Below are 72,089 nucleotides of genomic sequence, written 5' to 3'. Positions count from 1 at the left end.
GGCTTTCAAATTTGAAGTCTTTGGATGTAAGCTACAATCAGTTAAATGGATCAATAGATATGAGAGGTAATTTTTTTTTTTTGCAAAAATTTTGAATTTGCTAACAAAATCTTTATTCATGTTTCAAGATGACATAACAAATAAGTTCATCTGTTTCTTTTCTTTAATGATGAAATTATGTAAATTATTTATAGATACTAGGAGACAGTTAAAATTGACCTATTTCTAAAAGCTTGATTTAAGTCATAATCTAATTAATTATTACTTTTCAACCAAAATTTCAACTCTATTATAAATACTTTAAAAAAATACATTTCATATATTTAGATGATTTAATGAAGTTTATTCATTACTTTTTTTCCAGACTTAGGTGCTTTTACCAACTTAGAGGAACTGGATATGAGTTATAATGATTTGAATGAATTTGTGGGCTGTAAAGGTATGGATTTAAATAAATTTTCTATTTTTATTTATGAGGTTTATAATGATGTAGATGTTTTAATGACCAAAAAATTTAGCATATTAAAATTTAATGCTCAATTTTTTAAAGGAAGAAATTAACTATTTATTATATGCTTTTTATTACAATGCTACAATTCTCTAACTATAATAAAGAATTATGTAAGAATCGATCATTTATAAATGTGACTTCCATATAGAATTTTGTTAGACCTCACGTAATTTTGAATTGTGGCTATTTAATTGTATTATAATGATTGTAGGTGAAATGCTCTCATTAAAATTAATGTCCGACTTTTTAAAGGAAGAAATTCATTGTAATTTGATTACTAATTAGAAAATGATATATATTTGCCTTAGATAATTGCTTTCTTTAAGAAGTGTTGCAACGGCATATCAAATATTTCCCTTTTTGTTTGTATTACCTTGTTGTGTCTTAGAGTTGGACTTGTTTGCCTTTTGTCATTCTGTTTTAGATTACTACGTATTCTTATTACCGTTTAAAAAATTTTGCCTTTTCATGTTACCGTTTTGTTTGATTTCATCTTTTTGATTGTTTCGTATATTAAATTTATATTAAAAATATTTAACGATTCAATATTCTTCTCTATTAAAAATTCATCTTGCATAAATCTTGAACATATAATCTTTCTACAAAATTGAAATTTTCACTTGTTTATTTTTTTCATTTACAGAGTATAAAAGTTTGAAAAAGTTAAAAGTTCTTAGTCTAAATGGGGTTTTCACCAATGGAAGCATTCCACTACTACTAAAATTAGTAGATGCATTCCCATCAGTTAAGACCTTCTATCTACGATCGAATTACCTAAATAAGTCTATGGCTGCTCAGGATAAAGGTAAGTCATTAATTTTTCCAAAAGGACTTAAATTAGTAGTCATTTGTTGATTAACATCTAAGAATACCTCTTATGCTATGATTACTCAGAATTGCATGTATGGAACAATGTGGAGGAAATATTTCTAGACTTTTCCTATCTTGACAACAACGTTTTGCAAAGCATTGGAGTATTCACTTCTCTCAAAACTTTGTCTTTAAGTGACTGTGGACTTATTGGTTCCTTACCTAATCAAGGTAAGACTCTATAATTTCTCCAATATAACTTCTGGAATACATCTATTTCCAATAATTCTTTTTTCTATTTCTTTCGTCTAATATCTTTTATATATATTCTGTTTTGGAAATCAAAATTTAATTAAAATTTCTTCCATGAATTTATAAAATTTTCAGGTTGGTGTGATCTAAGGAACCTTAAAAGTTTGGATATCAGTAGGAATGCACTTGAGGGGATACTTCCTTATTGTTTGGGTAACTTGACATCTCTTCTTCAATTGGATATCTCCTCCAATCAATTTACTGGAAATTTGACGCCTTTAGCAAATCTTTCATCACTTGGATTCATCGTCCTTTCAAGAAATCATTTTCAAATTTCAATGCCATTCCTATCACGTGCAAACCTTCCAAATCTCAAAGTTCTCTTCGGTGATGAAAACAAGATGGTAATAGAACCTAATTCCTTTCATACTTCAATTCCAAGGTTCCAACTAAATTTCATCAGTTTGTCAAAGTGCACAACCGATAAAGGACTTAGCCTACAACCTCTTAAGTTCCTTTATTACAAATATGACTTGAGATATGTTGATCTTTCATATAACTATTTCAGTGGAACAGTCCCGTTATGGTTGTTAGAAAATAACACAAAATTAGGAAATCTCTTCTTATTAGGCAATTCTTTCACCGGTCCTCTCTTGTTACCGCAACTTACTAATCCTAATGTGTCTATAATTGACATATCTGATAACAAATTACAAGGTCAAATTCTGACAAATATATGTTCATCTTTTCCAAATTTGAAAGGTTTATTCTTATCTAAGAATGCCTTTGAAGGTAATATCCCTCCTTGTTTAAGTGGCATGAACACTTTATCAATTTTAGACCTATCGGACAATCATCTATCTGGAAGAGTACCAGAAAAGTTGATCATGAGAAGCTCATTAGTTATTCTTAGGCTATCAAATAACAACCTAAGTGGAAAGATTGTTCCTATGATGTTCAACACAATCAAGTTGTCAAAATTGTATTTGGATGGCAATAATTTTGCTGGAGAGATTCCTGATATTGATGTCTCTGCTACTGATTTTTCACATTCATCACTAGAGGATATTGATATCAGTAGTAACAGTTTTAATGGAAAGCTCCCAAGATGGATAGGGAATGTACCGCATTTGAAGAGATTGGCTTTGTCCAACAATCATTTCGAAGGTTCTATTCCAATGGAATTGTGCAACTTGTATGAGCTTGAATTTTTGGAGCTTTCTCAAAACAATTTATCTGGCTCTATTCATTCTTGTTTCAATCCACCATATTTAAGACATGTCCACCTGAAGAGAAACAGACTAAGTGGTCCATTGACACTTGTTTTTAATAGCTTTTCATTAGTGACATTAGATCTTAGAGGGAATAATTTGACTGGTAATATTCCAAAATGGATTGGCACATTTTCTACTTTAAGCGTCCTTCTTTTGAAAGACAATCATCTAGACGATGGAATTCCAGTTCAATTATGCAAGTTGTATTCATTGAGCATCATAGATCTTTCTGGAAATATGTTTTCTGGTCCTATACCTTCTTGTTTGGGTAACTTAACTTTGGCAATGAAAAAGGATAAGTCATTGATACCTGATGGTCAGTATGGAATAGGTATACCTGATGATGCATCAACATACACTGTGATGATAATGCCGAAAACTCGTAGGTACCCTGATAGCTACATGGAAGAATGGATAGAGTTTACAACAAAGAGTGTGTCCTATTCATACGGTGGTGACATTCTTGAGTACATGTCTGGGATTGATTTATCTTGTAACAGGTTAACTGGGCAAATCCCACTCGAATTGGGAAACTTGAATGAAATCCATTCGTTAAACTTATCACACAATAAGTTGATTGGAGTCATACCTTCATCATTTTCAAAGCTTAAGCAAATCGAGAGTTTGGACCTTTCTTACAACAACTTGACTGGTAGAATCCCTATACAGTTGGTTGAGTTGAACTTCCTGGAGGTTTTCAGCGTGGCACACAACAACTTGTCAGGTAGTACTCCAGACCCAAAAGCTCAGTTTGGGACCTTTAATGAAAGCAGCTACGAGGTAAACCCTCTTCTCTGTGGGCCTCCATTGCAAAATAACTGCTCTAAAACTAAGTCACCACCAACAGTACCAACTACAACAGACAATGAAGGAGAAGGTAGTTTCATGGACACATATGTTTTTTGTGTGAGCTTTCTAGTTTCATATGTAATTGTTTTATTGGGAATTTTTGTTGTTCTATACATAAATCCATATTGGCGACAAGCATGGTTTTCTTTCATTGAGAGTTGCATCACTACCTTTCGCTACTCAATTGTGGGCAATTTTCTTGAGTTATACATCTTCAGAAGATGTGCCTAGGTATCATGGGAGCTCTTATGATTTGCCTTTTGTTTGAATGTGGTGAAGATTTGGATAAAGTTGATTTTGTTGTCAGAAGAAGTTTGGTGATTTAATCTTTTTAAATGGGGGATTTCTTTTAGTTGACTGTTCTGTTAAAATAGTTTTAGGAAGAGTTGTGGATTTTGCACTTTCAACAGAGCTTTATGTCTCTGTCGAAACTCTGTTTTTGGTATTTGTTTTGTTTTGAAGGAAGCCTGTAGCTTTGTGTCTTGTTGATTTTATTTTCTACACAAATATTCAATTCTCTATTCTCCATCATCTACAAGTTATTATTAATATCTTTTCCAAGTTATTATTCAAATTGGCAAATTTTTCCTCATTAGTTTTGGCTTAGTTTTGAGCTTCTAGTAAATGATTTCTGGCATAAATTGCAGCGAAGGCAAAGATTGCTGGCTATGGCCTACCAAGAACTTTCTAAAGTTGTATTGGTTGGATTCATTTGTTTTAACCAGATTTTATATCGATCGTAAAAAGCTTTTTCAATTTATTTTCTTTGATGCTTAAAAAATTAGATTTTAAACAAAAACAATACTAATTCTATCATATTAAAGTAATATGAAATATTCAAGAATGTGTTTTTTTTTTTTTTCAATTTCTCATTTCTAGCTCTTTTATAGAGGTTTTATTTTTATTTAAAATTACTTAATATTTGTTGTCTTTCGAAAATTAGTGTTAGTTTATAAAATGGACCAAATAAGCATTGACTGTTGAAAATATCATTTTGATCACGAAATGCAATTATTTTCTTTTATAGGGTTACAAATTATTCCAAAATTAAAAAATTAGGTTTATATATCTCATACACATGCAAATCCTATCAACTAAATAAATTAAATGTACAATCTTCCAAAGTAACGATGAGATCATGACTTAATAGTTGTGTTATAAAGGGTGTTAGCCAATGAGATCATGACTTAGTAGTTATATTATAATTTGTTAGTTAATTATTCAGTAATTGTAATTTAATTATGATATAATAATTGATTATTCAGTTAATTAAATGAATGTAATACTTGATTATGATTATAATAATTAAAAAAAACTAAAATTTTTTAATCCATTCTTTGCATGGTTAATTTTTATTTAAAAAAAAAAACTTAAATAATATATACCATATAAATAATGATTTCAAAAGTTCAAAGAGTTTCTCTTTAAAAAAACAATCCTCATACTACTTTATTCAAAAAAAATTTTAAAAACATAAAAAATAATAAAAATAAAACAGCAAAGGTATCAAAGGAAAAAACAATTAAAAAAAAAGAATAACCTCATATCTAACTGTAGCATTTCCATGAAAGAAAATGAAATAATGGAGTAAAAGCCTCATCCTCTTTCACCGCAAAGAACTTATGTGTAAATTTGATCACATATAAATCAATAAATAATCATAAAATAAGTACACCAGGTCTACAAATAATTAATAATTGGTATACAAAGATTACAAAAAATTAAACACATTTAATTATTTCTAATAAAATTGATTATATTAATTTTTTAAAATATTTATTTTTAAATCATTGATTAATGGAGAAGGAGAAAAGATTAAAATTAATTTATACCTTACTACTAAGGATCCAGAACATCAACTTAACATTTGTAAATTGAATTACTTAATTTCATTTAATGACACTTATCTTAAAAAATCATATAGCGTTTGCATCCATGAGGTATCGATTGGTTTTGTAAGGGGCATAGATATATATATATATATATATATATATTCATAGAACTTTTTGGTTTTTTTTCTACATTGATTCCACTAAATTTAAATAAAAATAAAAGTAATACAAATAAAATTTTATCTACTTTATAAAACAAAATACAAGTAAAATGACTAAAAAAAAAATCATATCTATTATACTATAATAGTTGTCCAATTATGTACGTGGATACACTCAAACAATTATATATAGAGATTAGCAATTATAAAATAATGTTATTCATTTTTTTTCTAATAATGGGATAAGATATATTTAAATTTATCATTTATATTTTAGATTTGGGGAAAAGAGATTAGGTTGGGTTAGATTAATGTTAGAGGGGTTTATCATTTATAATTTTTTTAAAACATAATCTATTTAAATATTGTTGAATAGTGCTAATAATCTTGTGGTCATTTGGTAGTTAATATAGCATTAAACTCCTAATTTTTATGATCATAATTTTATTCTTGACATATTCAAATATAAAAAAATTAATAGTTTAAATTTATATTAGAATGATCATTGATAAGTATTATACACTTACCAACATCAAATCAATATTGATTGTAAATCTTAACACTAATTAACTTATTTAAAAATAATTAATTAAAATAAAATTTAAAAAATTAGGACAACCTAAATTGTTTTCTCAAATCTTCATCTAAAAAAGTTGATAAAAACCTAAGATGAAAAGTTAATCACTTAACTCAACAAAATAATTCCCAATGAAGATTTGATTCCATTTTCTTTTGTTGTTTGCTATAGATGGCTGTAACTTCTAACAAAAAATGATAAATATTTATGGAAGAGATATCAGTGCGGTGGTGTTCTAGGAGACTGCGAGGGGAATATTAGAGGTTTGTTTTATGGCCCTCATGGTGATCAGGAGTCAAATACTGCAGAAGTTTTGGCCATTAAGACTGCACTTCAAATGTTTTCTTCTTCACCTTGGCTGGGAAAGGTTGCTCTAGTTTTGAAATCAGATTCAAAAGTAGCAGTGAGTTGGGTGCGTAATAAGAATGCCAGACCATGGAAACAATGGCTGATATTTGCGGAAACTTATAAGCTAGTGGAAATCATAGGAAAAGGTTAATTTTGGACACATTTTTGAAGAAGCCAATTACTTTGCTGATTCATTGGCAAGGAAGGGGGTAGACAGTCTTAGTTTGTTTTATGCATGGCTGTAATATGATAATATTTCCTGTGGTGAATAGGTAGTTTCTGGAAATATTGCTATCAGGTGCAAAGACTGTTTCTGATCAATAAAATTTTGTTGACTGAGAAAAAAAAAATAACGAAGAGAAGTTTTCAATCCATTTTTGATTAAAAACGTATAACCTAATCTAAAAGAGGTAATTTTTAATCAAAATTAACGAGAAAATTGAGAAGATGAGAAAAGAGAGGAGAAAATTCCTAGAGCTTCTTCATTTCCTCATTAAAGCCCTAATTCATTTTTTTTTCAATTAATTGTTAGTTACTACTTGTTAAATATGTTAATTAAGGAGAAAGGTTATTATAGATTAGTTTGGTTTCACTTTCATGCATAAATAAGTTAATAAAAATAAATAAGTTAATTAAGGATTAAAGATTGTTATGGATTAATTTGGTTTCGCTCTCATATATAGAAGCATGATATTGGTTTCAATCTTTTAAAAAATTATAATGTGGTATTTTATTATTGACTTTCAAAAATTTACCTTTAGGATCATTATGATGTTAGTGAAACCCAAAAAAATATATAGTATAAATTTTTTATAAATAATTAAATATTATATGACTTCTTATTAAAAAATTTTTTAACTGAGCCATCAGTTATTTGGGAAAATGTCTTTGATTAAGAAGGGATTTCTTTTCGAGCCATTGCTAAGAAAAATGGACATTTTGTGAGGAATTGAGAGTGCCACCTAATACATCCTTCATGGCAAATAAAGAAAACAACCAATGCTTTTTTTTTTTTTTCTTCTTTTCCTTTTTGCTATTTTTTCACAAATTTTGGATTGGCATTTTTGATTAATTTGGGCTTAGAAAGCCCCAAAAATAATTTGGGTTGCCTTTCCTTTTCTTTTTCCTATTAAGATTTTGCTCTCTCTTCTTTTTTTTTTTTTTGTATTTTTGTAAAAATTTGTTTTCTGATGAACTTTTTAAGTAACTTTTTGTAAAAAGGGATGGAATGATATATGAAGGAGACATAATGGAAATTGGAAAAAACAAAAAATGTTTTTGCTCTTGAATTTTTTTTTTTTGGAAAAAGAAGGATTCAAACTCTTTTAAGCCAAATGATCAATTCCTATTCTTGATTTTTTTTAAAGTATATGCAAGAAAAATAAGGTTATATGTTTATAAAAAAAAGGGTTAAATGAATATGATGTTAGATAAATACAAAAAATCACCAAAAGAAAAGTTAAGAATTAAGATGATGATCAATGATTATCAACTAACAACTGATAAAATTAATAGGAGGGATTTTTTATTCGGCACTATAGGAATGCTTCTTTTATAAGTAAAAACCAAACTTAACGGATGCATGAATTTGTTTTTATTTTTCATATCCGTACCATTAGAAATTTTTTTTTATAATGTTACTTTTTTCTTTTTTAACTTAGAACTTGTAATGTAAAACTTTTACCATTACATTTAGTGAAAATACATAAATTACTTATTTATTTATGAACAAAGATGTAGTTTAAACATATTTTATCCTTTTAAGATAATTAAAAATATTTTTAAAATTTTACTTGGATTTATTTTTAAGTAATTTTAAAAATATGTTCTTTTATATTATTTGATAATTTTGAAATGTCTTTCACAGAAGTTTTACTTTAATTTTTAATGAAAATAATGTGACAATAAATGAGTAGGATTAAAATGTTTTATGTAATATTTAAAATTTAAAATATTTTAGTATAATATTTAAATTTATAATTTTATTAATTAATATGATTTTTTTATTAATCATGTATCATTATTTAAAATTCACAAAATTAAAAACAAATATAGATTAATTAATAAATATATAATTTAAAATTATATAAAAAAATTTTTAAATTCGAATATTTACTTTTAATATTTAAATTAAAAACGCCGACAACACCAAAACGCAAACGGCGAAACTTCTCCCCTCCGCCCCCGCACCCACCGTTTTCTCACAGCTCAGTCTCGAGCACCAAATAAACGCATCCCTCAACCAAAATTTGAACCCCCAAAAAAATCTCCTCTCTCTTTCGCTCATCTCCTCAAACGTCTCGATTTTCATTTTTTCTTCTCTACTTTGAACAAAAAAAAAGACTTCACTTATTTTTCCAATATCTCTCACTATCTCTCTCGATGCCCTAGCCACTTTCCCTCGCCGGAACTCCACAGGGCGCGTTGTAGCCGCCGGCGATATCTGTGACACTAAACTTCCGGTTTGGTTTGTCTTTTTCGATTGGATTCTGGAATTATCTTTCAATTTGGATTTGATTACGTAAAAAGGAATAACTACGACGATCGAAAATGAGGGCGTCGAGGATTTGTTAGGGTTTTAATCTTGATGGCTGGGATTCGTAAATGGGGAGGGAACAAATCAAAAGTTAAGAATTTAAGTTTAGGAGATCTTGTTCTTGCCAAAGTCAAGGGTTTCCCTGCTTGGCCTGCCAAGGTCTCTTCCTTTTTCTCTTCCCTTTTATTTTTTTATTATTGTTACCTTTTTTTTTTATCCTGAGTTATGGGTATTTTATATTTTGATGATTATATTCTTAATTTCTTATATGCTTATTTGTATTTGAATAAATCCATGATGAGTTTGGGATTTTTTTTAGAAGTTTTGCATGTTGATGGTAAGTTTATTTTATGCTTATATTGTCTTACTTTGTATTTTATTTGTTGCTTTTATGCTCAATTTGTTTCCTTTAGTAAATTTTGTTTTATTTTGTGAAAGGCCTATTTTTGGAGTTCAAAGTTCTGCCATGCTTATGTTAGCTGATTGTGTTTTAAGTGTTTCAGGGTTGGTACTTTGCCTGTTTAGCAATTGCGTTACTTAATGCAACTATGCAAGTTCTTTTTTTTTTTGGACTGAAAAAAAGTCGGACAAATGTGTGTATTTTTTTTTGGTTGCATGCTAGATTGATTTGATCCTAGAAAGTGTCGTCAGAAATTTAGTGAGGGATTTTCAATTTATTTTTTTGTTTTTATCGTTTTGTTACTTTGAACTCGGTTGGTTTGTTGTGATTTTGGTTTACAGTTGGTTTTTGAGGTAGATTCTAAAGGCTATGAATTTCAGATTAGCCAGCCTGAAGATTGGGAGCAAGAACCTGACCCTAGGAAATATTTTATCCAGTTCTTTGGAACACAAGAAATTAAGTATTTTTGTGTTCAATTTGTACATGTTTGGTGAATGAGGGAGATGGCAACATGATGAATAAAGCTATGTGATGTGTCTGTTTTAGGGTTTGCATCTGTTTTCTGGTAGGAGAGAAACCACATTTACCATACGATGGAACATGAGATAAATACATGAAAGGTGTTACTGCATAATTTCTTGAAAAAAATATTAATTTTTTTGTATTCCAAATAACTTGTTATCTATGCCAATCCAAGCAGACAATCCTTGATTTACACTTTTTCATTTCCTGTCAATGTTGTTCACATAGGGTGCTTGCTGACTAGAGGATACATTGAAACTGACTTGATTTATTCTATCTCTGTGCTATCTGTATACATCGTTGCTTTTCTTTCCATACAGCTTCTGTGATCAAGAAATTGTAGGATGCAAATTGTCATATCAACAAGGGGAAAATTGTAATAGGCAGGGCTCTATGCTGAGTCCTTTATGTGTTGCAATACTGAACCCTAGGCAGCTCGGTCATTTAGCCCTAGGTTGCATAATATAAACTCATGGAGCTGACCATTCTAATGTTCAGGGAGTACTCTTTGGCAGATGTGACAGTCATGCAGATTATCTGGGAATTTTACGGCTTATAGTTTTTTTCATATGAGAATTTGAGAAATAATGAGATGTCCTTTAGGTAACCGAGCTTTTCAATCTAGGATGCAGAAAATCAAATATTGATACAATGACAAATGGTGCAATATTTTTCTACTTCTACAGGTTCTTGGTATAGAATGTGCATCTTATGTTGCCTTAATTAATCCTTTTTAATGTAATTTAATATTTGAGTTATTATTTCTTTTGGAGTAGTGGGAGATATATTTCCATTTTGTGGTTGTTGTTAGCTAACAATGCTTAGGCTCTTAATATATGTGTATTTGTGGGTTGTAGTGAATGTTGAAGTCATATTGTTCAGCAAAGCAATGTGTTTAGCCTAATTAGTAGGCATGATCATATCTTTATCACTAAATTGTAACTGAGCTGAATTTGAACGTTGGTGTAGCTTTTTTGGTGTTTGAATTGAATTGCATTGCAATTTTCCTTTTTTTTTATTAAATGGATTTGTGATTTAGTTATTTTTGTATGCTATGTTAGATTTATTCTCACATTTACATTAACTTAGAATTTCAGGATTATTTTTAAAATTTATTGTTGATAATGACCAATCTTGATGGGAGATTTATTTGTAATATATGGCTGTAACACATTTAGGGCACCATAATGGATATTTATTTCGTACAATGGAACTTTTATGTTTGTATAATGGATCTTCTTGAATGTTGATTGGACAGTTTTTGCAGCTTCAAGTATCTTGAAAAGAAATAAAGTTCAAACCAACCTTGTATATATTTGGAAATATAAAGTTTTGCAGTTTTACTATCATGTCAAGGTTTGCTTGAATAAATTACTTAAGTTGTGTCTGAGTAGCCTCCCAAATTCTAACCATGAATTAGAGGAGCATTCTGGTTCTGTTCATATTCTATATGTTATAGTAGAGCAGATTGAGATTTTAGCTGAAGTTCGTTAAGCGTCAACATGTGGTGGTTTAGATATGGTATGCTTCGAAGCCTTCGAGTAATGGTATTTTAAATGGCCTGAAAACGAGTACAGGTAGAGTTTTCCTTAGAAACATTTGCATAAGTCATTTTTTTATGTGGACCATTGAAGTGGTTTTGGGAATATTTTGTTTTTTGGAAACTTTCATCTGTTCAGGTCTTCTTTTGGGATTTTTTTTCTTCTAAATTCTTGGACATTTTGTTCTATCCATATTTGCATATTTATAATCATGGTTAAGCTGTGAGGCTTAATCCTTAAACCTTGGATGGAAAACTTTATTCCCTTTTGGATCATACTGATTGGACGAGGATGCTTCTGCTCCTGAATTATGTAGAAGACATTTTAATTTGTTGAAAATAGAATCGGTTCTTCCTGTCTTTTGTTTATTTTTTAATACTTGTGATGAACTTTCTTATATTCCTTTGGGGCATCATGTTCATGCACATGTGAGCAAGGTGATAAATTTAAATATCTGCATCTTTTTTTCCTTTAAAGATAGTGCCTATGTAATTGGATTTTCATATTTCATTATTGAAGTTTTTTTACTCTGCTTTTCAACCAGCCAAGATATGCATGCATGCATCATTATTTTTCCTTACACTACTCTTTGAACTGAAGTTCACTTGTGTTCTAGTTGCTTATTTTTCCGCCTATGTTTTTCTTCTTTTACAGAGCTTTTGTTGCATCTGGCAATATTTAAGTGTTTACTATTGAGACAGAGTAAATTGTCTGCTAAGTGTCAAGTTGTTAAAACCAAGTACTTTGTCGAAGCTGTGAAGGAAATCTGTGTGGCATTTGATGAATTACATAAAGAGATGTCCAGTGGTTTGAGAGATGAAACTCATATATCAACACCAGGCTGTGAGGCTTCATATGTTGATGGGGTTGAGGATGATGGTGCAAGATGCAAAAATACATTTGAGAAATCCAAAGATTTTGAACAGCTATGAAAAAAAAAGAAATGAAATGAAGTATTGTTCTCTGGGCATTTCAACTTATGGAAAAGTTAGTGGAAGTGCCAACAAAAACAAGATCCAAGGTAATACATTTGGCTAATTCAATGTCTTCTTCATATGATTAAATATCATAATAATTTGTTAATAGGGAAAATAATTATTGAAAATAAACATCCTAATCATGTTATTTACAAGGGATGAGTAATTGTGGAGAATTTTATTATAGCTTTAACAATAGTTAGCTTCCTTAGTTTTGCCAAAAATATATTGTCTGAAAATAAGAAATAGAGGTGTCCATGAACTAAGAGGAGCCAGGCACGGTCAAAACCTTGAAATCTTAGGTTTGGTCTGCTTTGCATTTCATTTTTATTTTTCATTAAAATATTAAAAATATATTTTAATTAATATTTTAATATTTTTAAATATATTCTAAAATAAAATTAAAAATTTTTATTTTTATTTTATATTAACTCTATCGACTTGAGTTGGATTTTTTGGTTTCATATGTAGTTGTATTATTAGGAATTTTTGTTGTTCTTTGCTTAAATTCATACTGGTGACAATCATGATTTTCTGTAATTGAGAGTTGCATTTGTACTGTTCATTACTCAATTGTGCTTAAGGTGCGGTGAAGAATTGCCTTTTGCATGGATGTGGTGACGAGTTAGATGAAGTTGATTTTTGTTGTCCTAGAGAAATTAAGTTTGTTGATTTCTTTTAAATGAGAAAATTTCATTTAGTTGACTGTTTTGTTAATATGGTTGTGGAACAAGTTGTGGATTTGGTTACTTGGATTGTATAGAGAGTAGTTGTTGATTTTGCATTTTTAACAAAGCTCGTTGTTTCTGTCATAACTCCTTTTTTTTTTTTTTTTTTTTTGTATTCCTTATGTTTAGAAGGAAGCTTGTGGCCGTGTGTTTTTTATTTTATATTTTTTATACAAGTATTCAAGTCTTTATTCTTCATCTTTGTCCAACTTTGGTGTCATTATCTTTTCCAATTTATTATTCGAATTTGCTATTTTTTTTCTTTGTTAGTTTTGAGTTTAATTTTAAGCTTCTGATGAATGATTTCGGGGGTAGATTGTAGCATATCAGTAAGTAAACAAGGCAATGATTGCTGGCAGTTACCCCAAATGATCAACCTTAGGAGGTTTTTGGTTTTTATTTCTTGATTTGAAAACTGATCCAAATTTAACAAAAATATGTAATATTCAAAATTAAACTGATCCCAATCAAACATTATTTATTTAAATCAATTTTAAATTTTTAAAATTTGTTTCTAGTCCTACTGGTTAGCTTCTTTATATTCTCTGTTGAAGAATGATGACGAAATTCTCGTGGCTATGTTGAACTTGTTCTTATATGGTTATTAGGAGAAGAGTTTGGGTATTAGTAAAATATCAGGAATTGACTCTCCAATAAATAAAGATGGATCACATTTGAGAAAAATAAATGCGTCAATATCAGTAGTAATTAATTAATTTGCATCAAGAAGAAAATTAACTTTTGGTAGGTCCTATGGAGGTTGGTTTTCTTTCATAGTTGTAAATTTTACTTTTCTTTGATTTTGACGTTTGAATAAAATATCATTAATATCACATTTTCCAAAATATGAGTGGAACGGTAGAGAAAAAGTTTGCAACAAGATGAGTAATATTTTTCTTAGCGTGTAAAATTAAGCAGAGAATACCTTATTTTTTAGAGTTATGGATGTAAAATTTAATTTGTTATTATTCATGGAATAAGATATATTTAATTTTACCATTTATATTAATGAAATATAAATATTTTAAATAAAAAATTAAAAAGTCAAAAATTAAATTTGATTTTGTTTCATATAACAAAATACAAATAAATGATTAAAAAAATTCAAACGTATTACACTATAATAATTGTTCAATTATATACATGGAAAGTAACAAACAACAACTATATATAAAGATGCAATTAAAAAGTAAAATTATTCAAAATTTTTTTAAATAATGAGATAAATTTTTTTAATTTGTTAATTTATATTTTAGATTATTTTAGATTTGAAGGAAAAGATATTTGATTGGATTAAATTAATATTTGGATGTTTATCTTTTATATTCTTTTATATAATTATTTATATTCTTTAAAACGAAAACAATCTATTTATATGCTATTGAATTATATAAAATATGTCAATAAATCTATTGGTAGAGCAATGAAATCTTAATTTTTAATTTAATCATGGACACTGTCAAATGAGAAAAAATGTTTAAATTATACTAGGATGATCCTAAAAGTTGAGTTTTTCAGGCATCAACTAGAAACATTTCACATATAATTATTTAGAAGCTTTTGATGAATATTATAAACTTACCAACATCAAACGAATTCTCTTCTCATTTAAATCTTAATACGAGTTAACTTATTTAAAAATAATTAATGAAATAAAATTAAAAAGAAATTAAGAAAACTTAAATCATTTTCTCACATTTTCATCTAAAAAAATCGAATAGCACCTTAAAATCTTATGTTCAAATAAATCATCAATTTCATTTTTGGTTTTTGGTTTTTCATTTCTTGATTTGAAAACTGATCCAAATTTAATAAAAATATTTAATACTCGAAATTAAATTGAACCAAATAAAAATAAATTCATCCCAATCGACATTATTTATTTAAATTGATTTTCAATTTTTACAATTTTTTTCTAGTCCTACTGGTTCGCTTCTTTATATTCTCTGTTGAAGAATGATGATGAAATTCTCGTGGCTATGTTGAAATTGTTCTTATATGGTTATCAAGAGAAGAGTTTCGGCATTAAAAAAAATCAAGAATTGAATCTCTAATGTATAAACATGGATTACATTTGAGAAAAATAAATACATCAACATCAGTAGTAATTAATTAATTTGCAACTTGAAGGAAAATAACTTTTGACAAGTCTTATGAAAGTTATTTTTCACTCATCGTTAGCATATTTTAGTACTTTTCATTGGACATTTGAATAAAATAATCAGCATCTATCAGTTGTAATTAATTAAATTGCAAATTGAAGGAAACTTTGGCAAGTGAAGTCAAGGTCTTCTATTTCTCTATCTTTCTCAATCTCATCAGTTGTAAATTCTACTATATAGTGACAATTTTATATTTTTAGTGATAAAAATGCATTTGGTTATAATATATTTTTGAAACGACATTTGAAAAAACTAGTTATTAACATCTCCCTCCTTTATTTTTCTATAGCGTGGTGGAAACGTAAAAGAAAAATTATGCAATGAGACAATTACTATTTTGCTTAGCATGTAAAACCAAGCATAAGACCTTATTTTCCACAAAATAAAAACTTTCTTCACACTACATACTCAGTGTAGTTGTGTTATTAGAAATTTTTAAATATCCGAATATCCAAATTTAAACCAAATTGAATAAGAAAAAATTTGATCCTAATTGAATATTATATTTTTGAATCAATTTTTTATTTTTTAATTTTTAGCTCATCCTACAGGTTAGCTTCTGTACGTTCTTTTATGAGGAATAATGATGAAATCCTCATGGCTATGCCGAAATGGTTCCTTTATGGCTATCAGGAGAAGAGTTTTGGCATTGACAAAATATCATGAATTGAATCTCAAAAATATAAAGATAGATTACATTTGAGAAAAGCTAATACAATATCGACATCAGTAGGAATTAAATAAATTGTAAATTGAAGAAAATTAACTTTGACAAATCTTGTCATGATCGTTTTTCTCTCATCGTTGATAAATTTCACTTTTTTTTGAATTGACATTTGAATGAATTAGTCATTAACATTACTCTCTCTTGAACGTAGCCAAAACGTTATAGAAAAAATTTACAATAAAACAAGTAATATTTTCTTTAGCGTGTAAAAGCAAGCAAAGAAGAACTTATTTTTCACAAAACTAAAACTTTGTTCACACTACAAACTAGACAATAGAAACTAATTGTCAAGCAAAAAATTTCACCAATTAATTTCTATCAGGGCCACACAGCATCATTAAATGCATGACCCGAATTGCCAGTGACATTTTGATCCGAAACCCAATTTTGGTGCGAAGAAGTTGCAGCTCATCACCGAACTGGGCTTTTACTAATTGGCTTCCATTTTATTATTTTATTTTTTAAAATTTGACTCCATTTAATTTCTAATTACCAATATGAATTAAGTTTATTATTTTTAAAACATAAAAGAATGTGTTGAATAAAAATAAAAAATAATGAAAATAATAAATTGAATAAGTGAAAAATTATTTTATTTTAATTTTTTAAAATTCAATATTTTGTATTTATTGTTTTGGATTTATTATTATATTATTCTTTTAAAAATTTATATTTTAGAATTAGTATTTTGTCTTATTATTGCTGTTATTATGTTTTATAAGTATTATTAAAATTAATTACCATATTATTCACTTTAAAATTATTTTTCATAAATAACTTTTTAAAAAAATGTCCCATACAACATGAGGGCATCATTCTAGTGATATATTAAAGTTTAAATTATTTTCCTTAATTAATATCTCAATTAAGTTTTTAAAATTAAAATTATGTAATTTATTTATTAATAGAAAAATCTAAACATTTGTTATTCATAGTTTAAGAATCTACGTGTGTATGTATATATATATATATATGTGTGTGTGTGTGTGTGTTCCATTTAATTAATGAAGATATGAAGGCAATGTCAATGTCAAGATTCCCTCAAACAATGAAATATTTGATGCTATATAGTCTCATAGACTTAAAATTAGATATTGCTTGAAACTCGCAAAAAAAGTTTTTTCTTTCCACGAAGAAACAGATTGTAGCAAGAAGCCACATGGAAAGGGTGGAAAGACTTTTTTAACCCAAACTCCACGATTTTATGTACGAGTCATGCCTTGGCTAAAGTATCAATTACAAAATAGCAAAATGAAAACCCAAGCAGCAATAGGAGCCCGAGGCAATTTGTCCATTTTGATTATATTTATTACTTCCTTTGTCTTTCTTTTTTTAATCTTTTTTTTTAATGTTTCAAAATTATATTTTATTTTATTTTTTGAACTTTTAAAATACTTATTTTTAATATTTTAAAATTATTTTTATTTTTTATTTTACTTTTTGATATTAAAAATCATGAAACTTTAATTTTATAAAAAACATTAAAATGTTAATATTAAATCCGTTAAAGTCAAAGTTTTTTTCTTAAACTCCATAAAAGTCAATAGATAACAAAAATTTGGGATGAAGGGAGCATTAAAGTATCAAAATTATATTGAAAGCAAAATAAATTTTCTTTAAAACAAAAAATAAATTTGCATTTAAATTCAAATAAATAATTTTTAAAATATATGTCTTTTTGAGAAATAGTACATAACAATTTTAAGCAAATTCAATTTAAAATAAACACTTAAAGTTTTTATCATTTCAAAACATTGTCGAATTTAAAACTAACATTATTAATTAAGAATAAAATATTTAAGTTAACAAATTATCAAAGGCATATATATATATGTCATTCACTATATATTTGCACTTTTAAAGTTTATAGTTTTTAATATAGTATAGATAAATATAGATATAGTAAAATCTTATAAAGCAAATAACATTAACCCAATGAAAGTACCTAATATATTCAAGATTTTCTCTTCCCTTTAAACTTCTTGAAATGTCCAAAAAAATGAAATTAACAAAGTGGTCTTACATTTTTCTTTGGGTGTTTATGGAAGCCTATAGCGTTTGACTTACAAAATCTAAGTAATTACTCTTATTTTTGGTATTACTCCTAACATTTTCTTTCTAAAATTTAAATTTAAGACTTTCAAATTAAATGTGTTGCTTTCGAGTCAATATCTTATATATTATGAATATGATTATGTATATTGGATGCACTATCATAAAGTGAATAAGATGATATCACCTCATTAATAAATAAATTTTTAAAAATATATATTAATTTTTTATATTTATTTTAAAGACTAGTATTTATTCATTAATAAATTGACATCATCAAATTCAGATACAATATATAGAATCTATATACTAATGCATCAAATATAAACCCAATATAAAATTACATATAGTAAAATAAAAGAATTTGATGAAACCAACAAAAGCATAAAAGTAAATTTGCAAACTTTTATTATGGTAGAACTTATAATATCATTCTTCATTTTTGAACCAATTTTTTTTAATACATCAAAAGCTTGAATTTATAAAGAAATTTGAAAAGAAAAAGAAAAACTCTTAGTCGACAAATCAACATATTTTGTGTTCATAGTTTAAGAATCTAAGTATACAAATATATATATATATCTATATATATATATATATATATATTCCAACTAATTATAGTGGATACGAAGGCAATGTCAATTTCAAGGTTAACGCCATTGTCAATATTTGATGTTATAGTCTTTTAGACTTAAAGAAAATAGAAAAGTAGATATATTGACTGGAACTTGCAATAAGATTTTCTTCTTTCCAAGAAGAAATAGTATGTAGCAGGAAGCTACATAGAACATTAAGTGTGGAAAGAATTTTTTTCTCTCATTGATTTTTCCTTTTATCAAATTAACTCAACTTTAACCATTAATTTTGAAAATATAATGTAATAATAAATTTTCAAAAATATATAATTTGAAAACTTTGGAATTCAAAATTTCAAGTCTTAGTTTTTAAAAATTTATAGCACTATAACCTTTTGAAAATAATAGTTAAAGTTGAGTTCATTTAATAAAAAAAAGTCACTAAAAACAAATTAACTGGAATGGATAGAACATTAAACACCAAAACAAATTTGACATTATGCTGTGGATTAATATTTAATTTTTTCCTTATAATTTAATTCGTTGAATTTTGTCACAATATTTTTAATTTAGGTAATTTTTTAACAAAAAATAAAGAAATTGAAATAATTCACGAAATAATTTATTTATGCAAATGACTAATCTGCTTAATGCACTGTCAATTAATGTTGATTTTGAATATATCAGTATGAAAATGACAAACTTTCATCAATTTCATCGCCATATATTCAAAAGTCATTTTATACGGACGACTATTATCGCCTAACTCCTTGATTGGCTATATATATTAAGCTCGATGCAAGGCTTATTGTTATATATTTAATTTTATCATTTATAGTAATGAAATATAAAATTTTTAAATAAAAATTAAAAAAAAAATCATAAATTAAATGTTATCTATTTTTCATATAACAAAATACAAATAGATGACTAAAAAAAATTCAAGCATATTAAACTATAATAATTTTCTAATTATATAAATGGAAAGTAACAAACAACTATATCAAAAGATAAAATTCAAAAATAAAATTATTCAATTTTTTTGAAAAAATAATAGGATAAGATATATTTAATTTTTTTATTTATATTTTAGATTTGAAGGAAAAGATATTCGATTGGGTTAAATTAATATTCAAGTGTTTATCTTTTATATTCTTTTTTATATTCTTTAAAACAAAAATAATCTATTTCTATACACTTACCAACATCAAATCAATTCTCATTTTATATCTTAATACTAGTTAACTTATTTAAAAATATTAATTAAATAAAATTTTAAAAAATTAGGAAAACTTAAATCGGTTTCTCACATTTTTATCTAAAAAAATCGAATATGGTTAGCACATTAAAATTTTATGTTCGGGCAAATCATCAATTTCATTTTTGATTTATTATTAAAGTATTTTAAAAAAATTTAATATTAATAATTTAACATTTTTAAATATATTTTAAATTAAATTAACAAATATTATTTAATTAAAACATAATAAGCAATCAACCTTGATAAAAACTTTAAAAATTTTATTCAATATTCGATTAAGTGGAGACTAACTGACAGTCTGATGCACAGACAAATCTAATAACAAGATATCATAGAATCATTTATGCTATTTTATTGGACAATGTCTTTACGGTGGCAAATAATAAAAACAAATTATTTCATTGCAATCAAATATATTGCTCAAAAAATTAAAAAAAAAAAAGACCATTCATTTACTCCAATGATCAAGATTTGTAGGACAAGAGAAAAGCAAATGCATCAACATCTATCAATTATAATTAATTAAATTGCAAATTGAAGGAAACTTTGGCGAGTGAAGTCAAGGTCTTCTATTTCTCTATCTTTCTCAATCTCATTAGTTGTAAATTCTACTATATAGTGACAATTTTATATTTTTAGTGATAAAAATGCATTTGTTTAGAATATATTCTTCAAAATGACACTTGAAAAAATTAGTCATTAACATCATACTCTCCCTTATTTTTCTATAACGTGGTAGAAACGTTATAGAAAAATTATGCAATAAGACAATTAGTATTTTGCTTAGCGTGCAAAACCAAACATAAGACCTTATTTTCCACAAAACTAAAATTTTATTCACGCTATATATTCAATGTAGTTGTGTTATTAGAAATTTTTAAATATCCGAATTTAAACCAAATCAAATAAGAAAAAAATTGATCCTAATCAAATATTATATTTTTGAATCAATTTTTTATTTTTTAATTTTTGTCTTATTCTATAGGTTAGCTTCTTTATATTCTTTTATGAGGAATAATGATGAAATCCCCATGGCTATGCTGAAATGGTTCCTATATGGCTATCAGGAGAAGAGTTTTAGCATTGGCAAAATATCAAGAATTGAATCTCAAAGGTATAAAGATGAACTAAATTTGAGAAAAGCAAATGCATCAACATAAGTAGTAATTAATTAAATTGTAAATTGAAGGAAATTAACTTTGGCAAGTCCTGTCAAGATTGTCTTTCTCTCATCGTTGATAAATTCCACTATTTTTCGAATTGACATTTGAATGAATTAGTCATTAACATCACTCTTTCTCTCGAACATAGCTGAAACGTTATAGAAAAAATTTACAATAAAACAAGTAATATTTTCTTTAGTGTGTAAAAGCAAGCAGAGAAGAACTTATTTTCCGCAAAACTAAAACTTATTTTTCAGAAAACTAAAACCTTTGTTCACGCTGCAAACTAGACAATAGAAACTCATTGTCCAGCAAATTTGAGTTAATTTTTTCAATTACTTTCTATCAGGGCCACCCAACATCATTAAATGCATGACCTAAATTGCCGGTGATTTTTTGACCCCAAACCCAATTTGAATTGTAATTAATTAAATTGTAAATTGAAGGAAACTTTGGCAAATGCATCTCTGTCTTATTGATCTCATCAGTTGTAAATTTTACTACATAGTGATAATTTTATATTTTTAATAACAATTTTTACCTTCACTGAAAATGTAATTTACTAGAATATATTCTTCAAAATGACACTTGAAAGAACTAACCATTAACATCACACTATCTTGAACGTGTTCGAAATGTTATAAAAAAATTATGCAATGAGACAATTAGTATTTTACTTAACGTGTAGAACCAAACAAAATACCTTAATTTCCACAAAACCAAAACTTTCTTCACGCTACAAAGTCAAAGTAGAAACTCTCAAACATCATTAAGTGCATGAATTGAAGTGGCTGTGCTGTTTTGACCCAAACGCGTTTCCAATGCAAATATAATACTAACATTGCACTTGACTAAATTGCAATTTAAAGGAAATTAATATTGGCAAATCCCGTCAAAGTTGTCTTTTTCTCGTCTTGATAAATTTCATTATTCTTCGAATTAATATTTGAATGAATTGGTCATTAATATCACACTCTTCCAAACGTAGCCAAAACGTTATAAACAAAGTCTACAACAAAAAAAGAAATAGTTTCCTTAGCGTGTAAAACAAAGCAGAAGAACTTATTTTCCACAAAATTAAAAACTTTGTTGACTCTACAAACTAGAAAGTAGAAACTCATTATCAAGTAAATTGGAGTTAATTTCACCAATTACTTTCTATCTGGACCACCCAACATCATTAAATGCATGACCTGAATTGCCAACGACGTTTTTGACACCAAACACAATTTGAGAAATCTGAAGATTTTGAACAACTTTGGAAAAAAATAAATGGAATGAAGCCTTGTTTATCAGATTATTTAATTATAGTATGAAAAAGTTAGTTGGTTGCCAATAAATTTAAGATCCAAGGGAACTATACAATTGGCTAATTCAATGTCTTTATATGTTGTGCCTTTCAAATTAAACATAGTAATAATTTGTTAATAAGGAAAATAATTATTGAATATAAACATCCTAATCATGCTGTTTGCAAGGGACAAGTAACTATAGAGATTTATATATATAAATTACAATTATGTGTTATTAATGTGTTATGAAGAGAATTTATACATTATATTAACGCTTCAATTGGTTTCCATTTACTATTTTATCTTTTAAAATTTTACGCTTATTAATTTCTAACTACCAACATATTATCTTTAAAAAATAAAATAATGTAGCATGAGGTTTTACCCAATAAAAGTTTCTTTTTTCCATGAAGAAATAGGATGCAGCAGAAACCCACATAGATAATGGTGAAAAGAGTTTTTAACCCAAACTTCACTATTTCAGGCACAAATCACACTTTTGGCTAATTACAAAATGACAAAATGAAAACCCAAGCATCAGCGAGAGCTCGAGCCAATTTATCCGTTTTTATTATATTTATTATCAAAATTATATTGAATCCCAAATAAATTTTCTTTAAAAAAAAATTAAATTTCAATTTAGATTCAAATAAATAATTAAAAAAATTTTTGTTTGAGAAATAGTACATAACAATTTTAAGAAAATTCAATTTAAAATACGCACTTAAAATTTGTCATTTCAAAATATTAACCAATTTAAGGATAACATTATTAATTAAGTTATCAAAGACATTTATGTTGTTCATTATTTGCACTTTTAAAATTTATCGTTTTTAATATAGTATAGATATATAGATAGATATATATATATATATTAAATTCTTATAAAGCAAATAACATGAACCCATGAAAGTAACTAATATATTCAAGTTTTTCTCTTCCCTTTAAACTTTCTTAAATGTATCAAAAAATGGAATTAGCAGAGGGGTGTTACATTTTTCTTTTGGTGTTTATGGAAGCATATAGAGTTTGACTAACAAAAATTGTAATTTACTCTCACTCTAGGTATTACTCCTAACATTTTCTTGCTGAGATTTAAAATTGAGACTTTCAAGTTAAATATGTTACCTTTGAGCAGGCATCTTATATATTGAGAATATGATCATATATATTTAACTCAATGTCATGAGGTGAATCAAATGATACTATCTCATTAATAAATAAATTTTAAAAAATATTAATTTTTACAAATTTATTTTAAGGGCTAATATTTACTTATATAATAAGTTAGCATCATTTGATTCATTTACGGTATATATAATATATATATTGACAATATATCGAAAACAAACTCAAAATAAAATTATACATAGTAAAATAAAAGAATTTGATGAAACCAACAAGAGCATAAAAGTAAATTTGCATACTTTTATTGTGGTAGAACTTATAATATCATTCTTCATTTCTGAAGCAATTTTTTGAATACATTAAAAGTTTGAATTTATAAAGAAAATGCAATATTTAACAAGGAAAAGATAAATTATAATTTATATTGGAATTCAAGTTTTGTGCAAAATTTTCAATTAGAAATAAATCCTTGACACTCTCAAATATAAAAAAAATAAAGTTTAAATTATATTAGCACGATCTAAAAAAAATGATTTTTTAGGCATCAATTAGAGACATGCCAATATAATTATTTAGAAGCTTTTGATAAATATTATACACTTACCAAGATTAAAACAATTCTCATTTAAATCTTAATACTAGTTAACTTATTTAAAAATAAATAATTAAATAAAATTAAAAAGAATTTAGGAAAACCTAAAGTAGTTTCTCACATTTTCATCTAAAAAAGTCTAACGTGGTTAACACCTTAAAATTTTATGTTTGGGCAAATCTTCCATTTCATTTTTTATTTATTATTAAAATATTAAAAAGCTTTTTATATTAATAATTTACTATTTTTAAATATATTTTAAATTAAATTAACCAATATTGTTTAACAAGAACAAAATAAGCAATTAACCTTGATAAAAACTTTAAAAATTTTGTTCAAGACTTGATTGAGTTGAGACTAGCAGATGGTCTGACACATAGACGAGTCTAATAACAAGCTATCATAGAAATATTTATATTATTTTACATAGCCAACATTCAATTTATGATGGCAAATTATAAAGATTATTAATAATGCAAATGGTCTTTAAATTATAATAAGCTACTTGAATTTTGAACATTTCTAATATAACACCTAAAATATAGTAAATTTTAAAAATAGTAACGTCCTAATCGTGTTATTTGCAAGAAGTGAGTAATCGTGGAGCTGCAAAAATAATTGGCTTTCTTAATTCTCTAAAAATATATTATTTGAAAAAAAAAAAGGTGTTCATGAACTAAGAGGAGCCGAGCATGGTTGAAATCTAGAAATCTTAGGTTTGGTGGGCTTTGCATTTCATTTTTGTTTACCATTAAAAAATTAAAAATATATTTATACTAATCTTTTAATGGTTTTAAATATATTCTAAAATAAAATTAAAAAATAAATTATTTTATAATATAATAGCACAATCAATCTGAACTAGACTTAAAAAACTTTGGCAAGTCAAGGTCCTTGCTTAAACTCTGTTTGTTTTCCTTTCCTTTTTACCAAATGAGTATTAGTGTCTTTCGCTATCTTCACTCATCGATGGGAAATTCTAAGAATTGAAACTTGAATAAATAAATTTATTACTAAAATCACACTATGTTGAAAGTGGCAGACATACCTTAGGAGAATTTTGCAATGAAATAAAGTACGTGCCATTGTGTGTAAAACGAAGCACAAAGACTTTTTCTTTTCCACAAAATAAAACGTTATTCACGCTAAAGTAAAACTAATGGTGAAGATATGACTAAATAATGTGAAGTGTCAAGCAAGTTGGAGTTAATTTCTCAATAACTTTGTATGGGGGCTGGCCAACAACCAATGTTGCAGTTGCTTTTAAGAGACCAATATTTACTTTTTGTACTTAGTTTTTTCTACTTGTATTTTACATTTTTTCACTTTTTAGATTTTTTTTTGTGTATAAAAGCCAAAAGTGCAATTGGATATTAAATTAAGTATTTTATAAAAACTAAAAATTAAAGAAAAAAGCATTATTTTTTAAGTATTATTATTTATCATATTATTCAATTTTAAATTATTTTTTATAAATAATTTTTTTTAAATCCCATGCAAAGCGAGGGCTTCATTCTAGTGATATCTGAAAGAATAATTTTTTTATCCTTTATTAATAGCTTATGTAAATTTTTAGACCAAGGAGGATAGCCTGACTTTAGAACAGATCTACTTAAGCAGAAAAAAACATATTTAGGATTGGATTAAAGTCTTTGACCAACAGCCTAGATAGTAATTGGGTCTATAAACACCTAATAATTAACAAGCACTCCAATTATAACAACTAAGAGAATGATAGTGAAATGAATGATTTTTAATCAAGATTGATCATTGGTAAAAACAAAAAGTAATAAAAATAATTAAATATGTAAATTATAATATGTAATTTTCATACAAAATACAATACAAGTACATGAATTTTAGTATTTTAAACAATACAAATACACAAATGGTTAAGTATAGTTTAATAACAAGATATCATAGAAGCATTTACAATGTTTTATATAGACAACGTCTAATTTATGGTAGCAAATTATAAAAATGATTAATATTATATATGATTTTTAAATTATAATGAAATATTTAATATGATATTTAAATTTTAAAAATACCTAAAATAATATCAAATCTATAAATTTTAAAAATAAAGTAACATCCTAATCATGGTATTTGCAAGGGGTGAGTAACCGTAGAGCTGCAAAAATAATTGGCTTTCCTAATTTTCTAAAAATATATTATTTGAAAAAAAAAAAAATAAAGGTGTAAATGTACAAAAATGAGCCGAGTTTGGTTGAAACCTAAAAATCTTAGGTTTGGTCGGCTCAGCATTTCATTTTTATTTATCATTAAAAGGATTTTTATATTAACAATTTACTATTTTTAAATATATTTTAAATTAAATTAACAAATATTGTTTAACAAGAACAATATAAGCAATATGCGTTGTTAAAAGCTTTAAAAATTTTGTTCCAGACATGATTGAATTGAGACCAGCATATGGTCCGACACATAAACAAGTCTAATATCAAGCTATCATAGAAACATTTACATTATTTTATATAGCCAACGTTCTATTTATGGTGGTAAATTATAAAAATAATTATTATTACGAATTATTTTTAAATTATAATAAAATATTTAATTAGATATTTAAATTTTGAACATTTTTAATATAACACCTAAAATATAATAAATTTTAAAAATAGTAACATCCTAATCAGTGTTATTTGCAAGAAGTGAGTAATTGTGGAGCTGCAAAAATAATTGGCTTTCTTAATTCTCCAAAAATATATTATTTGAGAATAAAAAAACGTGTCCATGAAATAAGAGGAGCTGAGCATGGTTGAAATCAAGAAATCTTAGGTTTGGTGGGCTTTGCATTTCATTTTTATTTATCATTAAAATATTAAAAATATATTTATACTAATCTTTTAATATTTTTAAAATATTATAAAATAAAATTAAAAAATAATTTTTTTTATAATATAATAACACAATCAATATGAAGTAAATTTAAAAAACTTTGGCAAGTCAAGTCCTTGCGTTGACTCTGTTTAGTTTCTTTTCCTTTTTACCTAAACGACTATTAGTGTCTTTCGCTGTCTTCTCTCATCGATGGTAAATTCCAGGAATTGAAACTTGAATAAATTAATTTATTATTAAAATCACATTTTCTTGAAAGTTGCCGATGTACTTTACAAAAATTTTGCAATGTGGTAAAGTACGTGCCTTTGTGTGTAAAACGAAGCAGAAGACTTTCAACAAATTAAAATGTTATTCACGCTAAAGTAAAACTAACGGGGAAGATATGACTGAAGTGTCAAGCAAGTTGGAGTTAATTTCTCAGTAACTTTCTTTTGGGTTTGGCCAACAACCGACATTGCATTTGCTTTTAAAAGACCAATAGTTATTTTTTTAATTCAGTTTTTTCTATTTGTATTTTAATTTTTTTTCACTTTTTGGAATTTTTTTTTAGTTAGAAAAGCCAAAAGTGCAATTTGATATTAAAGTAAGTATTTTGAAAAACTAAACATTAAAGAAAAAGCAATTTTTTAAGTATTATTATTTACCATATTATTCACTTTAAAATTATTTTTTATAAATAATTTTTTTTAAAAAAATATATCCCATAAAAAGCGAAACCTTCATTCTATTGATATATGAAAGCATAAATTTCTTTTATCCTTTATTAATAGTTTATGTAAATTTTTAGTATTAAAATTATGAAATTTAATATCATATTATTGATCGTTTACTACTATTTTATTAATCATTTACAAAGAAATCAGAAAAGAAAATGAAAAACTCGTAGACAAATCACAACATTTTATATTCATATATACTTTAAGAATCCAAGTAAATAATCCAATTAAATAACGTGGATATGAAGACAATGTGAATTTTAAGTTGACGCCATTTTGAAGATCCTTTCAAACAATGCTATATTAGATGTTATAGACTTATAGATTTAAAAGTAAATATGAAATGCCTTTAAAAAAATAGAAATCAAATGGAACATGCAATAAAAGGTTCTTCCAGGAAGAAATAAACTGCAACAGGAAGTCACATGGAAAACGTGGAAACAATTTTTAACCCATACTCCACGATTTCACGTAAGTCACATTATGGCCTAAAGTATTTATTACAAAATGAAAAAAAAAAAAAAAAGAAAAATCAATTGTATCATTTACAATTATTATAGTAACTAATCACAATTTAAAATTATGTAAAATTTATTAAAATTTTATATAAAAGTCACACTTATAAGTGGTGGACCCATATATAATTATTTAATGTAATTAAATAATTATAATATTGTAATAAAAAAAATTATAGGTGAAATGTTCCCAAACTCATTTACTTATTTCAATTAAATTTGTTATTAAAATGTTAAAAATATTTTATATTAATATTATAAAATTAAAATTAATTAAAATATATTATTTATTAATATAATAAAATTCTCAAGTTGAACTCAAGTTTTAAAAATCATATTTGGGACTGGATCCAAGTTTTTTGACCAAATAGCCTAGAGAGTAGTTGGGTTTAACAAGTACTCCAACTATAACAACCAAGAGAACGATTGTGAAATGAATGATTTTTTATCAAGATTGATCATTTGGTAAAAAAAAATAATAATAAAACAATTGAATAATAGAATATTAGTATATTTATAGAAAATTTAAATTAAATCCAATATATATACAATGAGATTCGATCATAAAATCTAATTCTTCCAATCACTCTTTCTTATTATTGAGACAAAACCTCATTTATATATAGCATGAACAAATTTTTAATTTGTGGAAAATAAAAGTCATTGTCTTATTGCAATTTTTTTTTCTAAATTATGTCGGCCACTTTCGAAAGAGAATAATTTCAGTGACTAGTTTATTCAAATTTCAATTCCAAGAATAGTAGAATTTACCACCGAAGACAAAGAAAGGGACTAACACTCCTTTTGGTAAGAAGGAAAGGACGAGGAAAAAAAAGTTGTAATATATTTTTTTTACTTTCCCTTTTCTTTCTTTCCTACCACACAGAGTCTAAACGATCGAGGACCACCTTGATTGTCTATATATATTAAGCTTGATGCAAGGCTTATCGTTATATATTTAGAAGTAGCAGTTGAGAGAGAATTGAAAATATAGAGATCATATATAAAGAAAAAGAGATGATGGAACCCAAATGGTTGTGGTTGAGTGTTTTGTTGTTGTTGTTGTTAGACGGATGCAGATGGTATAGTACTGATGCATGTTGGGAGGATGAAAGGATTGCTCTTTTGCAACTCAAACCTTTCTTCAATCCTTACAACCATCTGAAGAGCTGGGTTGATGAGATCAAGGGTTCAGATTGCTGTCGATGGGATGGGGTCGCGTGCAACACCTCCTCCTCCTCCTCCTCCTCCTCCAAGCGAGTCATAGGACTCTCTCTTAATTATACAAGATGGCTCAGCGAAGAAAGATGGTATCTTAATGCCTCTTTGTTTCTTCCTTTCAAGGAACTGAAGCATCTTTATTTGCCAGGGAGTAACATCGCTGGTTTTGTTGAAAATGAAGGTCCTTTTTGCCATTTCATGTTTAATTATTCCATTGTTAATTTGCAATATGAAAATTCATTCATCACTTTTCATTTTTACAACTTCATATTTAATTCTAATTTTGTTTTATTGATGAAAGCCACTAAGTCCTTTTTATATATTTAAAAGAACTCTCTTGCAGGTTTTGCAAAGCTAAATTTGGAGATCCTTGATTTAAGAGACAATTACCTCAATGATACAATTTTGTTATCTTTGAGTGAGCTTTCATCTCTTAAGCATTTATATCTAGGAGCAAACTCCTTCAGAGGATCAAGTCATACAAACGGTAGAGTTAAAATTGCTCTAATTATGATTATGAATGATATACAGTAATTAAAATATTAACTTGTGTTTATTACAGGTTTCCAATGGCTCTCAAGACTTGGTAATTTGGAAACTCTTGATTTATGGGGCAATTCTTTGAAAAATGATATAGTGTTTCATATGAATGGTCTTTCATCTTTAAAGACTTTAAGTTTAAGTGGAAATTACTTGGAAGGAACCGTTCATATTCACGGTAAACTCATTTTACCTCTAATTGATATTAAAGTCAATTGTTGTTTCAAGGAAAGCTCTTGCATATTATTTGATTTTATATATAATATAATTAATTACTTGTTGAGGTTGAATAGAATTGAATAATTTGACAAACTTGAAGAACTTGGATTTAAGCTACAATAGAATTGAAAGCTTCCAACCATCAAAGCAAGGTATAAATATATATTTCAATTCACTGAACTAAAATCTTAATTATGTGATCAGCATATAAAATTTTTGATTGACTATAGTATATAATAGAATTATATATTCTTGTATAGGAAACGAGACACAACTGAGGTTGACCAATTTGGAGGTACTTGATTTGAGCGGTAATCTCTTCAGGAACAACATATTTTCCTTCCTTCGGGGGCTTTCAACTCTAAAGTCCTTGTATATGAGGCAGAACCAATTGCAAGGCTCAATAGATGTTAAAGGTAAAGCTTTTACAACCTTTTTTTTTAAATTCCTTTTAGAAGCCTTAAACTCATAAAAGAAAGTGTTTTGCTAAGTCAAAGGTATTTATTAATTAATCAAAAGGGCACAAAGCCAGCATAAAGTTAATGCAGCAAAGCAAATAGATCTATGCATTCAAACCAGACAGACAAAACACCGCCCAAAGTATATAACTGAAGACAAAACACTTAAAAGTTACACAACCTTACCCATAAGCCAATCACCTCCCGACCAAAGCGAGCTATGTGTGTTTTCAATTTCGTGTATTGTAGGCATAGAATCAGTCTCCACTATCACATGCTCTGTACCCTGTTCAAAAGCTAGTTGCAGTCCCCAAAGGATCGCTTTTGCCTCTGTATGAAAGGAACTTTCAGTCCAGTCTACTCAAGTCACTGCTGAAAAAACCACGTTACTGTTTGAATCTCTAAGAACAGCACCTAGCCCAGCTTCCTGTTCTCTGAACCTATACACTGCATCCACAATGAGCTTTAACATATCCAGTACAGGAGGTTGCCAACTCTATCCTTGTGGCTTCCTCGAGATCATAGTTGGTTGGGCAACCAGTTCTAGCCTTTCCCTCACAAGGGCTGTCTTTACCAATGATTTCCGCATGGCACATGTTACTCGATGGAGGCTTTTTAATTACAATCATCGTATTGTAATTCTTATTGTGTTAATTATAATATCATAATTCTTAATATTATCATGTTTGCTTATATAATTACATTAATTAAGTTGACAAATATTATATTATTTTCAAAATGTGAAATGAAACCCAGTTAAGATGCTAATTGTACCTTTTGTCTCTTGGATAGTTGCAGTTGCTAATATGACAACTTTTGGTTGCAAAAAAACATTTCTTGTTCATAATATCCGGTAGGAAAAAAGCCATTAGCTTAAGAATCAAGCTACACCTATTGGGCAAAAAAAAAAAAAAAATCAAGCTACACCTAGTTATGAAGGAGGATGTCACTTATTAAACAGTTAGTCATTTCGATTTTTGATTGGGATAAGAAATTCGAATCCAACTCTATGTAAGATAAAGACAACCAAACCAAGTATTTATTATTGAAGTGAGAAAACCGATACATGACTGAATTAGAAAGAGTTGAGAAACCATTTTGTAGTTTTTTTCTTTTTAATTTTTGTTTTCTGAAGTTTCCTGAGTATTTGTGTTAATGGATCAAGTCAAGCAAATGGTAGAATTAAAATTAACCCAATAGTGATTATGAATGATATATAGTAATTAAAATATTAATCTTTTTCATTACAGGCTTCCAATGGCTTTCAAGACTCAATAATTTGGAAACTCTTGATTTAGGATACAACTCTTTGAAAAATAACATATTGTTTTATATCAATGGTCTTTTATCTTTATATCAATGGTCTTTTATCTTTAAAGACTTTAAGTTTGATGAGAAATCACTTGGAAGGAACTATTCACATTCACGATAAACTTGGTTTACCCTTTTTTTACGTTTAAATCAATTGTTGTTTCAGGAAAAGGTATTGCATATCATTTGCTTTTATACGTAATATTAATTACTCATTGTCATTGAGTAGGATTGAATAATCTGACAAATTTGAAGAACTTGGATTTAAGCGACAATAAAATTGAAAGCTTCCGACCATCAAAGCAAGGTATAAATATATATATTTTAATTTACTTAACTAAATTCTTAATTATGTGATTAACATATAAAATTTCTCATTGACAATAGCAAATAATAGAATTTTATATTCTTATATAGGAAACGAGACACAACTGAGATTGACCAATTTGGAGGAGCTTAATTTGAGGCGTAATCATTTCAAGAACAATACATTTTTCTTCCCTCTGGAGTTTTCAAGTCTGAAGTCCTTAGATATGGGGGAGAACCAATTGCATGGCTCAATAGATATTAAAGGTAAAGCTATTGCAGCCTTTTTTTTTAAAAAAAAATTCCTTTTAGAACGTTTAAACTCATCAAATGAGTACAATCTCATATCACATTTGAGGATTTTTCTTGTTCATTTAAAGCTTTAGACTTATTTTGCCGTTTATTTCATTATAAAGTCAATAAGAATATTCAATAAAAGATTATTTGAATAACCAGGCTAACATAATGATTATTTGAATTGAACTTGGACATAGAATTGAATAATTTAACGAATATGAAGAAGTTGGATTTAAGCTGGAACAGCATTGAAAGCCTTCAATCCTCACAAGGTATGCATTTATATTTGCTCAATTAGTTAAGTTGTTATATATAATTAAATATTATGTAAATCTTTTTTTAGTGATCAAATTATGTAAACCTTATGTAGATAGTGGGAGACAGCTGCACTTGACCCATTTAGAAGAATTTGATTTGAGTTTTAATCTCATTAAGGACAGCATATTTGCATCACTTAGCGGGCTTTCAAATTTGAAGTCTTTGGATGTAAGCTACAATCAGTTAAATGGATCAATAGATATGAGAGGTAATTTTTTTTTTTTTTTTTGCGAAAATTTTGAATTTGTTAACAAAATCTTTATTCATGTTTCAAGATGACATAACAAATGAGTTCATCTGTTTCTTTTCTTTAATGATGAAATTATGTAAATTATTTATAGATACTAGGAGACAGTTAAAATTGACCTATTTCTAAAAGCTTGATTCAAGTCATAATCTAATTAATTATTACTTTTCAACCAAAATTTCAACTCTATTATAAATACTTTAAAAAAAATACATTTCATATATTTAGATGATTTAATGAAGTTTATTCATTACTTTTTTTCCAGACTTAGGTGCTTTTACCAACTTAGAGGAACTGGATATGAGTTATAATGATTTGAATGAATTTGTGAGCTGTAAAGGTATGGATTCAAATAAATTTTCTATTTTTATTTATGAGGTTTATAATGATGTAGATGTTTTAATGACCAAAAAATTTAGCATATTAAAATTTAATGCTCAATTTTTTAAAGTAAGAAATTAATTATTTATTATATGCTTTTTATTACAACGCTACAATTTTCTAACTATAATAAAGAATTATGTAAGAATCAATCATTTATAAATGTGACTTCCATATAAAATTTTGTTAGACCTCACGTAATTTTGAATTGTGGCTATTTAATTGTATTATAATGATTGTAGGTGAAATGCTCTCATTAAAATTAATGTCTGATTTTTTAAAGGAAGAAATTCATTGTAATTTGATTACTAATTAGAAAATGATATATATTTGCCTTAGATAATTGCTTTCTTTAAGAAGTGTTGCAACGGCATATCAAATATTTCCCTTTTTGTTTGTATTAACTTGTTGTGTCTTAGAGTTGGACTTGTTTGCCTTTTGTCATTCTGTTTTAGATTATTACGTATTCTTATTACCGTTTTGTTTGATTTTCATCTTTTTGATTGTTTCGTATATTAAAATTTATATTAAAAATATTTAATGTTTCAATATTCTTCTCTATTAAAAATTCATCTTACATAAATCTTGAATATATAATCTTATCTACAAAAATGAAAATTTTCACTTATTTATTTTTTTCATTTACAGAGTATAAGAGTTTGAAAAAGTTAAAAGTTCTTCGTCTAAATGCGGTTTTCACCAATGGAAGCATTCCACGACTACTAAAATTAGTATATGCATTCCCATCAGTTAAGACCTTCTATCTACAAGGGAACTACTTAAACAAAACGATGGCTACTCAAGATAAAGGTAAGTCATTAATTTATTCCAAAAGAACGTAAATTAGTAGTTGTTTGTTGATTAACATCTAATAATACCTCCTACGCTATGATTACTCAGAATTGCATGTGTGGAGCCAAGTGGAGGAAATATTTCTAGACAATTCTTATCTCAACAACAACATTTTGCAAAGCATTGGAGTGTTCACTTCTCTTAAAACTTTGTCTTTATTTAGCTGTGGACTTATTGGTTCCTTACCTAATCAAGGTAAATTAAAGACTATAATTTCTCCAATATAACTCATGGAATACATCTATTTCGAATAATCCTTTATTCTATTTCTTTCACCTAATATCTTTTATATATATTCTATTTTGGAAAAAAAATTTTAATTAAAATTTCTTCTATGAATTTATAAATTTTTCAGGTTGGTGTGATCTAAGGAACCTTGAAACGTTGGATATCAGTTGGAATGCACTTGAGGGGATACTTCCTTACTGTTTGGGTAATTTGACATCTCTTCTTAAGTTAGATATCTCCTACAATCAATTTACTGGAAGTTTGACGCCTTTAGCAAATCTTTCATCACTTAGATTCGTCTCCCTTTCAACAAATCACTTTCAAATTTCAATGCCATTCTTGTCACTTGCAAACCTCCCAAATCTCAAGATTCTCTTGGGTGATGAAAACAAGATGATAATGGAACCTAATTCCTTTCATGCTTCAATTCCAAAGTTCCAACTAAATATCATCAGTTTGTCAAAGTGTACAACAGATAAAGGACTTAGTCTACAACCTCTTAATTTCCTTTATTACCAATATGACTTGAGATATGTTGATCTTTCTTATAACTATTTCAGTGGAACAGTCCCGTTATGGTTGTTAGAAAACAACACAAAATTAGAAAATCTCTTCTTGTTGGGTAATTCTTTCACTGGTCCTCTGTTGTTACCACAGCTTCTTCATCATAATGTGTCTTCGATTGACATATCTAATAACAAATTACATGGTCAAATTCCAGTAAATATATGTTCAACTTTTCCAAAATTGAATCGGTTATTCTTATCTAAGAATGCCTTTGAAGGTAATATCCCTCATTGTTTAAGTGGCATGAGCACTTTAGCATTTTTAGACCTATCAGACAATCATTTGTCTGGAAGAGTATCAGAAGAGTTGATAATGGAAAGCTCATTAAGGATTCTTAGGCTATCAAATAACAACCTAAGTGGAAAGATTGTTCCTATGATGTTCAACACAAATTGGTTGTCAAATTTGTATTTGGATGGCAATAATTTTGCTGGAGAGATACCTGATATTGATATCTCTACTACTGATTTTTCATATTCATTACTAGTGGATATTGATCTTAGTAATAACAATTTGAATGGAAAACTTCCAAGATGGATAGGGAATATATCGCATTTGAAGAGATTGGCTTTGTCAAACAATCATTTTGAAGGTTCTATTCCAATGGAATTTTGCAACTTGTTTGAGCTTGAATTTTTAGAGCTTTCTCAAAATAATTTATCTAGCTCTATTCCTTATTGTTTCAATCCACCATATTTGAGACATGTCCACGTGAAGAGAAACAGACTAAGTGGTCCATTGACACTTACTTTTAATAGCTCTTCATTAGTGACATTAGATCTTAGAGGGAATAATTTGACCGGTAATATTCCAAAATGGATTGGTACATTTTCTTCTTTAAGCGTCCTTCTTTTGAAAGATAATCATCTAGATGGTGGAATTCCAGTTCAATTATGCAAGTTGTATTCATTGAGCATCATAGATCTTTCTGGAAATATGTTTTCTGGTCCTATACCTTCTTGTTTAGGTAATTTAACTCTGGCAATGAAAGTGGAGAAGTCTTATGTAGGTGTTGGTTGGTATAAAACAAGTTCAATGAATGATCTACCAATAGATGGTCTATTTTATTTATCACATGATTATCCTACTAGCTACATGGAAGAATGGATAGAGTTTACAACAAAGAGTGTGTCCTATTCATATGGTGGTGACATTCTTGAGTACATGTCTGGGATTGATTTATCTTGTAATAGGTTAACTGGGCAAATCCCACTCGAAATGGGAAATTTAAGTGAAATCCTTTCGTTAAACTTATCTCACAATAACTTGGTCGGAATTATACCTTCATCATTTTCACAACTTAAGCAAATTGAGAGTTTGGACCTTTCTTACAACAACTTGAGTGGTAGAATCCCTATACAGTTGGTTGAGTTGTACTCTCTGGAGGTTTTCAGTGTGGCACACAACAACTTGTCAGGCAGTACTCCAGAATCAAAAGCTCAGTTTGGGACCTTTGATGAAAGCAGTTACGAGGGAAACCCTTTTCTTTGTGGGCCTCCACTGCAAAATAACTGCTCAAAAATTGAGTCACCACCAACAGTACCGACTACAATAGACAATGAAGGAGAAGGTAGTTTCATGGACATATATAGTTTTTGTGTGAGCTTTCTGGTTTCATATGTGATTGTTTTATTGGGAATTTTTGTTGTTCTATACATAAATCCATATTGGCGACAAGCATGGTTTTCTTTCATCGAGAGTTGCATCACTACTTGTCGCTACTCAGTTGTGGGCAATTTTTTTGAGTTATACATCTTCAAAAGATGTGCTTAGGTGTCATGGGAGCTCTTGTGATTTGCCTTTTGTTTGAATGTGGTGAAGATTTGGATGAAGTTGATTTTTGTTATCAAAAGAAGTTTGGTGATTTGATCTTTTAAATGAGGGATTTCTTTCAGCACACTGTTCTTCTAAGATGGTTGTAGGACGAGTTGTGGATTTGGTTACTCATATTGCTTAGAAAGAGTCCTTTGATGATTTTGCACTTTCAACAGAGCTTTTTGTCTCTGTCGGAACTCTGTTTTTGGTATTCGTTTTGTTTTGAAGGAACTTGTTGATTTATGTTTGTATACAAATATTCAATTCTCTATTCTCCATCTTCTCCAAATTATTGCTAATATCTTTTCCAAGCTATTATTCAAGTAGTATTAGTAAGAATTTGAATTTTAAATGAAATACATCACAATAAGTCAATAATTAAGAATATATCAGAATCTTTAAAAGAGTTTCCATCATATTGCAGTAATATGAAATAGTTAAGAATGTGCTTTTTCTTTTTTTTTTCTTTTATTTATCAATTTCTCATTTCTTGCCCTTTTATAGAGGTTTTATTTTTATTTAAAATTACTTAATATTTGTTGTCATTTGGAAATTAATATTAGTTTATAAAATGAGCCAAATAAGCATTGATCGTTGAAAATATCATTTTGATTGCAAAATGCAATTATTTTCTTTTATAGATTACAAATTATTCCAAAATAAAAAAAAAAGATTTATATATTTCATACACGTGCAAATCTCATCAAATAAATAAATTAAATGCATAATCTTCCAAAGCAACAATAAACATAAGGTGTTAGCCAATGAGATCATGGCTTAGTATAGTTTGTTAATTAATTATTTTATGATTGTACCTTGATGATGATGTAATAATTGATTATTCAATTGATTATATGAATGTAATACTTTATTATTATTATTATTATAAAAATTAAAAAGAAAAAAAACTAAAATTTCTAAATTCATGCTTTGCATGGTTAATTTTATTTATCGTACTACTTTTTTCATTTTTAACTTAAAATTTGTTAAATATAAAACTTTTCCATTAAATTTAGTGAAAATACATAATTTATTTATTTATTGACAAAGAATATAATTTAAACCTACTTTACTTTATTCTTTTAAGATAATTAAAATATTTTCAAATTTTAACTTCGATTTATTTTTAGATAATTTTAAAAATATATTCTTTCATATTGATTTGATAATTTTGAAGTGTTTTTTTGCAAAAGTCTTATTTTAATTTTCAATGAAAATAATTTAGTAGTTGAAGAGGAAGATTAAAATGTTGTATGTGATTTGAATTTAAAAAATTTTTAATATAATATTCGAATTATAATTGTATTAATTAATATGAAGTACTATTTATAAATCACGTGTCATTATTTAAAACTTACAAAATTAAAAGTAGATATCAAATAAATTAATAAATTTTTAATTTAAATTATTAAAATTTTAAAAATTTCAAATACTTAGTTTTTAATATTTAACTTAAAAATCTATTTATAGATTGAAAATAAACCCCTAAAAATTATCAAACTACCCCTCTCTTGATTTAATAAGAATTTGACACATGACTAAATTAACTATTTTACCCTCATACTATAATTATAAAAATACATTTTTTATAATTATTTACTATAATACCCCATATCATAATTACAAAAATATTTTTCTCTTAAATTGATTATTATGTCTTCATACCATAATTAAGAAAATAACTATTCTCTTATAATTATTTACTACAATACTTTCGTACCATAATTAAAAAAGTACTCATTTTATTATTAAATTACAAAACTCTTATTATTGATCCAAATTACTATAATACCATCCTAACATAATTATAGAAAACCTTTTTCATAATTGATCAAATTTACTATAATATTTTTCCTACCATAATTACGAAAATGATTTTATGAATACTTAATAAGAAGTTGACATGTGATACTTTTGTTTCAAAATTAATAACATATATTAAAACAATCCTTTGATAGTTACTATAATAGCCTTTTGTTTATTTGATATCGATGTGTGTTCAAATTTACTATAATATTTTTTATCATAATTATAAAATACTTATTTTTTTATAATTAATTAAATTATTATAATACCCTCTTACAATAATTACAAAATATCCCTCAAAGTATAATTGACTAAATTACAAAAATAACTTTCCTACAAAAATTATAAAAATACCCTTACCATAATTGGCAAAAATTTTCTATAATGCATCTCATATGAAAATGCTTTTATGAGTACTTCATAAAAAGTTGACATGTGATACTTTGTTTCAAAATTAATAACATATATTAAAACAATTCTTTGATAGTTACTATAATAACTCTTTGTTTATTTGATATGATATCGATATATGTTCAAATTTACTACAATATTTTTTTACCATAATTACAAAATACTTATCTTCTTATAATTAATTAAAATTATTATAATATCCTCTTCAATAATTACAAAATACCCCTCATAGTATAATTGACTAAAATTACAAAAAAATATATCCTATAAAAATTACAAAAATACCTCTACCATATTACTATAATGCATCTTATATTGAAATGCTTTTATGAGTACTTCATAAGAAGTTAACATGTAACATTTTGTTTCAAAATTACTATAATACTTTTATTAAATTATATATTAATTTTTAACATAATATAAAATTAACCACATATTAAATTATTAAAATATTATTACAATTGGTTTATGAAAATTTGACATGCGATATTTTATTTAAAAATTACTATAATACCACTATTAAATTACATATGAAATTTTAACATCATATAAAATTAACTACATACTAAATTATCAAAATACTATTGTCGTTACTTCATAAAAATTTGACATGTGAAATTTTGTTTGAAACTCACTATAATAGTCTAATTAAATTACTTATTAAATGTTAAATAATATATACTGAAATAATTCCCATTGAAATTACTATAACACTTTTTCATATATTTGATATGATTTTAACATGTATCCAGTTTTACTATAATGCCTTCCAATTATAATTAGGAAAATATGACTCTTTTCATAATTAGCCAAAAATATTATATGTCTTCCTACCATAATTATAGATATATCTTTCCTACTATAATTAACCAAAATTAATAAAATTAAAAAAAAAACTTTTTTACTATATTTGATCAAAATTATTATAGTATCCCTTATACCATACTTATGAAAATATCTTTTTTCAAAATTACTATAATGCTTCTTATATCATAATTACGTAAATATTTTTATGAGGGCTTTATAAGAAGTTGATATATGACATTTTGTTTTAAAATTATTATAATAACCATATTAAATTACGTATTAAATTTAATATATTATAAAATTAACTACATTAAATTATTAAAATACTCTTATCATTACTTAATAAAATTTAATATGTATCATTTTATTAAAAATAATTAAAATTAAATGATCAAATAAACTAAATAATTATAATTTTATTAAAATGAAAAAATTAAATAATTTTATATTTAAAAATAAAAAATATTTAATCCTCAATATAGTGGCGATCGCACGCTAGTCTAACATCAAAAACACCCACAACACCAAAATGCAAAACTTCTCCCCTCCGCCTCCAACCTTTCTAACGGCTCAGTCACGGGCGCCAAACAAAAGCATCCCTGAACCAAAATTTTACCCCCCCAAAAAAAAATCTCTTCTCTCTCACTCGTCTCCTCAACCGTCTAGATACTATCATTTTTTTTCTTCTCCACTATGAAAAAAAAAAAAAAGGCCTTTCTTCACTTATTTTTCTAATATCTCTCTCTGCTCTCCCGATGCCTTAGCCGCCTTCCATTGCCGGAACCCCAAAGGGCAATAGCTGGGACTCGTAAAAGGGGAGGAAACAAGGCAAAAGTTAAGAATTTAAGTTTAGGAGATCTTGTTCTTGCCAAAGTCAAGGGTTTCCCTGCTTGGCCTGCCAAGGTCTCTTCCCTTTTATTTGATTATTATTGCTACTTTTTTTACCCTGAATTATGGGTATTTTATATTTTGATGATTATATTTTTAATTTCTTATATGTTTATTTGAACTTATGAATTTGAATAAATCCATGATGAGTTTGGGATTTTTTTTTTTTAAGTTTTGCATGATGTAGGTAAGTTTATTTTATGCTTACATTGTCTTGCTTTGTATTTTATTTGTTGGTTTTGTACTCAATTTGTTTCCTTTAGTAAATTTTGTTTATTTTGTGAAAGGCCTATTTTTGGAGTTAAAAGTTTTGCCATGCGTATGTTAGCTGATTGTGTTTTTAGTGTTTCAGGTTTGGTACTTTGCCTGTTTATCAATTGGGTTACTTAATGCAACTATACAAGTTCTTTATTTTGGGTCTGAAAAAAAAGGGACAAATATATGAATTTTTTTATTGCATGCTAGATTGATTTGATCCTAGAAAGTGTCGTCAGAAATTTAGCGAGAGATTTTCAATTTATTTTTTTGTTTTTATTATTTTGTTACTTAGAACTCAGTTGGTTTTTTGCGATTTTGGTTTACGGTTGGTTTTTGAGGTAGGTTCTATGGGTTATGAATTTCAGATTAGCCGGCCTGAAGATTGGGAGTGAGAACCTGACTCTAGGAAATATTTTGTCCAATTCTTTGGAACACGAGAAATGTAAGCATACTTATGTTCAATTTGTACATGTTTAGTGAATAAGGGAGATGGCAACGTGATGAATAAAGATATGTGATATGTCTGTTTTATGGTTTGCATCTGTTTTCTGGTAGGAGGGAAACCACATTTTACCATAAGATGGAACATGAGATAAATACATGAAAGGTGTTACGGGATAATTTCCGTGAAAAAAATATTAATTTTGTTGTATTCCAAGTAACTTGTTACCTATGCCGATCCTAGCAGACAAACCTTGATGTACTCTTTTTAATTTCCTGTCAATGTTGTTCACATAGGGTGCTTGCTGACTAGAGAATACATTGAAACTGACTTGATTTATTCTATCTCCGTGCTGTTTGTATACATCGTTGCTTTTCTTTCCATCCAGCTCCCATGATCAAGAAATTGTAGAATGCACATTGTGATTACAATAGGGGAAAAATTGTAATCGGGAGGGCTCTATGTGAGTCCTTTATGTGTTAAAGTACTGAACTCTAGGCAGCTCTGTCATTTAGCTTTAGATTGCATAATATAAACTCATGGAGCTCACCATTCTAATGTTCAGGGAGTACTATTTGGCAGATGTGATAGCCATGCAGATTATCTGGGAAATTTACGTCCTATAGTTTTTTAATATGATAATTTGAGAAATAGTGAGATGTCCTTTAGCTAGCCAAGCTTTTCAATCTAGGATGCAGAAAACCAAATAATGATACAATGACAAATGGTGCAATATTTTTCTACTTCTACATGTTCTTGATATAGCATGTGCATCTCATGTTGCCTTAATTAATCTTTTTAATGTAATTTTAATATTTGAGTTATTATTTCTTTTGGTCTTTCCTCCATTTTGTGGTGGTTGTTAGCTAAGCAGCTGATGTTAGTTGATGAGGCTGTCTTGGACTTGTGTTGTGCTCAGGAACATTGGTATAGCATATTTGGGTTAGTTAGGATTGGAGGTTCAAGTTTATTCCTAATCTCCAGTCTGTTACCAAAGGAGTTAGATGCTATGTAGATGTTGAATTTGATAATTGTTAAAATCTATTTAGTGGTTTCATTCTCAGACCATTTTGTTACCTTTTCTCATAATTTAAGTATTTTTTTTTTTTGTTGATGTCAGCTTATATGGGCAATTATGTGTGCTTTACTCATGATTGGTTTGGCTTCTGAAATATCTATCTTCTCTACTTTAGAAAACTGAAGTAGGTGAAACATGGATTGGGAAATTAGATTTTATCCTTTATAGCCAATGGAATGAGTTTGTGACAGCTAACGGTTAAGCTCCAAATTGAAATTTCTGCTTGCAGAAGGTGACAGGTCTATATAAGAAAAATTATTTAACAGATCAAAACACCTATTTTAAATAATTTTATTTGTTATTATTATTTTCTTAAATACTCTATTTCAACAATGCTTGGGCTCTTAATGTATGTGTATTTGTGGCTTGTAGTGAATGTTGAAGTCATATTCAAGAAAGCAACGTGTTTAGCTTAATTAGTAGGCATGATCATTTCTTTATCACTAAATTGTAACTTGCTGAACTTGAAAGTTGGTGTAGCTTTTTGGGTGTTTGAATTGAATGGCATTGCAATTTTCCATTTTTTTTTATTGTTGGTGTTAAACGGATTTGTGATTTAGTTATTTTATTATGCTATGTTATTCTCACATATATTTTGACATGGAATTTTAGAATTATTTTTTAAATTTATTGTTGATAATGACCATTCTTGATGGAAGACTTATTCATAATATGTGGCTGTAACACATTTAGGGCACAATAATGGATCTTTATTTTGTACAATGGAACTTTTATGTTTGTATAATGGATCTTCTTGAATGTTGATTGGACAGTTTCTGTAGCTACAAGTATCTTGAAAAGAAATAAAGTTCAAACCAATCTTGTATATAGTTGGAAATATAAGGTTTTCAGTTTTACTATCACGTCAAGGTTTGCTTGAATAAATTACTTAAGTTGTGTCTGAGTAGCCTTCCAAATTCTAACCATGAATTGGAGGAGCATTTCTGGTTCTGTTCATACTCTCTATGTTATAGTTGAGCAGTTTGAGATTTTAGGTGAAGTTTGTTGGGCGTCAACATGTGGTGGTTTAGATATGGTATGCTGGGAAGCCTTTGAGTAATGGCATTTTAACCCTGAAAATAGGTACAGCTGGAGTTTTCCTTAGAACATTTGCATAAGTGGTTTATTTATGTGGAACCATCGAAGTGGTTTTGGGAATATTTTGTTTTTTGGAAACTTTCATAAGCTCAGGGCTTCTTTTGGGAATTTTCCTTTCTAAATTCTTGGACATTTTTTTCCATCCATATTTGCATATTTTTAATCATGCTTAAGCTGTGAGGCTTAATCCTTAAACCTTGGATGGAAAACTTTATTCCCTTTTGGATCATAATTTTTAGATGATGATGCTTCTGCTACTGAATTATGTAGAAGACATTTTAATTTGTTGAATTCTTGTCTTTTGTTTATTTTTTAATACTTGGTGATGTATTTTCTCATATTCCTTTAGGGCATCATGTTCATGCACATGTGAGCAAGTTGATAAATTTAAATATCTGCATCTTTTTTTTCCTTAAAGATAGTGTTTATGTAATTGGATTTTCATATTTCATTATTGAAGTTTTTGACTCTGCATTTTTAGTGTAAAAAGGAGCAATGCTTTTCATCCCAGCCAAGAGATGTATGCATGCATCATTATTTTCTCTTACACTACTCTTTGAACTTTAGTTCACTTGTGTTCTAGTTGCTTATTTTTCTCCCTACGTTTTTCTTCTTTTACAGAGCTTTTGTTGCACCTGGCGATATTCAAGCATTTACTATTGAGACAAAGAGTAAATTTTTGGCTAAGTGTCAAGGTGTTAAAACTAAGTACTTTGTCCAAGCTGTGAAGGAAATCTGTGTGGCATTTGATGAATTACATAACGAGAAGTCCAGTGGTTTGAGAGATGGAACTGATAGATCAACACCTGGCTGTGAGGCTTCATCTGTTGATGGGGTTGAGGATGATGATGCAGAGGCTGACTTAATGAATGGAACAGGTGCACTAGCTCTTGGCACAGAAACCACTAGTGACAGAAACGGTTATCTTGCTTCTAATTTGGGCTGTTCATGTAGAGGTGAGAATAATAATGACGATGTAAAGTCATCAATTTCAGATCATGTGGATGATGGCTTATCTCTGGTTATGTCTTCTGGAGGGAAACAAAAAATATCAAATGGTGAACAACCTAAAAAGGAGGTGTTATCTTCATCTTTTGATGAGCCTTCTCATATAAAGGAGGAATTCTCTGATGATAAAATTGCTACTGTCAATTGTACTAAGAAAACATTGAGGGATGCTCAGAAGTCAAAGAAGATGGGTCCTGGGCCAAAGAAAAGAACTGAGGAAGGACACAAAAGCAGCAGCTCAGCCACAACATTATTGAGGGATGATAAATCTGGTGGTTGTCTTGATCGGCCTGACTCTGAGGAGCAATTGAAAGATAGAGTAAAAGGCAAAGTCTCTGGCAGTGCTGTAAGAAAATTCTCACCAGATGCTCTCAACTCAGATTCTAATTACACTGGTAGTAAAAATGCAAAGGAATTGCTGAAAACCAAAAGCAACTTCAATGCTGAGGATGAAGTACGGGATGCTGTGGCCAATTCCAAAGGTGAGACTACCGGCAAGAAAAAAAGGGGAGAACCTGGACTTGAAAAGCCAAAATTGGGAACAGATGAAATTTTACATCCTGCCAAAAATTCAAAGTTTGTAGATATGAAAAATGATGCTTCCCAGGGATCTCTTGCCAAAAACATGAAAGATTCTCCAAGTTCTAATAATGTCAATAACAAGGCAGTTAAACAATTAGAGTTGAAAAAATCCACATTGCATATTTTAGCATTGAGAGTCCCAACAGCCATTACATTTCTGGTGATGAAGCTATGCTGCCCTTATCAAATCGCCATTGGCGGGCACAGGAGGCAATTTCTGGTTCTGCCACTCTTATTTCCGATGATAAAATTTAAAAAAATCTTGTTGAGACACTTACAAGTTCTAGTAATGTGAAAATTCCAGCTACCCAGTTGTCCAAGAGGCAGAGAGCTGTTTGCCTTTTTGATGAAGATGAAGAAGAAGATCCCAAAACTCCAGTTCATGGAGGATCTGCCAGGAATGTCAAGGTAACTTCTGTTGTTTCAAAGAGCATTTATGTAAGTCATGCAAGTGCTATCAATGCTCAACATAGTGTTGGAGATTCCACCCAATATGAGAATAGTGATCCTAAGGAGGCTTCTTTACGATTAGCAAATGATTTTGTGTCACCTCTTCAACCATGAACTGTTGAAAGGAGGCCTTCAACGAAGTCTCCTTATCTGGTTTCTGCCACCAAAGAAGTTGTTGAACAACACAGAACTCCTAAAGCTACTGTTAAGGTTTCCAGTCATGGAACTCAGAAAAAGGCTCCATCTGGCTCTGTTAAGGGATCGGATGTTGTTTCTGATGGTCCAAAGTCTTCTCAAAATCAGGTTTTGAGTCAAAGATATAGCCCAGCTTCTTCTGTAGGAAGACTGAAATCTACTCCAAAAGTAATTTCATGTATTAATGACACTGCTTTTGTTACCGAAACTTCAATGGAGTATGGCTCTGCATTATCTGTGTTGTTGTTATTATTTATTATATCTAATTAACCATTTTTAGAGCTATTATATTAATCTTCATTTCATATTGTAGACCAATCTCTTCCTGTACAGATTGGATGTCTTTAGAGAAGATAGAAGTGGTTCGTTGATTGATTTGAAGACTCTGGATTCTGCTATGTCTATGAAGCATCTTATTGCCGCTGCCCAGGCAAAAAGGAGACAAGCTCACTCTCAACAATATTCTCTTGGAAATCCTAGTTCTGTTTTTGTGTCAGTGTCTAATATTCAGGGGGCAAGTCCCAGTCCTGCAGTTCAGCCTTTTGTATCTGCAATCTACAATGCAATGCAGCCTGATGTGCAGGGATTTGCTTATCAAACAAACCTAGATTCTCCATCAACTCTTGGTCCCCAGTCAGGATCCCAAAATCAACAGGATACTGAAGAGATCGAAGAGAGAAGATCTAGTTCAGGACACATGGCACCTGGAGGCTCTCTCAGTGGTGGTACTGAGGCAGCTGTTGCATGGGATGCTTTTGAAGGAATGATAGAGACTTTATCAAGGACTGAAGAAAGTATTGGACAAGCAACTCGCCTTGCTATTGATTGTGCCAAGTATGGCATTGCAAATGAAGTAAGTTAAATAATATGCATATTTATGTTTGGTGTTGGTTCAACAATGTCAAGATGAGCTTGTTTAACCCCAGATTTATATATTATGATTTTTTATTCTGTTTTAAACAAAATGGTAATTATTGCATATGATGTTCATGATGGCAAAATTCTATTGAAGACTACTTTTTGGAGGGAGTCTTAGAATACATTATTTGTATGCAGGTTGTTGAACTTCTCATCCGGAAGTTGGAAAGCGAGCCCAGTTTTCATCGTAAAGTTGACCTGTTCTTTCTTGTTGATTCAATCACCCAATGTTCACATAATCAGAAAGGTTGGTTGTGCTGTCTTGATGAATGTGTTCAATTACTCTCTAATACTGAATTTATTTGGTGCAGGCATTAAGAAAAAATGTTTAGTTTTATTTGGAAAAGGGTATAGTTTATCATTTTTCTTGCTGGTTTAGCATTATTTTCTTAATATTTGTTATGACAAAGAGTATTCTTACTAGGTGAATTCTCCTTTAGACTTTGGAACGAGTGCATGTTTATTTTTACAAAAACACTCTTTGAATTGCTCTTTAACTTGTGCACACATGCTGAAATAGTCATATGTGATCTATTGTTGCAGCAATTCATGTAAATGATTGTGGTTAATGTTTATTTAGGCATTGCCGGTGCTTCATATATCCCTACAGTTCAAACAGCATTGCCTGTCTCCTTGGTGCAGCTGCTCCACCTGGAGCAAGTGCTCGTGAAAATCGTCGTCAATGCCTCAAGGTATATTATTTTTTTTCAATTGTAAGAGATTATTCGTCTTTTGTTTCCTTTCCCCCACTCTCTTGAGGATAAAGGGATCTTTGTCTATACCAGGTTTTATGGTTGTGGCTTGAGAGGAAGATTTTACCCGAATCTATTCTGCAGTGTTATATGGACGACATTGGAGTTTCAAATGATGATACAATTTCTGGATTTTCCCTATGGCGCCCGTCACAAGCTGAACGTGCTATAGATGATCCTATTAGGGAAATGGAAGGCATGCTTGTTGACGAGTATGGCAGGTCTGAAAACACTTTCAACCATTTACACCAAATTATTATAATGATAACAAATATAATATCTACTATATTACCATTGAAGTTTGGTTTTTGTTTTGGTTTGGTTTCAGATATATTTGAAACCAAACTAAGACCAAATTTACTTGTCAGTTTGATTTGCAGGCCAAACTAAAACTTTTTGCTTTTCAAACCAAACCAACCAACCCATATTGGTCACTTTAATCTGATATTCAGCTGAAACCAAATTAGGAACACACCATTTCGCTGATATGCCACTGTTGTTTGATCTGATTTGAATATAGAGCTACTATGTTTTTAGTTATCTTGCATAATATTTTTTTTAAATTACTAAATTTGAAGTTAGTTCAGTGTTTCTTGTAGCATTTGTGTCCCATCCTCTAGTTTCTAGTGTTTGTCACTTGAAAGGGATATGAACTTTCTGACATCAATTTTGTTGGTTCTTATAAGCAGTAATGCTACATTTCAGCTTCCTCGCCTTTTGTCTTCTAATGCATTTGAAGATGAAGAGGAAGAAGATCTTTCAAACAGTCCTTGCAGAGATTCTGCTGATGCATCACCATTAGAACCAGCTCATGCTTTAGGAGAGTTAGAAACATGTACAGTTACTCCAAGTGACAGGCGTCATTGCATCTTAGAAGATGTGGATGGTGAGCTCGAAATGAAGATGTTTCTGGACACCAGAAGGATGATCGACCATCATTGACAAATGATAGTCTTGAAATGGACTTGCAGCAGCAGGGCACTGATAGTATCATGGAACCGGCTTCAAATACCTCCAATGAATTCCCTCCTCTACCAGAGGGTTCCCTGCGATTGCCCCCTGATTCTCCTCCATCCCCACCACCTTTTCCACCTTCATCACCCCCACCCCCACCCCCACCTCCATCATCTCCATCTCCACCTCCACCTCCACTTCCACCTCCTCCTCTACCAACACAACTACCTCCTCCCCCTGCACCACTTTCCTACCCTTCAGTCTTTATACCTCAACCACCAATGCCAACTCAACCTTCACTGCTATCTCAATCCATGCTACCGCCCTAGTCATCAGTACAGTGTTGACCACAGTTGGCATATCAACCACCTGTACCTCATGAACTCTGGCGCACACCAAATGTGAGACTCCTAATATGCCTTCTTTGCTTGTTATGGAGTATGTTGATACTTTTTTATTTATGTAACCTATGCCTTTGTAAGCAGGGTAATCAAATAGTTCAAATGGCTGGAAATACTCCTCTTGGGGGCCATATTGATGCTGGTGTGAAAAGCGAATTGTTTCCACAGGAATCACCTTGCTTTCCAACAGGAGTCTGCAATTCTTGAGAGCCTTCTGGATATAATTCTTCAAGGCAACTGGAATATGGACATAATGAAATGTACTTAAATGACCAATCCTCTCAACCAAGTCAACAGTTTCAACCTGGTAATGCAGCCTTTGTGCAAATACCTTTACCCCCTAGTCTGTCACAAACCTCATCTAGCCATTTCTCATTCACAAAGCCCGCTATGCCTCCACATTATTAGCATTCATGTCCTCAATGCTCTCTGCTTGCAACATGATGGCCGAAGGCCATTTGTTGCTGATGAACAGTGGAGCATGCCTGCAGGAGAATATGACACTGATAATCAGTGTGATGGGTGGATAGCAGGAAGAAATCCATCAGCTGCTGGTCCATTGTTTGTCCAGGAAGGTATGCATTATCTTGTCCTTAAAACAAAATTTTGGCTTGAGTGTTTGACTCATTGTAAATTTAAATGAAATTTGTAATCCTAATCCTTATGAAGTTTCCATGATTATCAGATGGATGTTTAGGGGCATTAATTTGTGTTTTTGATCTGATCATATTGTTATTTCCTGCAAATTAAACATATGCCCATTTATGATGGTGGCAATCAAACCTTCACTCATTTCAAGTGTTTCATGTTGTTGTGATGGATCCTCTACCAAACTAAAAGAGAAAAATCCAAATAATATAGAACATGCAGACCATATAAATATGAAAAGCATGCCTTGTGCAGTATCTGAAAATTTTCATTGCTATTTGTAGGACACTCTTTTACTATCCCCTTATTATCTTGCTTTGAACTGATGTCATGGCTAATTTCTTACTTTTTTTTATGAGTCTTTGCTGGTATGGAATCTCTTTTAAGAACTCACAGATTTAAGTCCATGAATAAGTATGTGAAATGTTCTGTTGTTTGTACTTCTTCATGCATATTTTATGTGCGTAGCCTCCTCTTTCTTGTGTATATCCTTAAAGTGTTGATAAGATGAATATATGGGTCCTCTATAGATAGTCTCTACCTTTTGATGACACTTATGTTAATTCTTTGGCAGGTTACTTTAAAACACCTGTTGAAAGACCACCCTCAAATGAGATGGGTTTTCTGATTGCTTCTGCCAATCATTTACCAGCTGGAGCTCCAAATTTGGGTACTGCAATTTTTAATTGCTGTCTTGGTTTGCTTTTAATTTTCTTCTTTTGCTAGTTAAATAATCAAGCACCAATTAAACTAGAGAATGACTTCATGATTGTATCTTTCAGGTCATGGTATTTCACAAATGTTGCCATGTCAACCAGACACGTGTGTTATCAATTGTTGGAGGCCAGCTTGAGAATGAAGAAATAGTCTCATTAGGTACTTAGTATATTTTCGTACTTATTTGTTAATGAATCTCAGCCTGAATATTTCATCTTTTTTTATTATTATGAATAGAAAGCTTTGTCCTTGTTATTAAGTGAAAGTGAAATTTTTTGTTTTGGAATTTGTTCATCTTTTTGTTGATTTTGCTGGTAAACTACCATTTAGTATAATCTGAAGTTGGAAATTTGTGCTCCTGTTGTTGCAAGAATAGAGAGTATTGTTATTGTCTTTGTTTGGTCACATGTAATCTTCTTGCTTAAGTTTACAAATTTTTCTTTCATTGTCATTTTCAGCTACAAAAATAGCGGAAATTTATTCTCCAGTGTAGAAAAAAGATGCTAATAAACTTTTATTTTATTAAACTTTTCATATGATTCTTTAACCAAATAATAATAAGATTAAATAAAAGGGAAAGAAATAAAAATGAAATTTTAAGTATAAATAATCCCATTTAAACTTTGTCTAAAAGTTAAGAAATTTAGGTGATCTCTTTATATTTAAGGACTTGATTTCAAATTTGCATTTCATCATCTAGCATGATGTTCATTTGCATAAGTTTATTTTGAGATTATTGTTTGTATTTAATTCACATGCTCATGTCTATTAATTGTTATTATTGTTTCTCGGTTGATTATAACATCATTCTTTTTGCATAAAATTTTTTTTCATGGAAATTGCTATTTAAAAAATGGATTTTGAAATGAAATAATATAATATTTCAAGGAAAATAATTTTTGATATCTTGCTTAAATATTGGAGAGTCACTAACAGTTATCATCTAAAAAGAATGTTATTTTCATTTTTAAGGAATATAATAATGAATCTTAAGCATAAAAAATTATCTTTAAATTTTACCTAGATGTTAAAAAATTTTTAGCTAATTTTTTAACCTAAAAATTTGCACAATTTTAAATAATTTGTCACTTGAAATTATTTTAAACAACCATTGTAGCCTAATTTGAAGAAAACAAACACGTCCATTTTATGGGTTACAATATACCAAGGTTTTTTCAATTTCAAATCTCCAAATTTAGTTTTGGTAATATTTGATGTTATATAATCTCATATATTTAAAAGCTTGACCGAACTCACAATAAAAGTTTTTTATCTTTCCACGGGGAATAAAATGTAGCAGGAAGCCACAAGGAAAGTGTGGAAAGAATTTTTTAACCCACACTCCACGATTTTATGACTCATACTTTGGACTAAAGTATTAATTACAAAATGACAAAATGAAAACCCAAGCAGCAGTTGGAGCCGCCAATTTGTCCGTTTTGATTATATTTATTATTCACCCTGTCTCATTTTTTTATTTTTTATTTTTTTAGAATGTCCTAAATTTATATCTTTTCTTTTTTACCATCTAAAACAGTTACTTTTTATATTTTAAAATTATTTTTATGATTTTTTTATTTTTTAATATTAAAAATCATGAAACTTTAATTTTATAAAAAGAATTTAAATTTTAATATTAAATACATTAAAGTCAACTTTTTTCTTAAATTCCATAAAAGTCAATAAATGACAAATATTTCGGAATGGAAGGAGTATTAAAATATCAAAATTATATTGAAAGCAAAATAGATTTTCTTTAAAAACAAAAAATAAATTTACATTTAAATTCAAATAAATAATCTTTAAAAATATATATTTTTTGAGAAATATTACATAACAATTTTAAGCAAATTCAATTTAAAATACACAGTTAAAATTTTTATCATTTCAAAACATCGACCAATTTAAAGTTAACATTATTAATTAAGGATGAAATATTTAAGTTAATAAATTATCAAAGGCATATACATTTATATATTTATATAAATAAATATAAATAAAGTATAATTTTTTTCCTTAATTAATAGCTCATATAATTTTTTACAATTAAAATTATGTAATTTAGCACTATGTTATTAATAGACAAATCTAAACATTTGGTATTCATTGTTTAAGAAAATATGCAGACACACATATCCCATTTAATTAACGTGAATATGAAGGTAATGTCAATATCAAGATACTTTCAAATAATGAAATATTTGATGTTATATAGTCCAATAGACTTAAAAGTAGAAATTTTCTGGAACTTACAAATAAAAGTGGTGGACCCATATATAATTTTTTAATGTAATTAAATAATTATAATATTGTAATAAAAAACTTATAGGTGAAATGTTCCCAAACTGATTTACTTATTTCAATTAAATTTGTTATTAAAATGTTAAAAATATTTTATGTTAATATTTTAAAATTAAAATTTAATTAAAATATATGATTTACTAATATAATAAAATTCTCAAGTTGAACTCAAGTTTTAAAAATCATATTTGGGACTGGATCCAAGTCTTTTGACCAATAGCCTAGAAAGTAGTTGGGTTTAGCAAGTACATATACATTGAGATTCGATCATAAAATCTAATTCTTCCAATCACTCCTTATTATTGAGACAAAACCTCATTTATATATAGCACGAACAAATTTTTAATTTGTGGAAAATAAAAGTCATTGTCTTATTCCAAAAATTTTTTTCTAAATTATGTCGGTAACTTTCGAGAGAGATGATTTCAGTGACTAGTTTATTCAAATTTCAATTCCAAGAACAGTAGAATTTACCACCGATGAGCGAAGACAAAGAAAGAGATTAACACTCCTTTTGGTAAGGAGGAAAAGACGAGGGAAAAAAAGTTCCAATTTTTTTGTTACTTTCCTTTTCTTTCTTTCCTACAACAGAGTCTAAACGATCAAGGACTACCTTGATTTTCTATATATATTAAGCTTGATGCAAGGCTTATCGTTATATATTTAGAAGTAGCAATTGAGAGAATTGAAAATATAGAGATCATATATAAAGAAAAAGAGATGATGGAACCCAAATGGTTGTGGTTGAGTGTGTTGTTGTTGTTGTTAGAAGGGTGCGGATGGCATGGTACTGATGCTTGTTGGGAGGATGAGAAGATTGCTCTCTTGCAACTCAAACCTTTCTTCAATCCTTACAACGATCTGAACAGCTGGGAGGATGCGATCAAGGGTTCAGATTGCTGTCAATGGGATAGGGTCGAGTGCAACACCTCCTCCTCCTCTTCCAAGCGAGTCATAGCACTCTCTCTTGATTATACAAGATGGTTCAACAACCAAAGATGGTATCTTAATGCCTCTTTGTTTCTTCCTTTCAAGGAACTGAAGCATCTTTCTTTGCCAGGGAATAACATCGCTGGTTTTGTTGAAAATGAAGGTCCCTTTTGCCTTTTCATCTTTAATGATTTCATTGTTAATTTGCAATATGAAAATTCATTCATCAGTTCTTCATTTTTTACAATTTCATATTTAATTCTATTTTTGTTTTATTGATGAAAAGCCACTAAGTCCTTATTATATATTTAAAAGAACTCTCTTGCAGGTTTTGCAAAGCTAAATTTGGAGATCCTTGACTTAAGTTTAAATTACCTCAATGATACAATTTTATTATCTTTGAGTCAACTTTCATCTCTCAAGGATTTATATCTAGCAGGAAACTTGTTCACAGGATCAACTCATGCAAACGGTTAAGTTAAAATTAATCTAATAATGATTATGAATGATAGACAGTTATTAAAATATTAATTTGTCTTCATTACAGGTTTCCAATGGCTCTCAAGACTTAGTAATTTGGAAACTCTTGATTTAAGGTACAACCATTTGAAAAATAACATATTGTTTCATATGAATGGTCTTTCATCTTTAAGGACTTTAAGTTTAAGTGAAAATCACTTGGAAGGAACCCTTCATATTCACGGTAAACTCACTTTACCTCTTATTTATGTTAAAGTCAAATTTTGTTTCAAGAAAAGCTCTTGCATATTATTTGATTTTATATATAATATAATTAATTACTCGTTGAGGTTGAATAGAATTGAATAATTTGACAAACTTGAAGAACTTGGATTTAAGCAACAACAGAATTGAAAGCTTCCGACCATCAAAGCAAGGTATAAATATATATTTCTATTCACTCAACCAAGATCTTACTTATGTGATTAGCGTATAAAATTTTTGATTGATAATAATATCTAATAAAATTATATATTTTTGTACAGGAAACGAGATACAACTAAGGTTAACCAATTTGAAGGAACTTGATTTGAGCGGTAATCGTTTCAGGAACAACATATTTTCTTTCTTTCGGGGGTTTTCAAGTCTAAAGTCTCTGTGTATGGGGTCGAACCAATTGCAAGGCTCAATAGATATTAAAGGTAAAGCTTTTACAACTTTTTTTAAAAATTTTTTAGAAGCCTTAAACTCATCCAAAATTTTTTTTGATAAGTCAAAGGGATTTATTAATTAATTAAAAGGTTACAAAGCCAGCATAAAGCTAATTCATCAAAGCAAATAGATCTATGCGTTCAAACCAAACTGACAAAACACCACCCAAACTATATTACTGAAGACAAGACGGCTAAAAGTTACACCACCTCACCCACAAGCCAATTACCCCCCGACCAAAGCGAGCCATGTGTGTTTTCAATTTCTTGTATTGTTGGCACAGAATCACTCTCCACTATCACCTGCTCTGTACCTTGTTCAAAAGCTAATTGTAGTCCCCAAACGATCGCTCTTAACTCTGTATGAAGGGTCCAGTCTACCCAAGTCACTGTTAAAAACAGCACGTTACTATTCGAATCTCTAAGAACAGCACCTAGCCCAGCTTCTTTTTCTCTATCCACTGCATCCACAATGAGCTTTTACCAACTCTAGCCTTTCCCTCACGCAGGCTCTCTTTACCAATGATTTCCACATAGCACATGTTCCTTGATGGAGGCATTTTAATTACAATTATCGTATTGTAATTCTTATTGTGTTAATTATAATACCATAATTCTTAATATTATTATGTTTGATTATATAATTATATTAATATCAAGTTAACAAATATTATATTATTTTCAAAATGTGAAATGAAACCCAGTTAAGATGCTAATTGTACCTTTTGTCTCCTGGATAGTTGCAGTTGCTAATATGAAACTTGTGGTTGCAAAATAACATTTCTTGTTCATACCATCTGGTAGGAAAAATGCTATTAGCTTAAGAATCAAGCTACACCTATTGGCCAAAAGAAAAAAAATCAAGCTACACCTACGATGTCACTTATTATACTGTCAGTCATTTCAATTTTTGATTGGGATAAGAAATTAGAATCCAACTCTATGTAAGATAAAGACAACCAAACCGAGTGCTCAAGTGTGATACTTATTATTGAAGTGGGAAAATCGATACATGACTGAATTAGAAACAGTTGAGAAACCATTTTGTGGTTTTTTTTTTTTTTTTTCATTTTTGTTTTCTGAAGTTTCCTAAGTATTTGTGTTAATGGGTCAAGTCAAGCAAGTGGTAGAATTAAAATTAATCTAATAGTGATTATAAATGATATATAGTAATTAAAATATTAATCTTTTTCATTACAGTCTTTCAATGGCTTTCAAGACTCAATAATTGGGAAACTCTTGATTTAGGATACAACTCTTTAAAAAATAACATATTGTTTCATATTAATGGTCTTTCATCTTAAAGGACTTTAAGTTTGATGGAAAATCACTTGGAAGGAACAATTCATTTTCATGATAAACTTGCTTTATCTTTCTTTTATGTTCAAATCAATTGTTGTTTCAGGAAAAGGTATTGCATATCATTTGCTATTATATGTAATATTAATTACTCATTGGCATTGAATAGGATTGAATAATCTGACAAATTTGATGAACTTGGATTTAAGCTACAATAGAATTGAAAGCTTCCGACCATCAACACAAGGTATGAATATATATTTCAATTCACTCATCTAAGTTTTTAATTATGTCAAGATAAACTTGCTTTATCTTTCTTTTATGTTCAAATCAATTGTTGTTTTAGGAAAAGATATTGCATATCATTTGCTATTATATGTAATATTAATTACTCATCAGCATTGAATAGGATTGAATAATTTGACAAATTTGATGAACTTGGATTTAAGCAACAATAGAATTGAAAGCTTCCGACCATCAACACAAGGTATGAATATATAATTCAATTCACTCATCTAAGTTTTTAATTATGTCAAGATAAACTTGCTTTATCTTTTTTTTTATGTTCAAATCAATTGTTGTTTCAAGAAAAGATATTGCATATCATTTGCTATTATATGTAATATTAATTACTCATCGGCATTGAATAGGATTGAATAATTTGACAAATTTGATGAACTTGGATTTAAGCTACAATAGAATTGAAAGCTTCCGACCATCAACACAAGGTATGAATATATAATTCAATTCACTTATCTAAGTTTTTAATTATGTCAATGTATAAAATTTCCTATTGACAATAGCATATAATAGAATTATATATCTTGTATAGGAAAAGAGACACAATGGAGGCTGACCAATTTGGAGAAACTTGATTTGAGTGGTAATCTCTTCAGGAACAACACATTTTCCTTCCCTCAAGGGCTTTCAAGTCTAAAGTCCTTGTATATGAGTGAGAACCAATTGCAAGGCTCAATAGATATTAAAGGTAAAGCTATTACAGCCTTTGTTTTTTTTTTTTTTTAAATTCTTTTTAGAACGTTTAAACTCACCAGATGAGTACAATTTCATATCACATTTGAGGATTTTTCTTCTTCACTTAAAGCTTTAGATTTATTTTGCCATTTATTTCATTATAAAGTCATTAAAATACTCAATAAAAGATTATTTGAATAACCACACTAACATAATGATTATTTGAATTGAATTTGGATATAGAATTGAATATTTTGATGAATTTGAAGATGTTGGATTTAAGAGACAACAGAATTGAAAGCCTTCAATCCTTCCAAGGTATGCACTTATATTTGCCCAATTAGCTAAGTTTTTACATGTAATTAAATAATATGTAAATTTCTTTTGTGATGAATCTTTTGTAGATAGTGGAAGACAGCTGAACTTGACCCATTTAGAAGAACTTGATTTGAGCAATAATCTCATTAATGACAACGTATTTGAATCCCTCAACGGGCTTAAAAATTTAAAGTCTTTGTATGTAAGCTCCAATCAGTTAAAAGGATCAATAGATATGAAAGGTAAAAGTACTTTTTCTACAACAATTTTGAATTTGTTAATAGAACCCTAATTCATGTTTTAAGACAATATAATGAATAAGTTCATCTGTTTCTTTTCTTTAATGATAAAATTATGTAAATTATCTATAGATATTGGGAGACAAGAGAAGCTGATCAATTTAAAAGAACTTGATTTAAGTTATAATCTCATTAATTATTACTTTTCAGCCAAATTTTCAACTTTGTTAGAAATATTTAAAAAAACACACTTCATGTTTTCAGATGATTTAACAAGTTGATCTATTACTTTTCTTTTCCCAGACTTAGGTGCTTTTACCAACTTAAAGGAACTGGATATGAGCTATAATGATTTGAATGAATATGTGGCCTGTAAAGGTATGGATATAAATAAATTTTCTATTTTTATTTGTGAGGTTTATAATGATGTAGATGTTTTAATGATCAACAAATTTAGCATATTAAATTTTAATGCTCAATTTTTTAAAGGAAGAAATTAATTATTTATTATATGCTTTTTACTACAATATTACAATTCTCTAATTATAATAAAGAATTACATAAAAATTCACCATTTATAAGTGTGACATCCACATACAATTTGTTAAATCTCACGCAATTTTGAATTGTGATTACTTAATTGTATTACAATAATTATAGGTGAAATACTCTCATTAAACCCAATTTTTTAAAGGAAGAAATACATTATAATTTGATTACTAATTAGAAATGATATATATTTGCATTAGATAGTTGCATTCTTTAAAAGGTGTTGCAGCTGCATAGCAAATATTTCCTTTTTTATTTGAATTAGCTTGTTGTGTTTTAGAGTTGGACTTGTTTGCTTTTTGCCATTCTGTTTTAGACTACTGCTCATTCTTATTCCCTTTAAAAAAATTTTGCCTTTTCATGTTACAGTTTTGTTTGATTTTCATCTTCTTGATTGTTTTGTATATTAAAATTTATATTAAAAATTGTTACCGTTTCATCTTCTCGATTGTTTTGTATATTAAAATTTATATTAAAAATTGTTACCGTTTCAATCTTGGATATATAATCTTATCTACAAAAATAAAAATTTACACTTGTTTATTTTTTCATTTACAGAATATAAGAGTTTGAAAAAGTTAAAAGTTCTTTTTCTAAATGGGGTTTTCACCAATGGAAGCATTCCATTACTACTAAAATTAGTAGAGGCATTCCCATCGGTTAAGACCTTCGATCTACAAGGGAATTACTTAAACAAGACTATGGCTACTCAAGATCAAGGTAAGTCATTAATTTATTTCAAAAGGACTAAAAATTAGTAGTTGTTTGTTGATTAACATCTAATAATACCTCCTATGCTATGATTACTCAGAATTGCATGCGTTGAACAACGTGAAGGAAATATTTCTAGACTATTCCTATCTGGACAACAACATTTTGCAAAGCGTTGGATTATTCACTTCTCTTAAAACTTTGTCTTTATGTAGCTGTGGACTTGTAGGTTCCCTACCTAATCAAGGTAAATTAAAGACTCCATAATTTCTCCAATATAATTTATAGAATACATTTCCTCCCAATAATCCTTTATTCTATTTCTTTTATCTAATATCTCCCATATATTTTGATTTAGAAATCAAAATTTAATTAGAATTTCTTCCACGGTTTTATAAAATTTTCAGGTTGGTGTGATTTGAGGAACCTTGAAGAGTTGGATATCAGTGAGAATGCACTTAAGGGGATACTTCCTTATTGTTTGGGTAACTTGACATCTCTTCATGAGTTATATATCTCTGACAATCAATTTAAGGGAAATTTGACTCCTTTAGCAAATCTTTCATCACTTAGACTCGTTTCCCTTTCAAGAAATCGTTTTCAAATTTCAATGCCATTCTTGTCACTTGCAAACCTTCCAAATCTCAAGGTTCTTTTGGGTGATGAAAATAATATGGTAATGGAACCTAATTCCTTTCATACTTCAATTCCGAAGTTCCAACTAAATTCCATCAGCTTGTCAAAGTGTACAACAGATAAAGGACTTAGCCTACAACCTCCTAAGTTCCTTCATTACCAATATGAATTAAGATATGTTGATCTTTCCTATAACAATTTCAGTGGAACAGTCCCATTATGGTTGTTAGAAAACAACACAAAATTAGAAAAACTCTTCTTGTTGGGTAATTCTTTCACTGGTCCTCTCTTGTTACCACATCTTTTTCATCTTAATGTGTCTTTGATTGACATATCTGATAATAAATTACAAGGTCAAATTTCGGCAAATATATGTTCAACTTTTCCAAATTTGGAATTGTTATTCTTATCTAAGAATGCCTTTGAAGGTAATATCCCTCCTTGTTTAAGTGGCATGAACACTTTATCAATTTTAGACCTATCGGACAATCATTTGTCTGGAAGAGTACCAGAAGAGTTGATCATGAGAAGCTCATTACATATTCTTAGGCTATCAAATAACAACCTAAGTGGAAAGATTGTTCCTATGATGTTCAACACAAGCAAGTTGTCAATTTTGTATTTGGATGGCAATAATTTTGCTGGAGAGATTCCTGATATTGATGTCTCTGCTACTGATTTTTCACATTCATCACTAGAGGATATTGATCTCAGTAATAACAGTTTTAATGGAAAGCTCCCAAGATGGATAGGGAATTTATCGTATTTGAAGAGATTGGCTTTGTCCAACAATCATTTCGAAGGTTCTATTCCAATGGAATTGTGCAACTTGTATGAGCTTGAACTTTTAGAGCTTTCTCAAAACAATTTATCTGGCTCTATTCCTTATTGTTTCAATCCACCATATTTGAGACATGTCCACGTGAGGAGAAACAAACTAAGTGGTCCATTGACATTTGCTTTTAATAGCTCTTCATTAGTGACATTAGATCTTACAGGGAATAATTTGACTGGTAATATTCCAAAATGGATTGGCACATTTTCTGCTTTAAGCGTCCTTCTTTTGAAAGATAATCATCTAGACGGTGAAATTCCAGTTCAATTATGCAAGTTGTATTCATTGAGCATCATAGATATTTCTGGAAATATGTTTTCTGGTCCTATACCTTCTTGTTTGGGTAATTTAACTCTGGCAATGAATGAGAAAAAGTCTTCTATAGAAGCTCAAACAATATACATTCTGATGGATGTATCACATGGTCATCCTAGTAGCTACAAGGAAGAATGGATAGAGTTTACAACAAAGAGTGTGTCCTATTCATACGGTGGTGACATTCTTGAGTACATGTCTGGGATTGATTTATCTTGTAACAGGTTAACTGGGCAAATCCCACTAGAACTGGGAAACTTGAGTGAAATCCGTTCGTTAAACTTATCACACAATAATTTGGTCGGAGTTATACCTTCATCATTTTCACAACTTAAGCGAATCGAGAGTTTGGACCTTTCTTACAACAACTTGAGTGGTAGAATCCCTATACAGTTGGTTGAGTTGTATTCTTTGGAGGTTTTGAGTGTGGCACACAACAACTTGTCAGGTAGTACTCCAGAACCAGAAGCTCAATTTGGGACCTTTGATGAAAGTAGTTACGAGGGAAATCCTCTTCTCTGTGGGCCTCCATTGCAAAATAGCTGCTTTAAAACTGAGTCACCACCAACAGTACCATCTATAACAGATGATGAAGGAGAAGGTAGTTTCATGGAAACATATGTTTTTTGTGTGACCTTTCTGGTTTCATATGTAATTGTTTTATTGGGAATTTTTGTTGTTCTATACATAAATCCATATTGGCGACAAGCATGGTTTTCTTTCATTGAGAGTTGTATCACTACCTGTCGTTACTCAATTGTGGGCAATTTTCTTGAGTTATACATCTTCAAAAGATGTGCTTAAGTGTCATGGGAGCTCTTATGATTTGCCTTTTGTTTGAATGTGGTGAAGATTTGGATGAAGTTGATTTTTGTTATCAAAAGAAGTTTGGTGATTTGATCTTTTAAATGAGGGATTTCTTTTAGCAGACTATTCTTCTAAAATGGTTGTAGGACGAGCTGTGGATTTGGTTACTCATATTGCTTAGAAATAGCAATTTGATGATTTTGCACTTTCAACAGAGCTTTTTATCAGTCAGAACTCTGTTTTTGGTATTTGCTTTGTTTTGAAGAAAGCTTGTAGCTTTGTGTCTTGTTGATTTTATGTTTGTATACAAATTATTCAATTCTCTATTCTCCATCTTCTCCAAGTTATTGTTAATATCTTTTCCAAGTTATTATTCAAATTAGCAATTTTTTCCTTATTACTTTTGAGTTAGTTTTGAGTTTCTAGTGAATGATTTTTGGCATAGATTTTAGTAAAGGCAAAGATTGCTGGCTGTGGCCTACCAAGAAAATTTCTAAAGTTTTATTAGTCGGATTCATATGTTTTAATCAAACTTTATGTCAATCCTACGAAGCTGTTTCAATTTATTTTCTTTGATGCTTAAAAAGTTGGATTTTAAACAAAAACAATACTAGTAGTATTAGTAAGAATTTGAATTTTAAATGAAATACATCACAATAATTCAATAAATAAAAATATATCAGAATTTTAAAAAGAGTTTCCATCATATTGAAGTAATATGAAATAGTCAAGAATGTGCTTTTTCTTTTTCTTTTTAATTTTATTTATCAATTTCTCATTTCTTGCCCTTTTATAGAGGTTTTATTTTTATTTAAAATTACTTAATATTTGTTGTTTTTTGGAAATTAGTATTAGTTTATAAAATGAGCCAAATAAGCATTGATAGTTGAAAGTATCATTTTGATCGCAAAATGCAATTATTTTCTTTTATAGGGTTACAAAATATTTCAAAATAAAAAAACTTAAATTTATATATCTCATACACATGGAAATCCACTCAAATAAATAAATTAAATGTATAATCTTCCAAAACAGTAATAAATATAAGATGTTAGCCAATGAGACTATGGCTTACTATAGTTTGTTAATGAATTATTCTATGATTGTAACTTGATTATGATGTAATAATTGATTATTCAATTAATTATATGAATATAATACTTGATTATTATTATAAGAATTAAAAAAAAAAACTAAAATTTCTGAATCCATGCTTTGCATGGTTAGTTTTTATTTATAGTACTACTTTTTCTTTTTTAGCTTAAAAGCTGTTAAATGTAAAACTTTTACCATTAAATTTAGTGAAAATACATAAATTTATTTATTTATTTATTGACAAAGAATATAATTTAAACCTATTTTATTTTATTCTTTTATGATAATTAAAAATATTTTCAAATTTTCACTTGGATTTATTTATAGATAATTTTAAATAAATATTCTTTCACATTGATTTGATCATTTTGAAGTGTTTATTTACAAAAGTCTTATTTAATTTTTAATGAAAATAATTTAGTAGCAGAAGAGGAGGATTAAAATGTTTTATGTGATTTGAATTTAAAAAATTTTTAATATAATATTTGAATTATAATTTTATTAATTAATATGAATTATTGTTTATCAATCACTTATCATTATTTAAAACATACAAGATTAAAAGTAAATATAAAATAAATTAATAAATTTATAATTTAAATTATTAAAATTTTTAAATTCAAATACTTAGTTTTTAATATTTAACTTAAAAATCTATTCATATATTGAAAATAAATCCCTAAAAAATGATCGTACTACCCCTCTCTTGGTTTGAGAAGAATTTAACATGTGACTAAATTAACTATTTTACCCTCATACCATAATTATAAAAATATTTCTCTTAAGTTGACTATTATCTATTCATACTATAATTAAGAAAATACTCATTCTCTTATAATTATTTACTATAATACCCTCATACTATAATTACAAAAATACTCATTTTTATTATTAAATTACAAAAAGAACCCTTCTTTTATTATTGACCCAAATTACTATAATACCTTCCTAACATAATTATAGAAATACCTTTCTCATAATTGATCAAAATTACTATAATACTCTTCTTACCATAATTATGAAAATGCTTTTATGAATGCTTAAAAAGAAGTTGACATGTGATACTTTATTTCAAAATTAATAACATAAATTAAAACAATCCTTTTATAGTTACTATAATAACGCTTTGTTTATTTGAGGTGATATTGATGTGTGTCCAAATTAACTATAATGTCTTTTTACCATAATGACAAAATACCTATCATCTTAAAATTAATTAAAATTATTATAAAACCTTCTTACAATAATTAAAAATACCCTTCGTGGTATAATTGACTAAATTTTCTAAAATATCCTTCCTACAAAAATTACAAATATACCCCTACCATAATTGGCAAAAAATTACTATAATGCATCTCATATGGAAATGCTTTTATAAGTACTTCATACGAAGTTGATATGTTGCATTTTGTTTTAAAATTATTATAAAATCTCTATTAAATTATATATTAATTTTTAACATAATATAAAATTAATCATATATTAAATTATTAAAATATCATTACAATTGGTTTATAAAAATTTGACATGTGATATTTTATTTAAAAATTACTATAATAACACTATTAAATTACATATGAACTTTTAACATCATATAAAATTAACTACATACTAAATTATTAAAATACCCTTGCCGTTGTAAACCTAAAAATTTGACATGTGAAATTTTGTTTGAAATTCACTATAATGGCCATATTAAATTACTTATTAAATGTTAAATAACATATATTAAAATAATTCCCATTTAAATTACTATAACACTATTTTGTATATTTGATATGATTTTAACATCTGTCCAAATTTACTATAATGCCTTTCAATTGTAATTAGGAAAATATGACTCTTCTCATAATTAGCCAAAAATATTATAATACCTTCTGTCATAACTATAGAAATATCTTTCTTATTATAATTGACCAAAATTACTATAATTAAAAAAAAAACTCTCTTACTATATTTGGTCAAAATTATTATAATACTCCTCATACCATACTTACGAAAATATTTTTTTACAAAATTATTATAATGCTCTTTATATCATAATTATGTAAATATCTTTATGAGTACTTTATGATAAGTTGTATATGATATTTTGTTTTAAAATTTTTATAATGTTCATATTAAATTACGTATTAAATTTAATATATTATAAAATTAACTACATTAAATTATTAATATACTCTTATCATTACTTTATAAAATTTGATGTGTATCATTTTATTAAAAATAATTAAAATTAAGTGATCAAATAAACTAGATAATTATAATTTTTATTAAAATAAAAAATTAAATAATTTTATATTTAAAAATAAAAAAAATATTTAATCCTCAATGTGGTGGCGATCGCACACTAGTCTCACATTAAAAACGCCCGCAACACTAAAATGCAGAACTTCTCCCCTCCGCCTTCAACCTTTTGTCACGGCTCAGTCACGCGCACCAAACAAAAGCGTACCTCAACTAAAATTTTACCCCTAAAAAAATAAATCTCTTCTCTTTCACTCGTCTCCTCAACCGTCTCGATATTCTATTTTTTTTCTTCTACACTTTGAAAAAAAAAAAAAAGACCTTTTCTTCACTTATTTTTCCAATATCTCTCTCTATCTCTCTGGCTGCCTTAGCCACCTTCCGTCGCCGGAACCCCACAAGGTGAGTCGTCGCCGCCGGCGATATCTGTGGCACTAAACTTCCGAATCTCTCTCTTTCTCCCTCTACGGTTTGTTTTGTCTTTTTTTATTGGATTCTGGTATTATCTTTGAATTTGGATTTGATAACGCAAAAAGGAATAACAACGACGGCGTCGAGGATTTGTTAGGGTTTTAATTTTGATGGCTGGGACTCGAAAAAGAAGAGGGAACAAGGCAAAAGTTAAGAATTTAAGTTTAGGGGCTCTTGGCTAAGTCAAGGGTTTCCCTGCTTGGCCTGCCAAGGTGTCTTCCGTTTTATTTTATTATTATTGTTACCTTCTTTTATCCTGAATTATGGGTATTTTATATTTTGATGATTATATTTTTAATTTCTTATATGCTTATTTTGATGATTTTTTTTTTTAAGTTTTGCATGATGTTGGTAAGTTTATTTTATGCTTACATCGTCTTACTTTGTATTTTATTTGTTGGTTTTATACTCAATTTGTTTCCTTTAGTAAATTTTGTTTTATTTTGTGAAAGGCCTATTTTTGGAGTTCAAGGTTCTGCCATGCTTATGTTAGCCGATTGTGTTTTTAGTGTTTCAGGTTTTGTACTTTTGCCTGTTTATCAATTGGATTACTTAATGCAACCATTTAAGTTCTTTATTTTGGGACTGAAAAAGAAAGGACAAATATGTGTATTTTTTTGTTGCATGCTAGATGATTTGATCCTAGAAAGTGTCATCAGAAATTTAGCGAGGGATTTTCAATTTATTTTTTTGCTTTTATTATTTTGTTAATTAGAACTCAGTTGGTTTGTTGTAATTTTGGTTTCCGGTTGGTTTTTGAGGTAGATTCTATTGTTATGAATTTCAGATTAGCCGGCCTGAAGATTGGGAGCAAGAACCTGAACCTAGAAAATATTTTGTCCAATTCTTTGGAACACAAGAAATGTAAGTATTTTTACGTTCAATTTGTATACGTTTGGTGAATGAGAGAGATGGCAACATGATGAATAAAGATAAGTGATGTGTCTGTTTTTTAGTCCCGTGAACAAACAGTTCAATTATACCAGCATGTGATCAACACTCACACTCAACAGTGTATTAATCAAACAATTATATATTTTTTAAGCAAAGATGACAAAAGTTGACTGGTCTTGAAAAATACATTTGATTAATGTACAAATAGTTTATATTTAATATATATTGTAAGTGTATAAATGTAATACAATATACACAATGACACTTTATAAATTAATTTTAAATTTTTAAAAAATAAATGCACTTAATCTTAAATATATATTTAAAATTAATATTTTTAATGATATGTTATCACGTGATTCATTGATAGTGTATAACATCATATATCAACAAAGCATCAAATATAAAACCCCTGCTAAAATAAAAAAATTTAGAAATTTGTTATTGATTCAGTTTATTTGAGATTAACATTAATTTTACAATTGTCATTGCCACAATAAAAAAGGCATTTTTAGTAATAAACATTTTAAAAATTCATTTTGATAACCTAATAGGAGATTAATGGTTGAATGACAGATTAATTATATACATTGAAAAAGATGTGTTTAAAATATTGATAACAAAATTATTGTTTAACATTTTCCAAATATGAAATAATAATTGCAAAATTTTAACAATTATGACTGAATACAAAACTTTTAGTTTTTTATTATTATTGTTATTTTTATTATTTAATATATTTAAACTAAGCTCCTAAGGTTCTTATAGGTTGATATAGTTTAGAAAGTTGTGCTTATATAACTCAAATTACGTTAATTTAAGAATAGCAAATGTAATCTCATTCTTATTGTATAAATATTTCTGATTGCCTTGTATCTCAGCCATTATAGCAACATCCAAAAGTAGTGCTAATAATGAACCCAGCATTGACATGCAAATTGATAGACAAAAGCAAAATTGGAGTGTTTAATCATGAATTTTTAAATTTTAGGTATCAAATTGAATTTTGTTTACAATTCGAGTATCACATGTCTAAAATTTTGGGCCAAAAATCAACATGTATAATCGATCCTAGTTTTAACCAACTTCTTGAATGTGTAGGATCAAAAGCCCAAATCTTGGTCCCATCCTGGAGTTAGTCATATATAAGTTTTAACTATTGTACAGACAATACAAGCTCAAAACCCAAACAAAGGCCCATCTAGTAAATACCATAACTCTTTTTGTTTCTCTTTTCTGCGTTCTCAATATATATATATATATATATATTTATATAGATTTTATGGTTGATGCACTTATATAATGTTTTTAAATCACATATAGCCACACTGAACAGATTTTTAAAAATTAAAAATTTTAAAACATAACTAATAAAAATTTACATAATTCATTTTAAATTATTTTTCAAATTTAAAATTTGTTCATTTAAGTATAGATATTTTGTTTATCAAATATAAACTCTTAAATAATTCTCATTAGACAAACAAGAGAAAGAAAAAAAAAAGAAAGAAAGAAAGAAACTTTTAATTGGATCAATCTGAGATCTGCTAAATTTTTCTTAAGCTTTCCCGGTTGATCCTCACACTGAAAAAAAAAAAAAAAACCATCAAGTTGCATTTTTATTTTTAATTTTATCAATTTGATAAATTTTGAGGAGAGAAAAGAGCAAATAAATATATTTAGTTTAGCCGGTGACATGACCCATTTGTTTAGTGTTCTTGTTTACCTTCTCAAGATCCACACCATCAAATCTTGTTCTGGTTTGTCCATTTTTCAAGCATTTACTTTGTTTTCTTCTGGGTTCATTTCATTTAATTTAATTCTGTTTTTTTTTTCAATAATTTACTTCTCAAGATAAAAAGATAAAATGTTAGGTTATACTGAATGTGGGATTTTGTTAATTTATGTATTTTTCTGAACTTTTTTTTTGTAATTTAAATATATATATGTATTTATATGGAGAGGATCAATTTATATAGTATAATTTTTTATATATTTTTTAACATTTGATTTTAATAAATTGAAAGGATTAGAAAGAAAAAAAAAATGGTTTAGTGACAATTTTAGTTGTTGGGTTTAGAGACAATGTTGAGATCAAGGGATTCGTACAAAGGTGGATTTGGAGGGGTTCATGTTTTGTTTACGTGGAGCTCCCGAAATGGTTTTTTTTTTTTTTTTCGGTTGCTAGTTTTCCTTTTATTTGTAGCAATAAATCTATAAGAAATTGAAATTTGCAAAACGAGGATCCTTCCGAAGGGACGGAAGATTTTATTGAAATCAAAAGGGGCTATGTATTTCTGTAGGATTATATTGTAGTTTAGCGGTTTTTATGTATTTCTGACTTATGATTCTGAGACAAAATTTATAAACTATGTATAAGAAAAGGGGCTAATGATAGGATAAAATTATGACTAAGAGATGATAAGATGATAAGATGATATTATAAATAAAATAAAATTAAGTAATATAATTTTATTTTATATTTGATGTGTGTAAAGATTATGATATGATAATTTTATTTGAATAGAGATAACTTACATTAGAGTAACTTTTATAATTTTTTAGACCCTTAGATTAAAGTTAAATCCATGATTTATTTGAATCAAAATAATATTTTTAAATTTAATAATTTTAATCCAAGTGTCCAAAAAAATGTAAAATTTACACTAGTGTAAGTAAATCCATTCTCTTTTTATTTATTAGTCAAAATTATTTTTTCTTAAAATTTATATAATTTAAATTATTGATATAATTTTAAGAGTATAATAATAAGATATATAAATTTAATCTTATAGATTGAAAATCATCCTCTTCATTTTAAAAAGATTGAATTATTTTATGTCAAGGAAATAATCAGTGACAAATCTTGATATTTGATTTTGAAAGACTAATTAAAATTATACACTTTTTTCATTTGAGGTATTTCATTATATTTATTTATAATATAAAAGATATATGCAAGCATAATAAGCTCATATAATTATAAGTTTTATCAATTTGTAAATAAAAGTTTAAAGAAATGAAATATATCAAATAAATAATTTAAAACTATATATATATAAATAAATCAATTGTTAAAGTTAATAAATATATTTTTAATCAAAAAAAGTGAAATTAAAACTTTTTTACAATGGAAGTCAAAACCTATAGAATAGGAAAGAGAAATTGCAAGTGTTAATTTTATAGGAATTCATCTTTTAAGGAAAGTGAGTGAATTATTTAGGCTAAACTTCAATTTCAATGAAATTGAAAATTTGAGATTATATATTACCAAATTATTCCAATCTTTTATAAAGTAGTCTTAATCTAACTTTTGTGATAAAAAAAAAAGTGCAAGACAATAAGTGAGTGTCAAAACTTTGTACAAGAAAATTTTTCATAAATGACTAAGAGAAGTCAATTTATAGAGCACTAAAACAAAACTTAAGAAAGAACTATCCCAAGTTCGTGATAAAATACAAAAGTTTTAAAATTATCCACGCTTATATTAATGACAAGAATTTTAAGAATAAATATACATATATGTTTTATGAAACAAATCATATCATCAATTTTAATTTATTAAGAAAAATTGAAGACTGAAATGAGTTACCGTCGGTACTAGATAAAAACAAAAATAAAGAGGTTTGATGGTGTTGAAGTCATGGAGTCTTATTAAAAAAGTTTTTTTTTTAAAAAATCAATTTGTGTTTTCTTTTAGTCTACATGTTTATGATTTATATTTGTGATAAATTTATTAATTTTAAAGATTTGTGAATAATGATTTGTGACTACAATAAATAGATAAATATAGTGTGATTTTAACTCTTCTTAAATGGCAATACATAAATTTAGATTATAGAAATAAGTAAATAAAATTAACTAGTAATGTTGGAAACCAATTTAAATTCATGCTATTAGGCGGTCTTCAAATTTGGGAGGAAGGTCCTTGCCCTAACTATTGTCTGCTATTGAGGATAATTAATCTTCTTTGTAATTTTATCTTTTTTTTTTCGGTACCAACCAAATATAATATATGATAACTATCATTTTATCTTATTTATTATCCAATACAGTAAACATAGATTGTAACTTAGGTTGTGCTGGTTTTTCATCAACCTACGAGGAGTTGATTTGGGGTGACAGTGCCACCTAACTTTAGAGTTGCTTGATCTAGCTGATTATTTCTGTTTTAAAAGGTTACTTTGAGGGTGCAATGACTGGTAGATGCATGGGTGGTTAAAGCCATTTTACTTATTGGAAGCTGGGGCAGTCATTGTGAGAAGTCAGAGATGCTTCAATAGAGGATGCAGTGAACAAAAGCTTTCTAAGATCGAGAGACCATATGCGTACATGATCGAGGTTCTATCACATTATGGTGGAGTATTTGGAGCTTTTTCTTCATAACTTACATATGAGTACATATGTTAAAATCCACCGGACATATGAGTACATATGGACTATAGCATCTTGGTCATATTACTGTTATAAAAGAAAAAATAGAACGTAATGAAACTAAAATTACTAGGAACCTAGATCCTTGCTTTTATTCATAGGCATGCTACATCATTTGATTTATCACATTATATAAGGGACTATTCATGTGATTTCTATATCTTCTTCAAAGTAAACTATTGATTTTTTTATTGAATACATTTTCTTTGTGTTTTTCAAAAGTTAATTAACAAACTCAAGTTAAAATCTACCGTGTACCTCTGTAAATTTTAGGATGAATGTTAATGTAATTATTATAATTTAAAATTACGATGCAATTATTAAGTAATCAGTTTCATTCTATTTAAATTAGTGAAAAAAATCTTGTAAATAGATACTGTTATACAAACTTTTTACATTAGAATACAAAAAATTCTTTTCTTATAACAAGTGCAATTAATCATGGTAGATATGGTTTGATCTTTGGTGCACCAAAACTTTAAAAAGATTTTGATTGGTCCCTATGTTAATGATTCGACTAAGAATTTGGCAGGAAGCCACAACGATGGAATACAACTTTTAATTTATTGGTGCAATTGTGGAATGTTATGGAATTCGACATGATTCGATGGACTAAAATTATTTATCCAAAATCCATTCATTCATCGTGATAAAGACGATTATTCTCTAAAGTGCTCATTTGGAGAAAGGTATTAGTCAAATATTTACCATTGAAACAAAGACCTTTTATGGCTATCATTTTTTAAATTTTTATTAAAACAGATTCTCTATTTTTTAAGTAAAAGATAAAAGCATTAATCAATAAATCCAATGTTCGAATGCTTCTTATTATAATTAATCAAGCTATCATAAAATCAAAATATTATATAATTAATATGAATGAACAAAATTAAGATGCTTACTAGTAAAATTCAAAAAATGAAAGGTTTTTTCTGAATTGACAGTAACTCAAGGACACATCTATTTGCATTCACGGTTGCAAATAAGAAGAGCAACTTGTTTTATTCCATTCCATGGCTTAAAACAAAAGAATGTATAAGAGAAAAGCAAGATGCATGAGCATCAATAGTCAATTCCACAATTCTAGGCCTGGCAAGTCAAGGTCTCCTCTCTCTCTCTCTGATCATTACTAAATTTCAATTCTTTATAGTTGAAGGCAACTTGAATGGACTAATCATCAAAATTAGACTATCTCCAACACCATTTAGAAAAATTTTGCATTCCAATTCTTTATAATTGGAGCCAACTTGAATGGACTAATCATGAAAATCAGTCTGTAATTCCATTTTGGAAAAAATTGCAATTCAAATCTTCATAATTGAAGG

At 28.2% G+C, this 72,089-nt stretch overlaps 3 protein-coding genes, 2 long non-coding RNA genes and 1 pseudogene across 7 annotated transcripts in view; all 6 read left to right on the top strand.

The window, feature by feature from the left end:
- The window catches only part of LOC111280104 (cuscuta receptor 1-like), an 8,046-nt gene extending 3,822 nt beyond the window's left edge, over positions 1–4,224 (top strand). Inside the window, exons 9-13 of the mRNA XM_089756406.1 lie at positions 1–66; positions 365–439; positions 1,155–1,316; positions 1,406–1,552; positions 1,709–4,224. The exon at positions 1–66 is cut by the window's left edge and continues 90 nt beyond it. Of these exons, the coding sequence (XP_089612532.1) occupies positions 1–66; positions 365–439; positions 1,155–1,316; positions 1,406–1,552; positions 1,709–3,927 (2,669 nt within the window). The 3' untranslated portion in view covers positions 3,928–4,224. The remainder of the gene's footprint in view (positions 67–364; positions 440–1,154; positions 1,317–1,405; positions 1,553–1,708) is intronic.
- A 4,536-nt stretch (positions 4,225–8,760) lies between these two features.
- LOC149511073 (uncharacterized) lies at positions 8,761–13,376 on the top strand. Its single transcript, XR_016334842.1, has 2 exons — positions 8,761–9,309; positions 12,268–13,376. It is a non-coding gene; the product is annotated as an uncharacterized LOC149511073 (long non-coding RNA).
- Positions 13,377–28,965: 15,589 nt separating this feature from the next.
- On the top strand, positions 28,966–37,430 carry LOC111279782 (cuscuta receptor 1-like). The gene is made up of 13 exons (XM_089756405.1): positions 28,966–29,768; positions 29,931–30,074; positions 30,150–30,305; positions 30,421–30,498; positions 30,607–30,762; positions 32,345–32,422; positions 32,533–32,688; positions 32,916–32,990; positions 33,089–33,244; positions 33,549–33,623; positions 34,313–34,474; positions 34,565–34,711; positions 34,872–37,430. The coding sequence occupies exons 1-13, from the start codon at positions 29,384–29,386 to the stop codon at positions 37,082–37,084; spliced, it is 3,981 nt and encodes a 1,326-aa protein (XP_089612531.1). The 5' UTR covers positions 28,966–29,383; the 3' UTR covers positions 37,085–37,430.
- A 3,467-nt stretch (positions 37,431–40,897) lies between these two features.
- LOC111286981 (ENHANCER OF AG-4 protein 2-like) lies at positions 40,898–50,896 on the top strand (annotated as a pseudogene). The gene is made up of 11 exons (XR_016334687.1): positions 40,898–41,053; positions 41,662–41,738; positions 44,536–46,367; positions 46,483–47,002; positions 47,206–47,314; positions 47,648–47,759; positions 47,853–48,040; positions 48,509–49,174; positions 49,259–49,749; positions 50,397–50,492; positions 50,605–50,896. The product of XR_016334687.1 is annotated as an ENHANCER OF AG-4 protein 2-like (transcript).
- Positions 50,897–53,560: 2,664 nt separating this feature from the next.
- LOC111279547 (cuscuta receptor 1-like) lies at positions 53,561–62,075 on the top strand. The gene is made up of 10 exons (XM_089756407.1): positions 53,561–53,933; positions 54,099–54,242; positions 54,318–54,473; positions 56,648–56,725; positions 57,071–57,226; positions 57,457–57,531; positions 57,618–57,773; positions 58,074–58,148; positions 59,438–59,515; positions 59,585–62,075. Exons 1-10 carry the CDS (start codon positions 53,561–53,563, stop codon positions 61,618–61,620), a joined length of 3,327 nt encoding a protein of 1,108 aa, XP_089612533.1. The 3' UTR covers positions 61,621–62,075.
- A 3,010-nt stretch (positions 62,076–65,085) lies between these two features.
- On the top strand, positions 65,086–71,866 carry LOC149511072 (uncharacterized). 2 transcript variants are annotated; one of them, XR_016334603.1, is made up of 3 exons: positions 65,086–65,648; positions 66,224–66,300; positions 70,509–71,866. It is a non-coding gene; the product is annotated as an uncharacterized LOC149511072 (long non-coding RNA). The 2 variants fall into 2 exon arrangements; XR_016334602.1 differs by lacking the exon at positions 70,509–71,866 and having other exon boundaries at positions 66,224–66,514.
- The last annotated feature ends 223 nt before the right edge of the window (positions 71,867–72,089 follow it).

The sequence above is a fragment of the Durio zibethinus genome, chromosome 27, assembly GCF_047325235.1.
Source record: "Durio zibethinus cultivar Kanyao isolate XHJ-2024 chromosome 27, ASM4732523v1, whole genome shotgun sequence".
Classification (NCBI taxonomy): Eukaryota; Viridiplantae; Streptophyta; class Magnoliopsida; order Malvales; family Malvaceae; genus Durio; species Durio zibethinus.
Note: the sequence above shows the minus strand (reverse complement) of the source record. Positions and strands in the feature narration are given on the sequence as shown.

What these genes read in the sequence shown, in the direction of transcription:
- LOC111279782 (XM_089756405.1), top strand. Translation starts at nt 29,384, where the DNA reads ATGATGGAACCCAAATGGTTGTGGTTGAGTGTTTTGTTGTTGTTGTTG. An exon ending in AGGAACCGTTCATATTCACG is followed by an intron (nt 30,306 to 30,420) that starts GTAAACTCATTT and finishes GAGGTTGAATAG; the next exon opens with AATTGAATAATTTGACAAAC. An exon ending in AAGCCTTCAATCCTCACAAG is followed by an intron (nt 32,991 to 33,088) that starts GTATGCATTTAT and finishes AACCTTATGTAG; the next exon opens with ATAGTGGGAGACAGCTGCAC.
- LOC111279547 (XM_089756407.1), top strand. Translation starts at nt 53,561, where the DNA reads ATGATGGAACCCAAATGGTTGTGGTTGAGTGTGTTGTTGTTGTTGTTA. An exon ending in TGGTTTTGTTGAAAATGAAG is followed by an intron (nt 53,934 to 54,098) that starts GTCCCTTTTGCC and finishes ACTCTCTTGCAG; the next exon opens with GTTTTGCAAAGCTAAATTTG. An exon ending in AGGCTCAATAGATATTAAAG is followed by an intron (nt 57,227 to 57,456) that starts GTAAAGCTATTA and finishes ATTTGGATATAG; the next exon opens with AATTGAATATTTTGATGAAT.